This window comes from Schistocerca americana, chromosome 4 (assembly GCF_021461395.2).
Source record: "Schistocerca americana isolate TAMUIC-IGC-003095 chromosome 4, iqSchAmer2.1, whole genome shotgun sequence".
Lineage (NCBI taxonomy): Eukaryota > Metazoa > Arthropoda > Insecta > Orthoptera > Acrididae > Schistocerca > Schistocerca americana.
This window is the reverse complement of record NC_060122.1, coordinates 364,140,624-364,212,712: the sequence shown is the minus strand read 5'-3', so window position 1 is coordinate 364,212,712 and position 72,089 is coordinate 364,140,624.

The following is a 72,089-nucleotide window of genomic DNA, read 5'->3' as shown; positions in this document are numbered from 1 at the left end:
TAATCTTCTTCGAATATTTTTTTATTATTTTCTTGAGTATTAGAAATTCGCTCTGGCACGTAGTGAATAGAAGTGTCTTTTCCCAAACCTCCTGTAAGTGTCCCCAGAATACTGAGATCAGTCTATCGGGAATTTTGTATGGTATTCCCTTCGTAGGTGCCTTTACTTCCATAGATTTCTTCAAATGAATCTCAATCTTTCATACAATTTTTCTACAACTTTCGTATGTCACAGTTCCACTTAGCACATTTCAGCGCAGGACGCTACTTTTATTTGTGGTGAGAGCCAACTGCATTAAGCCCGTCCTTATGCATTTATTCCACCATTTCTTGACTGTTTCCTGGCGTTACGACTTCCCTGTACAGAACACCATCGCTCCAAAGAACCTACCGGAGCTTGCGACGTTACATATCGGATCAATTACACACATCGTGAATAGTAATTTCTCTGTAGCACTCCGTTGATATGACCCACATTTGCTGTTTCCTGATTACATAGAGACTTTTATTGTAATCCAAACAGGGAGGGATGTACAGGTGATGTGTTACAAACACATTTTGTGGACAATACACTCAACTGAGATCCAGCGGCGAATAATAAACAGTTGCAGTACGGCGGTATCGTCACAGACGTGTACATAATGCCAGTAACAGCTTCGGCACGTCTCACCATGCAGCTGAATGACATAACCCCATGTTCAACAATGGGGGCTGAACAGTGTGCCCCGAGGCACCAGAATTGTGTTCTGTAGTCAGATCTGTCACAGATCTCCGCTAGCCCTATTTCACAGAGTAAGCAGGACCGAAATCCATGGTTTGGGGCCGCGCGTGATTAGCCGAGCGGTCATGGGCGCTGCAGTCATGGACTGTGCGGCTGATCCCGGTGGAGGTTCGAGTCCTCCCTCGGGCATGGGTGTATGTGTTTGTCCTTAGGATAATTTAGGTTAAGTAGTGTGAAAGCTTAGGGACTGATGACCTCAGTAGTTGAGTCCCATAAGATTTCACACACATTTGAACATGCTCTGGGATAAGGCGTCGACATAACTTGTCGCCTACTCGTGGTCTAACCGTCCTTCAGACACTTTCCATAGATGATCACTACAGTAGCACTCGAACAGCCGACAAGTTTCGCCATTTTCGAGATGCCCGTTCCCAGTCGTCAGGCCATAAAATGGTATCATTGTTAGAATAATTGTTCTCTACTCTGCTTACATAGGGTGATGCATCCACCCTTACTGGTGTTGCTTAACGCAACCCACAATATCATATCATGCCTGCAAAAACCGCACGCGAGATTTTCATATTCTCTCTCTCGCTACTCGCAAACTATTAGTCTCAGAGAAGGAATCAACGGGACTTTTTTTGTGGGGAATTTAGTGTTGTTAAATTTTTTTAGTGGGATAGGTTTGCGCTGGAAACCTAGTTTTCGAGTTATTCAAGAAAACGTACAAAAGTGTCCTTCAAACGCACCTCCATCCATGCACTCATCCCTCACTACCATCATTTCTAGTATGTTGTTCGTGGCAACCCCTTCCTACGACCGTAACAAAAATTTTCGAATAACGCGAACTATTGTCGACATTCGACACTTTTTCGTCTCTGTTGACTGGCCTATTACGCTACCAGCATAGTCGTCTGTTTCAGTAACATAATTAATTTAAACGTGCACTTGAGGGTAATAAAAGAAAAGCGACTTTTATAAACATTACGCTAAGGCTAATCATGAATAATAAGTGATCCAGACTTATTCAATACAAGCGAAGTAGTTTCGTAGTCAAAAGGCATGACGAAAACAAGTATATAATAGTTTGTTCTGTGCCGTTAAAATTCACGAAATGTTAGGCAGAATTTACAGAAGCGTCAATTACACAATATTATGTGCTCGACTAAGACGGTGGCTTAATAAGGGCAGTCATTTATGATGATGATATTCGGTTTGGGGGCGCTCAACTGTGTGGTCATCAGCGCCCGTACAAAGTCCCAATTTTTACGTAGTTCAATTTTTTTCCCACTCCAGTCTAGCCACAGTCACGAATGATCACGATAAAAATGATGAGGAGAACACAAACCACCAGTTCCCGAGCAGATAAAAAATCGTGCAATCGCAAATTTTTGAACTGCGGTAAGAGATACTGCCATGGACAGCACTTCCTGACCGGTGGGGGCTGAGTGTGGGAGTGGGGGTGCTTTTGATGGTTAGTTTTGTGTGTATTTCTTGAAATCTACGGTCTGTAAGAAAACTGCATTCCAATACAGAAAATAACTAAATTAAATTTCCCGCAAAATGTACTGTTCATTTTTTCTGTAGACCTAATAGTTTGTGAACAGCGGGCGAGCGAGAGGATATGAAAATTTCGCACGTGTTTTTTTCAGGCCACATCCAAGATCGCGCATTGAATAAAACGACATCGGTAGGGGCAACTGAATCACAATGTACCGCGTCACATATGCTCAGCGCCATCAGACGGCATTCAATAACGTGGTACAGAGTGATGGGTATGTTTTGGCTCATTGGTGTAGTTTCTACCGAGGAAACTGTTGGTAGAAATATTTCCCTCCGATATGGTCGTGATAATATTATTGGCCTTACCTGAGACGAGTTTAATATCTTAAAGAACAGGTAAGTATCCTCATTACTCGTGTGTCACAGCAAAGACAGTGAAAATATAGTTACCACAGAACATATAGATGTTGACACGAAGGTTACAAAGGCAGAATTAGCGATAGTCAGAGATTACATTTTTTGGTCTAGAACTGACAACAAGGATAACTGAAAGTTTCTAGTGGCGGATCATACGCTCATTTATAAAAGAATAAAGAATGAAATTGGTAACTGTCTTCTCGCGGAATTCACCTCACCAGCTCTTGTCAAAAAGCACTGGAAACTAACATTAGGATAATAATGAATCTTTCATGTTGTATGATCATGGTCCATGAAACATTTTTGTTCCTAACGTTTGATCCAGAACTGTGTTGTATATTTTCAGAGGTTCTCCTGGTTCTGTTGAGTCTTGCTGACTGACGGATTTTAAGTCTGAGAGCGACGCAGATACCGTCAGAAGGGGATGTCATCCGCAGGTAATCCTTGTCAAAGGTAAAAAGTGATTATCGAACTGTCGTCTCCCGATCATAATCTTTACGTCTCTCTCCGTTGTCCGACCAGTCAGTTGGCAAGATCACCGGATCCTGTAGCGCCTCTGAAGATGTCCATCGCAGCTCTGGACGAAAAACTACGAAACAAAAACGATGCTGGGACCTCAACCATACAGCCCAAAGTATTCACCAGCAACAGTGACAACCGGCACTGAAATCCTTCATTGTACGATCAATATTAGAGTAGCCGAATGGATCCCAGAATTCCTCTTGTCCTTTGTGCATGTCCAGAGAACCAGCTTCGTTCGGGTAGTTAATTACTAACTGTTGTGGAAAATGTACGAGGGGTGTTCAATAAGTCACACAACACTTTGAAAGGGTCCTATAGTCCCCTTTCGTTATCATTTTATCTACTTTGCAGTGCACTTTGAATCCTACAGAACAGTTCGGGTGTTTTCGTTGCTAAATTTCGTACCAGAGAAGACTGAGCTATGATTCAATTTAGCCGTAGCCTATTTCTTTCTACGAATTGCAAGCATCATATGGCTGTTATGTTGGGTCTTTTCAGACTTTCAAATGCGTCTATAACGTCATTATAAGTCTTCCATGTTTTTATATCTAACCCAATTCACAACTATGATTCCAGAAAATGTTTGTCCCTTCTTATCCTATTCCAAAACTCTGTGGCATGCGTGACTGAATGAATGTAGGTGTGTTTCATTTTGCTGTTCAGTGGTTTAGTCAGCGGCAGTCTTACAGAATGGCCAACCCTTGTAGTTTTCAGGTAGGCAAAGAGGTTTGTTCCCTTTGTGTGAAAGTTACCGGTGTTATGTTGGTAGCGGAAGCCTCAGCTCTGGCTTTTCCTGGCAACGGGGTTGTGTGGGAAAAGTTTTAGTGTGAGATGGGCAGTCTGCTTCCAGCTCTGAGAGGATTTTCATCCGAAGTCTCTTCGAAGAAGGGTGAGTTGATTTAACCACGTGGCGCTTTATCTCGTAGCGAGAAGGGAGCTTTTTGTAATTCAGTCCCACTGAACTTGCACCTTGTGCTGCTTTTGGCCTCGCGTTTTGTCTTATAAAAATTGTTTTGCTGTGTCGCAGCAAGAAATGCATAGCTTTTGCAGACTTTCAGTCCGATTCCTAATGCAGACTTTGGTCCGTAAGAAGAACGTAGGACAAACGCGTTGCAAATGTTGAAGCGATCTCACTTAGGAAGTGCGCTCTCGGTTCATTGTGAATTTTTGTGTGCCTGCGACTGCTTGTGTATACATTCTAATATTTTCCGAGTCTTGATAATTTTTGCCTCTTCGTGAATTTTCTTTGTTTCATCACTATCCGCGTGGGTTAATATAAGAGATTGTTGACCCTCTGCCATTACCCTCTGTTCAAATGCGTCCTCTATGAAAGGTTAAATGTCCGCGGCTGCGTGGTTTAATGTTGCTAAAATTTGGCCACGGTACATAGACATAGTGTCTTCACGAGTCACGTGGCCCTACGAGTTAACTCCTAACTTTCCTGTCTCCCCTGCCTCTGTCCTAGAGTTTACTTATTGCTCTGATTTTGGAATATCAAATATATCCTGTCCGGATTATTCAATTGTATTTGTGGTCTGTGATTTCATGTTAAGCGCTTAAGCGTGTATGTGTAGCCCTCGTTAAGGCGTTTTCTTCAAACCGAGGTTCAACTTTAAATGCAACCGTGATATTCAGATCTACTCTTTTATTTAATCATTTCTCAACACAGCGGAGCAAACCTCCTAGCTTCGTTGCATGTAGGTTCTTGGGCCGTCCTTGCTGTTCTTTGAGTGAGTGAAATGAAATGAAATGTCGTGTGGCTAGGGCCTCCCGTCGGGTAGACCGTTCGCCTGGTGCAGGTCTTTCAAGTTGACGTCACTTCGGCGACCTGCGCGTCGATGGGGATGAAATGATGATGATTAGGACAACACAACACCCAGTCCCTGAGCGGAGAAAATCTCCGACCCAGCCGGGAATCGAACCCGGGCCCTTTGGATTGACAGGCTGTCACGCTGACCACTCAGCTACCGGAGGCGGACTCTTTGAGTGAATGTGGGTCTGAATGCGAGTATTAAACCTTTCCCTTCCCCCTGTAATTACCACCGCCATTCGAAAATTAAGAGATTCTGTTGTGAACTGTACAGAGTTTCACAATCAATCGTACGTACGTCAGTCAACAGCAGTTATATCAATGTCTTAAGAAATAAATAATTTTGTTTCAAGTCTTAGCCAGTGTACCGATGTTACGTCTCTTTTACCTACGCCATTCACCTTTCTGTTTCCTTGTTAGCCCATCCATACCGTTTCCATGGGCACGGGTCCAATAATTAGCGTTCCCTTTTTATTTAAATCAAATTCTTTAGAATAGATCTTGTTTTCAGACATGTTGTTGCAAGCTGCTCTTATTCACAGTCTTCAGAAACTTTTTACTTCATTTTAATATTTGATTCATGTGAACAATCCCTGAATTATATTAATAACTGCATCCTATTTTTATGGGTGACATTACAATGAATGTTGTTTACGAGTTTTTTTATTTTGGTTAAATTAATTAATTTCCCAACTCAGTCGACCCTCTTGTTTGTCGTGTGGCTAGCGTTGGTGGGGATCCAATCTTTTACTTTGATTTTAATGTGAGACAGCATTTCCATTTGCGAGTGGCTCTTTCAGCCATCAGGATATGGCTAAGGCTTCCACTAATTTCATAAACACGTCATTTCATTACTCGTCACTTACAACTTCTTTTCTGGAAACAGATTGGTCTTATTCGGGACTGTATACACTATATTACTCCCCGCTCTTTTGGCTACAAAACCTAATTTTCAACATAATCTCTGTTCATAGCAGCGGCCGTACACCACCTTTCTGGGAGGGCTTGTATGTTCACATGCTACCATTCTACTGGTCGACGTCGGAGCCATCGTCTTGCTGCATCAACAACGTCTTCCACTATGCCAAACAGATGGAAGCCAGAGATTCGAGATCCGAGCTGTACGGTGAATGAGCAAGAACAGTACCATAAAGTTTTATGTGGTTCCCTCGGATGCAAAGACATCGCGGAGAAAGAAAGTACATTTCCACGTTTGTGGTGATGTACAGGCTGAAGTCGATATTTTCAGTTTCCTGAGGGTAACACAATAAGTTTTAGAGATGATAGTTGCACCATGATGGAGGATATCAAACAAAAGACGGTCGCCATGACTTTATCAACTGAGAATGAAAGGCGGTGTGGCACCACTCCATGGATGGCCGTTTTGTTTCCTGTGTGAAATGATGAAGCCATGTTTCGTCGCCTGTGATGATGTTCTACAAAGAATTGTTACCATCAGCCTCGTAATGCGCAAGCTGTTACCTTGCTGTTTATGGTTAGGCGGAGGAGAATCCAGCGGACACACGCCTTTGAGTATCTCTACTGGTGGATGAGTGTGTCAGCACTACCAACAGAGGCGTCCAGCCTTGCAGCGAGGTGTTTAACAGTGATCTGTTGACCACCTAGAATGAGGAAGTCTGCACGTTCCAACACTGCAGGAGTCACAGCAGTGTGCGGCCGGTACGCGGGAGATCGGAGAGGTTTGCACGACGTTGTTGCAATGACAACAGAAGCCTCGCCCAATGAGTCACCGTGCTTTTGTTCACTTCCAGGTCTCCGTAGACATTATTTTTAAGAGCCTACGAATATCAGCGATGCTCTGGTTTTCCACCAAAAGAATCTGAATAACACGTCTTTAATTGCTTCGGAGGGGCTGACGTCCCACAGCAAATTTTGTTGTAGGTCGACGATAAAACTGTTGTGTTTAAGAACTGACATATAATAATAATAACAATTGAAAATAATTATACAAACAATCAATTAAAAGGAAATCTAGCCGGCCGGGATGGCCGAGCGGTTCTAGGCGCTACAGTCTGGAACCGTGCGACCGCTACAGTCGTAGGTTCGAATCCTGCCTCGGCATGGATGTGTGTGATGTCCTTAGTTAAGTTTAAGTAGTTCTAAGTTCTAGGGGACTGATGACCTCAGAAGTTAAGTCCCACAGAGCTCAGAGCCATTTTCACCTTTTTTTTAAAAAAAAGGATATCTACTAAATGAAAAGCAAAATGAACCTAAATATTTTACACGCACGTACACATCACTATCTTAGTCTCTATAATGGAAATTATTTTTTGTCCGAAAATGTACTCGATATTATCAACTGCGTAAAAAAATCACTTGACCCCTTTGTTAATACTGTTCCTTTTTTACCTTTTTTGGTGTTTGAAGTGAAGGTCGGTAGACTCGTGGCGTGCCGAAAAACGTCTAATTTGGTTTTCTGTAAACTCAGGGAAATTACTGTCTTCTCGCCTCGCGAGGACATTCGGAATAGTTTAATTTAATTTCGTGGGTATCGCGTAGGTATCGTGAGAAAAAATATAGTAAAGCAAAATCTGTACCATTTATAAATTGCGGATTTATGATCGTTACTATGAAATGAAAGCAGAAATGCCAAATTAAACAATTATTATTTACGAAAGCAGCTTTTTATACAGACATCTGACATCTCGTGCATTAATCTCACACTTCAGAGCATGACAAAGAATTTTTTGTTGTATTCCGGCGAAATACGTAGAAATTGCAATAATCTTAGCCCGACTCTGGAGCGAAAGAAAAAAGTATTCATAGTAAAGTCATATCAGTACTCGCAGTTGGCGAGAATAATGTCACAATTAAACAAATTCCTAACAGAAATACAGTTTCAGTTCATTTGAACAAAATGGAAGAAAATAAGAGCCTGATAGCATAAGATGCTGTCGGAAAGGCGCGCGACTAAAGAAGAAGAGAGAAGAGAGAGAAAAGACGAGCGCGCATTCTTATATAGAACAAAATAGAGATGATAATGTTACGCCGCTCTCATTATCCTGGACGTACATATTCGCTGACGGGCATCGCAGATGATAGGAAAGGAATATATTATGTTACTACGTCGTGGGCAGGACACATTATTACAGACATTCACAATCTTTCCTGAAAGAACCTTGGTCAGATGTGATCAAGAACGGCTTTTAATACATGTCAACGAAACTAAATTACGAGAAAATCTCTTCCCTGGAAAACGACGAACGTCTGAAGGGGAGATGGAAAGCCGAGACCACTTTCAATAGACAGCGTAAAAAACGATGATTGCATGAGAGTTCTTGAACTGAAGGTGCCACATGGAACTGTTACGGATGATTTTCTCGGCGTGCAGTATTAAGAAGACTCATTGTGGACGGCACGCAAGGGCGGGGTGGAGTGTTTACAGATGAGTCTCTCGCGTACTCCGGTGTGGCCGTAATGGGAGCCTTCTGAAGAGGAGACGTCCGCCTGCCCCGCAAAAGGAAGCGCGTGCCGCGCCGGGAGGTCCGCTCCGGTGTGTCGCAAGGCGTGTGGCCAATGGGCGGCCATTAGACTTTCTAATGAGAACCCGATCCGGCACGTCGCCGAACCCCCTCCCGGCCGCGGCCAACAGGTTAATTCAACTCCTAATCTCCTACTCTCCACGCTCCGAGCCCATTCTGCCTTTCAGCACGCCGACAACTTCCTTTCATGCCGTCCTTCCCTTCTACTTGTTCCCCTTTTTTCTCTCTTCTGATGTCATTTTCGCCAACCGCAATCTGCTACCTGCATACAGTGGCGCCACCGTTTTTCTTTGGTGTGTAAACTCAAAAAAGGTGTTGTCAGACACCTTTCCGTGGAATTTTTCTTTGGTATCTTTACACTAGTAAGACGAAGTGTTGCTCTTATCAGTGTAATAAGGTATCTTCATGTATACAAGGCTAAGTTCTTTAATGAAAAGGAATTCCACCTCGCAGCTAATATATACGAGGTGTTCAACTAATACAGGTACAAGATAATTTGAAAGATAATCCATTAAATTTCGGGCATGCACCTATGGTCTGTGAAGGGTGATGGCAGCTACTGGCATGAAGATATAGATTTGTGTACGTTTGTTTCCGATATACGGCATGCCCTAATGTGCCATCACTTTTATGGCAGTCGAAAACATCCAAAAAAGGGAGGCAGCCGCCTTTTTCTGTTTCCATAGTAAATTTAATGTTAGCATGGATGGAATTCAAATGCTCAAGAAATCGACGTAATTCATCCATTCCATGGGGCCATACCACGAATGTGTCATGTCATCCACGTACCTCCAGAAGACCGTAGGTTTAAAACTTGCTGAGTCCAGTGCCTTGTCCTCGAAGTCTTCCATGAATAAATTAGCTACCAGAGGGGAGCGGGGGCTTCCCATGGCAACACCATCAATTTGCTCATAACATTCACCATTAAACTGAAAATAAAATGATAAAAGCACATGTTCAAATAAGGCCTTAATGTTCTTATCAAAATGTTGACCGATAAGAGATAAAGAGTCCTTTAAAGGTACCTTGGTGTATAATGATACCACGTCAAAACTAACAAGCACATCCGTACTATTTAGCCTGACATTGCTAAGTCTCTGAATAAAATCCATAGAATTATGAATGTGGTGACTACATTTTCCTACCAATGGTTTTAATAAGGAAGCTAAATATTTGGCAGAAAAATTTGTTGGTGAACCAGTAGTGCTCGTTATAGGTCTCATAGACGAGTCCTTTAGACGCTCATCGTTACCCATCTTGTGAACTTTAGGAAGACCATAAAATCTCGGTGGTACTGTGCCTCGTACTTTTAAACTTCTTATGACTTCCTTCGGAAGTGATGAAGCGTTCAGCAAGGCAGCAGTCCTTATTGTCAACTTGTTAGTAGGATCTTTGTTAATCTTCCGGTATGCACCAGAACTAAGTAGACCACATATCTGTTCTTGTAGACTTCCTGAGGCAAAAGGACGGTAGCATTACCTTTAACAGCACGCAGCACGACTGTATCAGTATCCTCGCGCAGTTTTCGTATCGCACATCTTTCTTCCTTGCAAACATTGCTTCTTTGTGGACAATGCTTCGTGATTGCTTGACAGGTTTCTCGTCTCATTTCTTCCGCAGAATTTGAAAGATAATTGTTGCAATTAATAAATACTTTCAACTCGCTTTCATTTTCTCGAAATCTGTGTTGACATCAAAGATAGTGACGAAATGATGCGACAATGAAGGTCCGTCGTATTCGTCTGCGAGCAAAATCAGTGCCTGATCACACAGTGCTCTCAATGACGGCTAGTATTTGAGTGCTAGGTGGGTTTTTCTAATACGGTCATTAGGTCGCGGTTCAGGACATATTTCTCTGCCTAACGTTTCGTCTTATGCTGGAGGCATCATCAGAGGCTTCAAGAACTCAGAAAGCAATTGCAGTTTCAAACTAGCTGAGGAACCTAAACTGACTATGGGTACCAACGCAATTATATAAACAATTATAAAAAAAGTTACATAGACATAATAGGGATTCGTTTTGCAGAGCTTGTTTGAGACTGTAACCGCTTTCACAGTCGTCATTGCCTCTGATGATGTCTCCAGCACTGGAAGACGAAACATCAGGCAGAGAAATACACTACTGGCCATTAAAATTGATACACCAAGAAGAAATGCAGATGATAAACGGGTATTCATTGGACAAATATGTTATACTAGAACTGACATGTGATTATATTTTCACGCAATTTCGGTGCATAGATCCTCAGAAATCAGTACCCAGAAAAACCACCTCTAGCCGTAATAACGACCTTGATACGCCTGGGCAGTGAGTCAAACAGAGCTTGGATGGCGTGTACAGGTATAGCTAGCTGCCCATGCAGCTTCAACACGATACCACAGTTACGAGCCAGTTGATCGGCCACCATTGACCAGACGTTTTCAATTGGTGAGAGATCTAGAGAATGTGCTGGCCAGGGCAGCAGTCAAACATTTTCTGTATCCAGAAAGGCCCATACGGGACCTGCAACATGCGGTCGTGCATTATCCTGCTGAAATGTAGGGTTTCGCAGGGATCGAATGAAAGGTAGAGGCACGTGTCGTAACACATCTGAAATGTAACGTCCACTGTTCAGTGCCGTCAATGCGAACAAGAGGTGACCGAGACGTGTAACCGATGGCACCCCATACCATCACGCCGGGTGATACGCCAGTATGGCGATGACGAATACACGCTTCCAATGTGCGTTCACCGCGATGTCGCCAAACACGGATGCGACCATCATGATGCTGTAAACAGAACCTGGATTCATCCGAAAAAATGACGTTTTGCCATTCGTGCACCCAGGTTCGTCGTTGAGTATACCATCGCCGGCGCTCCTGTCTGTGATGCAGCCATGGTCTCCAAGCTGATAGTCCATGCTGCTGCAAACGTCGTCGAACTGTTGGTGCAGTTCGTTGTTGTCTTGCAGACGTCCCCATCTGTTAATTCAGGGATAGAGACGTGGCTGCACGATCCGTTACAGCCATGCGGATAAGATGCCTGTCATCTCGACTGCTAGTGATAGGAGGCCGTTGGGATCCAGCACGGCGTTCCGTATTACCCTCCTGAACCCACCGATTCCATATTCTGCTAACAGTCATTGGATCTCGACCAACGCGAGCAGCGATGTCGCGATACGATAAGCCGCAATCGCGATAGGCTACAATCCGACCTTTATCAAAGTCGGAAACGTGATGGTATGCATTTGTCCTCCTTACACGAGGCATCACAACAACGTTTCACCAGGCAACGCCGGTCAACTGCTGTTTGTGTATGAGAAATCGGTTGGAAACTTTCCTCATGTCAGCACGTTGTAGGTGTCGCCACGGGCGCCAACCTTGTGTGAATGCTCTGAAAAGCTAATCTTTTGCATATCACAGCATCTTCTTTCTGTCGGTTAAATTTCGCGTCTGTAGGACGTCATCTTCGTGGTTTAGCAATTTTAATGGCCAGTAGTGTATGTCTGGGACCCCTCCCTAATGCCCAAAAAACAGAAATCGCCGAGTTTGTTAGCGGTTGTTAATATATTATTTTTTACCATCTCATTTCTTATAAAGCGCTCTATAGAAACAGATTAGAATTATGTTTTACGTTAAATGTAGAGAATGCAGTAAGAACCAGTCTACAACTGGAACATTAGTGGAACTACCAATAGGTAACAGAAAATCATTACGGTCTGTAGACAAATAGTTCTGGCATATTTAATGTTATTATTGTTGTATCTATTAATTAAGAAATATGAGTATTTGTATGTTGGTTTTTAAATGAAAGTATATATTCATAATTTAACTTCGATGTTAAATACGTCGATATTTTGGCTCCGTTATTATTGGCCATCAATGTTTACAAAACGATGATGAAATCTAAATCCACAAAAGTGATTTACCAACATCGCATATATCTGTTCTGCGCAAAAGAAATTACTAGATTCTGTTAAAAATTCATCTATGAAGTAGAAAGAGTTATCCAGAAGAAACTACAGGTGCTAAATAAGAATAAGGAAACATCGTGAGAAATGTATACTGGAACACAAATGCCGACGCTAGATAGGCCTGTCGGGTGTGCTGTTGCACTTGACCACGAACGACACCTCTGAAATGTGCTGAATACGTTGCAAGCGTCAGCCGTGGTCCGAACAGCGCTCTCTGCAGTTGTGAGTGCATTATGTCGTCGCTAAATGACTTCGAACGTCGACAGATTGTTGGTACTTCCGTAACCAAGGGAGCCGAACTGTATGGTGTTTGAACAGGCACCGTGTCTAAGGTTTATACCGGATACAGGAGAAGCGAAAACGCATTAATCGTAAGTCACAAAGCAAACGAAAGTGTATGTTGAGTGATCGTGACAGACAGACATTGAAGATGTTCTTGACGAAAATTGAGAGGACGACAGCTACAAAAGCCACTGCAGAACTGAACGACCTTCATGTGATCGCTGTCAACACCAAAACGACAGCAAGGGAGCTCCACAAGTAGAGAATTACAGGGGGAGCTGGAATTCCCAAACCACTGATAACTGAGACGAATACATGTGACAAGAAAGCGTGATGTCAAATTCATAAAATCTGGACTACGGAGCTATGTAAGAGTCCTTTGGTCGGATGGTACTTCAAACTATTTACATCCCAAGAGCGAAACATGTCGGGGTTTGGTGATCGTGTCGACAACTATATGTGGTATTTTATGCCAAGGATTATGTGACCGTTTTGGCGGATCAGTTCGATCCCATGGTACGGTTTTTGGAGCTCCAATGGCGATGCTGCGTTCCAAGTCGACAGAGCCCCTGTTCACACAAGTCGCATCGTCCAGGAGCTGTTTTGTGAACATAAAGATGAACTGTTCCATTTGCTATGGGCACCACAGTCACCACACCTCAATACTATTGATCCTTTGTGGTTTACTTTGGAGAGAAGGATGCTTAATTGCTAAACACCAGCATCATCGTCCTGAGCTTGCCGCTGTTTTCCAGGAATAATGGTATAAAATTCCGTCGAAAACCATACAGAGCTTGTATTTATCAATTTAGAGACGACTGGAAGCTGTTCTGAAGGCCAACCGTCTTCTTCCACCTTATTAGGCATGGTAATGATGTGCTTTGTTTACATGCTCCCATATTTTTGTTCAGTCCTTGATTTATGGTTTGCTTTTCTGCCCGTCAGGTGTTTTAAAATTTCGCTCCATGGCGAATATTTTTATGAACCGGTGATAGCTTAAGTAATGAGTAGAATACCTCAAAATTACGTTCTGGTATCGGTGCACAGTTTACAGCTAGCTGTTCTGGTATTCTTCAGAATGTTCTTGTACTTAAGAATCGATGTCCAACAGACAAGCGTAAGGGAGTATTAACGTAAAATAATGAGATATGAAACATACGAAGAACGTTTCTTTCCTCACGGTTCACAGGAAAGGGATTACTTTGAACACCACAGTGGTCCTGACGGAAATGGTAACCTATTCCTTTCCTCCTGTATGAGAACATCTTCACGTAAACGTATCTCTCTTTTTTTAGAATGCAGGAGGGAGGAGGAAATGCAGTCTAACATGGTGAATGTAGACTTCGAAGTGAAATGCTCGTTAGCATTTTTATAGTACACCCAGTTGGGGTTAGTTTAACTACAAGTAAATAATTAGAAAAAGCCGGAGATCGAATCTGAATACGTGAATTACTTATCCTGCACCGATTTACTTTCTTTTCGCGTTTCATTCTTGGCAAGTTTCTGACTAGTAATCCTTAATGAGTAATTCTATTCACACAACACGCACAACGAAAGGGGTCAGTGACGTAATACTTCTTTCTAAACCAAAGCTCACCATAAATTTTAGGGATATCAAGGAATTACTTGTGAAGACTTTCGTTTCACTTGCGCGGCGATTATGGGAGTTGAGTATCTTCGCTTTCAGTGATTATAGAATGTTCATCTCTCGTAAAAGGTCACCTTCGTTGACATTTTCCATGTTCTACAAGTGCTTAGAGCCATTTGAATCATTTTGAATATGGTGTGACAGATTACTTTAACATCTTTCTTTGGAAATTTGTGGTAAAGTCTTATGGGACCAAACTGCTGAGGTCATCTGTCCCTAAGCTTACGCACTACTTGATCTAACTTAAACTAACTTAAGCTAAGGACAACACACACGCAGACACGCACGAGGGAGGACTCGAACCTCCGACTGCGGTTTCTTTGTTTCAGTGTAATGGGAAGATAGTAGGCTGCATCAAAGCTGTCGGCATCAATCTAGTCGATACACCATTCCGCATTTTCAGCTTCCTACATCGTAGTTCATAATGGAAAAAGATAACGATTTCGTTACCACTATCCCTCAAAATTTGCATTTCTTCAATCACTCATATATACTTTTACATGTCTCATTGTCAACGCTCTCCTTAGTATACCTAAATCGCATCGCTACAGCCGACCGGTGTGGCCGAGCGACTCTAGGCGCTTCAGTCTGGAACCGCGCGACCGCTACGGTCGCAGGTTCGAGTCCTGCCTCGGGCATGGACGTGTGTGGTGTCCTTAGGTTAGTTAGGTGTAAGTAGTTCTAAGTTCTACGGGACTGATGACCTCAGATGTTAAGTCCCATAGTGCTCAGAGCCATTTGAGAAATCCATCGCTACATACTCCCAAATCACAACAGCTTCCACTGCTCTAGCCTACGTGCCTTTGTATGATACTACTTCCATACTACGCTGTGTAGCAGAGCCCATACTACTGCGCCAAGTCCCTTCCACAAGCTTGATAATGTCGCTTTGCTTTACGCTAACCCCCTTGACGCTCCTCAAACATACTATCTTTCTCTTTTTTCATAATAGAATGGTCTGCCTGTCCACATTACACTTTTCATCTCCAGCTTCATGATCCCATTCCTTCCATTCATCAAACTAGCCACTTGTGTATATAAAACACAAAAAGGTCGCGCCGTTAAGCTCATGAGAGCGTTGGGTTTACCGTCAGCAACAGAAACACATCAGCTCCATCACCATAGCCAACATTACGTTTCTTTCTTTATAAAAATTCTCGGCCGCACTCTGCGAGGAAATGGAAATGCTTCTGCAGCGTTTTCGATGGGAAATGTTTTATCACCCACAACACAGCCCTTAATTAGCTCCCTCTGAGTTTCATCTCTGCTCTCTGCTCACACGAACCTTTGGCCATTAAGACAACATTTTGGCACAGACAACGAGCTGTAGACCAACATAGAGAATTGGAGGAAAGTTCGGGCGGCTACCGTCTGTGAAGAGGGTAGTGGAAAGCTCGTACAACGCTACGACAAATGTCTAAATCGGAGTGGCGAATATACAGAGAAGTAGCTGGATGGTACACCTAACTGTTGCAAATAACACAGTTCTTATTTTCTCAGAGGCTTCCATTTCGCGACCGATCGGACTTTGCTTTCTGAATAGCCTTCGTAAGTAATAGAACCTGGTACGTTGTCCTAGCGGTGAGTGTCCATTGGAGACGAAAGTTTCATCAGGAGTGCACCATGGACGTGAGATAGGAGAACTCTTGTTCTTTCTATAAGTCACCAATCTGATGTATACGTTGAGCAGCAATCTGCGATTGATTTCTGTTTATGCTGGAGGGAAAGGGAGAGTGTTGGCTTTCAATGACCGTAGGAGGATACGGGTTGACTTTGCTAGAATTTCTATTCCGTTTGATGAATGGCACCTTGCTCTAAACATGGAGAAATGTAAGTTAATGCAGATGAGTAGGAAAAACAGTCCCGTAATGTTCCAATATGTCATTAGTGGTGTGCTACTCGGCACAGTTACGTCAAACTAAGATCTAAACTTAACGGAGATAAGCGACATGAAATGGAACGAGCACGTTTGGTCGGTTGTGCGGAAGGTGAATGGTTGACTTCGGCTTATTTGGAGGACTCTAAAAAAATCGTTCAAATGGCTCTGAGCACTATGGGACTTAACATCTAAGGTCATCAGTTACCTAGACTTAGAAATACTTAAACCTAACTAACCTAAGGACATCACACACATCCATGCCTGAGGCAGGATTCGAACCTGCGACCGTAGCAGCAGCGCGATTAAAGAATAGTTCATTTAGAAAGTATACTGCGTACAAACACTTGTAGTACCCACTGTTGAGTATTGCTCGAGTGTTTGCAATCCCCATCAGTGTGGATTAACGGAAGACATCGAAGCACTTCAGAGGCGCGCTACTAGGTTAGTTACCGGTAGGTTCGATCAACAAGCGAATATTACGGAAATGCTCCGTGAACTTATATGAGAATTATTGACGGGAAGACTAAGTTCTTGTCGTGAGACACTACTGAGTGAATATAGGAATCCGTCATTGGCGGCGGACTGTAGAAGTGAATTCTTGCCACCAACAAATATATCGCATAATAACCGCGAAGATAAGATGAGTGGAATCAGGTCTCACACAGGAACGTATATAGTCATTATTCCCTCGCTTCATTTGCGAGTGCAGCACGAAAGGGAATGTCTAGTAGTGGTTCAGCCTGCATGTACCATTCACCGTACGTTGGTTTGCGAAGTACTCGTATGGTTGTAGACGTAGATATCCCGTATAACCCGAGCTTCAGCTTGCATCTTATCAAATCGACGGTATCGGACGTTAAAATATGGACCCATATCCATCCTTTACTTCCATCGTGTAATGCAGATTATTTTTCAAGTGACAGTTGAAACATTACCTGCGGTGAACTTTCACAATTGGTGGGAATCTTAGTAACTGGATTTAACGTGGCCGATAGGGAAATCGGCATCGTACAAAAAAACCACGTAGAAAATAATAGCAACAATCAAAGAAATTTGAAACGAGTTTCATATTTAGCAATTAAAGCAGAATGTTGCTCTGCAGCGTCAAAAAAGATAAATATATAAATAAATAAATAAATTTAATAAAATTACAATTTTACTGGAGTGCTATAAAGTGTCGGAGGCTAGAAGACTTTTATAGGTCTACTGACTTTTTCTAAAATATTTATGCACAAGATTAAGCACAAAACTTAACCTTTCATATAGATATTGTTTGTGTTTGCAGATGATGGAAGTGTCATTTCAGAAGACTGGGAATATTGTGTGAGCCGGTAGCGGTGGTCTAGCGGTTCTAGGCGCTCAGTCCGGAACCGCGCGACCGCTACGGTCGCAGGTTGGAATCCTGCCTCGGGCATGGATGTGTGTGATGTCCTTAGGTTAGTTAGGTTTAAGTAGTTCTAAGTTCTAGGGGACTGATGACCACAGATGTTAAGTCCCATAGTGCTCAGATTCATTAAAAAAAAAAAAAAAAGATATTGTGTGAACGCTTGGCGGGTAACATAAACTCGTGGATGACAGAGAACAGTGTGCCACTAGATACACATAATATGCTTCTCGGGGGACTACGGCTTAAAATATTATTGCCAAACGCAAGGAAACTTCCCACGCTCCATGACAAACAGGGGGAATGGAAGGGAATTCCTCTCGATGTGGCTGATTGGGGCTGCTTATCTCTGTCAATTTCCCAGCTGATTAGAAATTCACTTGGTGGACGCTAACTTCGCAACTCTATGCATACATAGGTACTCTGCAACAAGGCTAGCCGCATCCACCACACGCCGAGGAAGGACGATGCACGGAGTATGCGCGTGGTACTTGTTACCTAGTGACACTTCGTTAGCGAGAAATGTTCGTAGCAGGAAGGATGAGCCCATTCACTAGTGTTTGTACAGAATACATTGAGCTACTGGCCGCCACACCAAGGTCCTTTTTTGTAATGAAATCGTACCTCCGACTACAGGACTTCTTTATCATTTTTAAACAGATTTCAAGCCCCTGTTACACTTTATTTCTTTTTATTTTTGTATTGATTAGTCTGGATTGGAAACAGCGTCTTAACGAAACGTTGACTAAGTTACGCTACACGTTTGTTCCGCATGACTGATTTCGTGAGGCGTCGACTCTCGCCAGTCGTGCGGGTTAAGTACAGGGTTCGGCAGATATGTGTCGACATAAATCCTGCGTTGCTTTCTTTTTCCGACCGTTGCTGTTTCGTCGGCCGGAGTGGCCGAGCGGTTCTAGGCGCTACAGTCTGGAACCGAGCGACCGCTACGGTCACAGGTTCGAAACCTGCCTCGGGCACGGATGTGTGTGATGTCCTTAAATTAGTTAGGTTTAAGTAGGTCTAAGTTCTAGGGGACTGATGACCTCAGCAGTTAACTCCCATAGTGCTTAGAGCCATTCTGAACGTTGCTGTTTCGTTCTACCTTCTATCACTATGTACATAACGACAGGACGTCGGATGATGAAAAAGGACAAAATAGTTCCATCATTTCCAGTACTGTGTCGTCATACTCTGTTAATCTCTCACTAGTATTTAAAAAAAATTCAAGGAGTGTTAGTAACACCTGGTGGTCATAGACATTGAATAAAGGTCTTGAATATGAACGTATAACCTTGGCATACCTTTTTCTTGCCTGCTGTAAAACGAAATTACATCACATGTTTAAATCCACCAATTCTGTGGACGTTCCACAGGTCTGCTGCAGTCAGATGTAGATGAATTTAGTTTTCTCGGGATCTGATATTATACCGTAAACTGTGTACGAGGGCGACATGAAACTACTGATGCGACCTTATACGCAATGAGACTGTCACATGCTCTGATTTCTACGTGAGTGTCTCAGCCACTAGCGTCCTTACTATGTCTCCTCGCATGTTCCATACCCATTAACTAATGGACTACTTCGTTGCAACCTCTGACACCTGAAAACATTTTGGCTGTACCCATACCTAACACTAGATGTCTTTATCAGTAAACACTTCCGGGCTAAGTTGCCGTGGTCGATCTGTAGAAATTCTTCTCCCTGACGTTTCGTTCTCAACCACGGAGAACATCTTCCGAGGTGAGTCGTCGACTCACCTCGGAAGATGTTCTCAGTAGTTGAGAACGAAACGCCAGGGAGAAGAATTTCTACAGATCGACCACGGCAACTTAGCCCGGAAGTGTTTACTGATAAAGACGCCGGCCGTGAAAGCCTACATGGGATGACTAGATGTCTTTCCGTTTCCGCAATAAAGCTGCAGAAGAAACTTCCCACTAACCTATATCTACCCCAAAAACAAACTGTGGCCAAGAGGTGTCTAAAGTTTTCTACGTTAGCTGTATTATATCAGTAAAAATCTATGCTAATGACATGTTTTTCCTGTCCAATTGCAATCCGATAGTTCTACCTCATTGTTAACACTATAATATTTTTCCTCAATCCTGTTTGTATCAGTTTTTTCCTTCAGTTTCATCTACTAAATTACCGCTATTTTTTAAATCTTCTCGGAAAAAGTAATATCTTTCCCCATCTTTGAACCCTGTGCTGCTGACACGTATTTGCGTATTTGAAAGGAACGTCATTTGAGGAAAAGAATAAAGAAAATTTTGATAATAGTGACATTGCTGCAATACATTATATTCGTCAATGTAACCATTTTATTATTATTATTATTATTATTGTTATTGTTACACACGTTACAGGCCTTTTATCAGACCACACGAAACATTCATAAATACTAATACTTCCTGTTTGTCCAGTACTCCTTCATTCGTTCACTAAGGGCTCTCTTCCTTTCTTCCGTCCACTTTGGCCTTTCGGCTTTAGGTGCTGCTTTCCCTGACGTCACATCCCACTTTCACACCTGGTATCTATAGACGCCTTTATTATTATTATTATTATTATTGCTGTTCACGCTGTATTATTATCTCTCTAAGAATATCTGTTTGGATGCAAGAGCAGACCAACATGACCTAATCTCGTCAAGTGAAATAAATATCTAAATAAATAAATGAATTGTTCTTTGAACTCAAAAAGTCTTCCGTGACATAGTTCCTTATGTGTGGGTATATTTGGAAGAAAGTGTAACCAGATCTACCGAACGTGGTGGATATTTCAGCAATTTCTCCATCACATCTCTCAGTTTCCTAAGCTTTTCCCTTACCTAAACACCTTCCTGTGTTCCATGCTGTATTAAGTTTTCTTTAGTCTTCAATTTGTTCTATTTTCTTCGGTTATCAACCTCGTGACTGGTTTGATGCTGCCCGCCGAGAATTCCTCTCCTGTGCTAACTTCATCTCAGAGTAACATTTGCCACCTACACTATGGCCATTAAAATTGCTACACCACGAAGATGACATGCTACAGACGCGAAATCTAACCGACATGAAGAAGATGCTGTGATATGCATATCATTAGCTTTTCAGAGCATTCACACAAAGTTGGCGCCGGTCGCGACACCTACAACGTCCTGACATGAGGAAAGTTTTCAACCGATTTCTCATACACAAACAGCAGTTAACTGGCGTTGCCTGGTGAAACATCGTGATGCCTCATGTAAGGAGGTGAAATGCGTACCATCACGTTTCCGACTTCGATAATGGTCGGATTGTAGCCTATCGCGATTGCGGTTTATTGTATCGCGACATTGCTGCTCGCTTTTGTCGAGATCCAATGACTGTTAGGAGAACATGGAATCGGTGGGTTCAGGAGGGTACTACAGAATGCCATGCTGGATCCCAACGGCCTCGTATCACTAGCAGTCGAGATGACAGGCATCTTATCCGCATGGCTGTAACGGATCCTGCAGCCACGTCTCGATCCCTGAGTCAACAGATGGGGACGTTTGCAAGACAACAGCCATCTGCACGAACAGTTCGACGACGTTTGCAGCAGCATGGACAATCAGCTCGAAGACCATGGCTACAGTTACGTTTGACGCTGCATCATAGACAGGAGCGCCGGCGATGGTATACTCAACGACGAACCTGGGTGCACGAATGGCAAAACGTCATTTTTTCGGATGAATCCAGCTTAGGTTACAACATCATGGTGCTCGCATCCATGTTTGGCGACATCGTGGTGAATGCACATTGGAAGCGTGTATTCGTCATGGCCATACAGGCGTATCACCCGGCGTGATGGTATCGCGTGCCATTCGCTACACGTCTCGGTCACCTCTTATTCGCACTGACGGCACTTTGAACAGTGGACGTTACATTTCAGATGTGTTACAACCCGTGGCTCTACCCTTCATTCGATCCCTGCGAAACCCTACATTTTATCAGGATAATGCACGACCGCATGTTGCAGGTCCTGTATGGGCCTTTCTGGATACAGAAAATGTTCGACTGCTGCCCTGGACAGCACATTCTCCGGATCTCTCACCAATTGAAAACGTCTGGTCAACGGTGGCCGAGCAACTGGCTGGTCACAATACGCCAGTCACTACTCTTGATGAACTGTGGTATCGTGTTGAAGCCGCATGGGTTGCTGTACCTGTACACGCCATCCAAGCTCTGTTTGACTCAATGCCCAGGCGTATCAATGCCTTTATTACGGCCAGAGGTGGTTGTTTTGGGTACTGATTTCTCTGGATCTATGCACCCAAATTGCGTGAAAATGTAATCACATGTCAGTTCCAGGATAATATATTTGTCCAATCAATACCCATTTATCATTAGCATTTCTTTTTGGTGTAGCAATTTTAATGGCCAGTAGTGTACGTCCTCAAATATTTCTTGGATGTATTCCAGTCTCTGTCTTTCCTACATCTTTTACGATCAACTATTCCTGAAGTATCACGAGAGCTGTTGCATAATTTCTTAACAACTGTCCTGTCATCCTGTCCCTTCTTGTCAATGTTTTCCACACGTTCCTCCCCGGCTAGGCTGCGGAGAGCTTCCTCGTTTCTCTTACTTTATCAGTCGGCCTGATTGTCGGCAAGCTTATGCAACCACCGACCTCAGATGCTTGGATTCTCCTCTTCCTGTTTTCCCGCAGTCCATGATTCACATCCGATCAATGCTGTACTCCCAGCCTACATTCTCAGAAATTTCTTCCTGAAACTAAGACCTGTGTTCGATACTAGTGGACTTCTTTTGGCCAATAGAGCCCTCTTTGCGTGAGATAGTCTGCTTTTCAAACCCTCCTTGCTGCGTCCGCCATCTGTTACTTTGCTTCAAAGGTAGCAGAACACCTCCAGCCCATCTAATACGTGGTCCACTACTTGGCTGTCAAGTTTAACGGTAGTCTGATTTATGCCACTCCTCGTTATTTTCTTCAGTTTACTTTTAATCCATAGCATGTGCTTTTTAGACCGTTCATTCCATTCAACAACTCTTCAGTTCTTGTTCACTTTCAATGACGATAGCCACTTTGTTAGATAGCCTTTTTGTCAGTTATTTCTAGGTTCCGGGGACGATTAGCACGATGAATCGTAATGATGTGGATCTAGCCTTTTACATTCACGTATTAAATTAATTTGTAAACATGGCTACATGCTGACCATTTTACAAGTGCTTTTCCTTCTTCGGCGCATTATGTGCTCTCACCTATCGCCTAATGAGGGCACGCCTAGATCGTCGAACATGATCGTTTTTGTGTGCCTTCCAAATCTTTGAACGCGTTACACTCACCGGTCAACGGTACTGTAACTTGGAGGTGTGCCGCCAGCAGTGGTAGATGTGGGGACAGAGTTGCCAGAGTTTTGCGAGCGGACGATATGGACGTGTGTCCGTCAGAAAGAGGGAATTTGTAAGACTGGATATCATGAACTGATACGTATATGATGACTTTTGAACATAATTAAGGTAAATAAATTTTTTGTTCTCTATCAAAATCTTTCATTTGCTAACTATGCCTATCAGCGGTTAGTGCCTTCCTTAGTTAGAATCTTTTATTTAGCTGGCAGTATTGGAGCTCGCTGTATTGCAGTAGTTGTAGTAACGAAGATTTTTGTGAGGTGAATGATTTATGAAAGGTATAGGTTATTGTTAGTCAGGGCGATTCTTTTGCAGAGATTATTGAAAGTCAGATTGCGTTGCGCTAAGAATATTTTGTGTCAGATTAGTGATGATCAGAATATGTAAAGAGATAAATGTCTGAGTACGTGCAGTTTTACTCAGCTGTCTCTGTATCAAATAACGTAGACGTTTACCAGCACAGTAATTCATAATATTTCCAAATGGGACGTTTCAGAAGTACTTGTGTTAATTCCATACATAATTATAATTACTTCATTTTTGTGTAATGAACAATTGTTGCCTAAATGAGGACTCTTCCCTGAATAACATCCCATAAGGGATCAGTGAATGAAAATATGGAAAATATTATAACATTCTGAAGTCTATATCCTCGAAGTTGGCAGTTATTCTTATGGCAAAAGTAGGGGAATCTTAAAGTTTTGTCGGGTCTGACGTATGGTTTTTCCAGTTAAGTTTTGTTTGTCAAGCACACTACCGATTTTATTATTGTTTGTTGTTATACTAGGTTAATACGAGGTCGGGTGTTTCTCATAGTGCTAAACTGAATGAGTTTTTTGTTTTCAACACGCTAGGCCATTTGCGAAAAATCAGTCAGCAACTTTCATAATAACATAATATTATTTTCTCTTTTGATACTTTAGTCGGTTTCACAACAATGATAAGTGTTCTGTATCAGCGATAGTGATGGAAACCTCATACTAAAACTATGTGACCTATTTTCGAATTACAGAATACTTCGGTTTCCGTCAAAATTTCAAGTTGTTTGTAGGAAACGGAAAAAAAATTCAAGGCCGGGCGATTAAAAGGGTGGAAACGTCCACTACTGGGATGTGACACTGCATCGGAACCGTTAAGGCACGGTCGCCGAAAATCGAATCGAACAATGACGATGAAAATAACGACGGTTTGTTGCCTAGCTACGGTCAGCTTCGCCGTTCGTCTGCGTCCAACAGTAAGCGCACAGATACGCATCGCGTCGTGTGCCCAGAGCCAGCGGTGTAGTACGAACAGCGCCTTAGGTGTCGCGGAATGGCGAAAGGTGAAACGTTTGCAGGTAAGCTGACGTAATCTCTACCACACAGGGCGACTGACCGCAGCGCTGAGCTACGTGTTGCATAAAACGCCGCGGAAAATGCTATCCTGACATTATTCATCTCCGGTCGTTTTTATCTACGAGAGAGTGGTTCGTGCGGCACCTTTATACGCTAATATCAGCGGAAGAAACGTCGTTTACTCATTAGTTTTTTTTTCTTTCAGTATGTATTCGTCGAATTATTCTCTATTAAGTTATCAATCTTCATGAGTAACTCGATAGTGTCATGTTAACCGTACTCCCCCAAGAATCTGTTATGATTAAGCAATTCATTCTTACAAACAACAAATACGAGATCCATCTGCAGCCTGTACAACTGAATGGATATTGTAGGTGGTTCCAGTAATCTTCCACATATTTTAGTTTTTTCCAAGCTGTCAGAAATTTCTTAAGACTAAAAAAAAAATTGTCAGTCAGTGTGCTCCGAATTAATCATTCACCAACTGTTTGCCTAAACTTGTTCTTAGGATGACACTCGTAAAGTAAGAACTGAGAGGGTAATTTGCTCCTCAAGTGCAAATGAGATTCACTTAAATATATTAAAAACCATTCAACAGCCAAGCTGGCATAAAACATTTTTTTTTTATTTAAAACAGTCGATTTCAACAGACTATACTGTAATTTTTAGATGTTAAAATGTTTTGTTGTAAGACATTTTCATTTTGCGGTGGCCTTATGCACAAGATACCAAGCCGATTAAAATAGCATTTTATCCACTTGACATTTTGTGCGTGAGATCAGCGTAAAATGAACATGTCTTACAACAAAACATTTTAAGACCTAAAATTGACAGTGTAGTCAGTTAAATCCGGTTGTCTTAAACAAAAAAATGTTTTATGCAATCCTGGCTGTTGAATGGTCTTTACCAGTTCAACAGATCGCCTTTCAGTTCTCTCAAAATGAGAAAATTCAGTTTAAATGAATGTTGCTCAAAATAGCACTATGTTACTTGTAAGTAGCAAATATTCGGAACATACGTAAATAAGTGCATCCCCTCCAAGCAGCTACAGAGGTGAAATAGTGTCACCTGGTTTTTATTTAGGATGTAGGTAGAGCGCCTCTAGAACATTACGCATCCACTCACTTTGGGAACTTACTCAAAGCTTCGTAATACTCGTAATGGAAGAAAACTGCGTGCGAACTGAATTTCACAACGGTCCATAACTGTCAGTTGAAACAAAGGATACAGACTGTAACTAGTCACTTTTGTTTTATGATTCATTAAGACGTTTCAGACTGTTACGTCTGTATCATGAGGTGGATTAGATTTATAAACTACATTTTTGCATAATTTTATTGCCAACCCACAACGCTTTCCTTCATTAATCACAGGCTACTTTACAAAATCGTCTACCACATACACGCTTCCCTTTAACAACAAACATTTGTTAGGGCGTAGTCCCCACACTTCCACTGAGATTCATAATCTACTAAATTTCGCATTGTTTCGCGTTCAAAGAGAAACGCATGAGCAGTTGCATCTGTGCAGTGGCCATCAAATGAATCGATTCTCGTATGGAAGAGTAACTATTGCTGCTGTCATACGCCACGGGTTTTAGAACATGTGACCGGCATCAAAGAATGCAAATGCTCCGCTTGTAGCTCTTCGTAATACTGTTCCTCATCCTCGTTGGCGAGAGGTGGCATTAAAGTAACTGTTTCGACTGACCGTGGTTGTGAATATGTTCATTATCATTATTTGGCTGGAGAAGCAAATCTGGAGCAATGGTGAACAGTTCTTGGTAACTAGACTTGCCTTGTGTATTGTAGACAGAACATGAGAACTGTTTAGGGCGAACTGGTCTGCCCAGGAAGATCTTAAGCTAGGTGAGTCCATTTGGCAAGCAGTCCCCTGTTTCAAAACCCACAAACGAAGCGTCATATCTACGGAACCTTCGTAACTCAACTTCACGCCTTACTGACTTTGACTCTTCACGTGTCCTTTATTCTGGACGAAGCCTCTTCTCACAACGAAAAAGTGGTATTTTTAGGTCACCAACAGAATCTTTGTAAACCTACATCTTCAAGATAGTAGTTTCACAGGAGCTTTCTGCAGTGATACTGTAGCGTTTATAACTTGAGGAGAGCGAATCGTAGGCGGGAGAATAAGACGGAAAGTTTTGACTGGAATACGACAAAAAACTTCTCATGTTCGTACAAAAAAGGCTCCGCCATGCACTCTGCAGTGGCTTTCATAATATGAATGTACAATAGATCTCTAATGTGACGTTTCAGTAGAGGTGGTTGGTGATGTTGATAGCTATTTATGGATTGTTATCAGGTGCGTCCGTATGAGGAATTTTGGTGTGCCATCGGATATCGTAAATCTCGCTGGCACTTAAATTCATGTTTCATTACTACTGGACGCTGACAGAGTACGGTTAAACCTAAAAGATGTATAAAGACTAAGGTGTTGATTCGGAACTAGAATGCTGCTGCCAGGTTATTACTCTTCCCAAGGATTCTCACTTGTCGCACGAGACTGTTCTGCGATCCTTAGGAAAAGATACCCTACAGAAATTCGTCGCATGGGAAGAAATACCGACAAATCTTTGTTACTTCAACGGACAACGACAGAGGACAGGATAGGTGCAAGGAACGCTTTGACGGTGGTCAACCATTCATAATTCTCTCGCTTTTTAAAGACCGAAGATTTCAGGGGAAGAGACAGCGGTGGCGACTCAACGCCACGTATGTCCCTAACGATCATTTCTTATTACCAGTTGAGTTAAAATAGAGAAAAAAATTATACGGGGTCATGTGTACAACAACATTTCGAAATTAAGACACGCTCCGTGACCGTTATTCTACGACTTAAGCTGAACAAAAGTAATTTCGCTGCTCTTTTCCTGTCATATTCCTTGGAAACCAATAAATGCCGCGACATGCTAACCAAACAGCCGCTGGCACTGCCTGAATTAAACTGTAATGTCATGTTGGCGGCTGAGGCTTGTCGATTGCTCGGCCAGTACTTGCTGGTCATCGCTGGTAACTACCGTCTGGCAGTCGAGGGCAGGCAAATAACCCATCCTGGTTGACAGCAGTGTCTGCACTGAAATATTTTAAGCACACACACATGACATTACGAATAGAAAAGTGTCCAACGTACGCATGACCTCAGAGGCTTAACTTCTCATCCACCTTTGGCATCGCCTGCCATATTCACACTTCATAAACCCTCCTCATATTGTCATATGAAGACTACGTTGCCCTTGGTGGGTGCAGACAAAGAGAGAGAAATCTCTTATTGATACGTACATTTTATGACGTCGATTCCTCCTGATACTCCACTACCTTATGATGGTCAGTAATTTTGGACTCATTAATAAGTGGTGAGGATGTAGTCGATTGAGTGGAGTAGGAACTTCATACCACCACTAGAAAAATAGTATGGAAGTACACCGAAAGGTGGGCGTTTATCGTGAACCTCTCGTCCTCTCGTCCACCGCAGAGTCCGAAGCGACTCGAAAGAAAGCGCAGTTGCCTCCTGTACATAAAAAGGGAAAAATATCTGATCCGTATAATTACAGACCAGTATCCCTATCATCAGTTTGTTGCAGAATTCTTGAACATTTTATGAGTGCGAATATAATGAAGTTCCTTAAGACGCAAAAGCTTCTCTCCAGAAATCACCACTGATTTAGAAGGCACCACTCGTGCGTAACTCAGCTTGCCCTTTACTCACATGAGATCCGGCGAACCATGGACGAAGGGCATCAGGCAGATTCGATATTCCTAGATTTCCGAAAAGCATTTGACACGGTTTCCCACAGCAGGCTGTTAACGAAGGTACAAGTGTACAGAAAAGGTTCGCAGATACGTGAGTGGCTCGAAAACTTTTTAAGTAATAGAACCCAGTACGTTGTCAGCGAGTGTTCATCAAAGACAAGGGCATCGTCAGGGATTCCACAGGGAAGTATGATAGGGCCACTATTGCTCTCTATTCATATAAATGATCTGACGGACAAAGGGAGCAAGAATTAGTGGTTGTCTGTTGATGATGATGATGTGATGTAGGGCAAGGTGTCGTCGTTGAGTGACAGTAGGAGAATACAAAATGACTTAGACAAAATTTCTAGTTGATGTGATGATTGGCAGCTAGATCTAAACGTAAAAAAGTGTAAGTTAAGGCAGATGAGTAGGAAATTAGTTAGTTACGTGTTCCATTGATCAATCTCACGGTATCCGTTATGATGTGGAACGTGTCAAGTGCATAAGAAACGCACACATGAATAAAGAATTCTTTTTACCTACCCCATTCCCTTAAATGGCACAAAATGCATATATTATAAATACAGATTTATTTATTCCTATTCAAGAAATCATCTATGGTATAGAAGGAGTTGTCAAGTAGATATGATTTCAATTTATTTTTAAAGTTTTTACCGCTGTCTGTCAGACATTTTATTTCATCTGGCAATTTATCAAAAAGTTTTATAGCAGCATGTTTTACCCCTTTGTGTGCCAAAGGTAGGTTAAGCAGAGGAAAGTGTAAGTCTTTCTTTCTTCTGGTATTATAATCATGAATGTCACTGTTTTTTGAAAACTGGTCCATGTTGTTGAGAACAAGTTTCATTACTGAGTAAATGTACTGTGAGGCTGTCGTAAGAATTCATAAGCTTTTAGAGAGATGCTTACAAGATGTGTGGCTATGAGCCCCACACATTATTCTAATCACTTTGTTTTGAGCAGTGCTGCATAAGCGTTGGGTGACCCCGATTTTGTGTTAGCAGAAAATCCAACACCGTGTTACGAGTGGAGGCCGAAATGCACTCGTCTTAGCTCACGCAGGCTGGCGTGAGGAGGGAAGAGCTATACTGACGTGAGGTCTGGAACATGACAAGGAATGAGAATTCAGAAAGCGGACGTAATTAGTTTGATACTTAACTTTAATCCATTAATGATGAACGTCGCTCTTGACGGTACATGATTCACAATATTATCTGTTCAGAATACATTCTTGAAGATAGTAATTATAGTAACTGAATATGGCGCCTTGCTAGGTCGTAGCAAATGACGTAACTGAAGGCTATGCTAAATTGTCTCTCTGCAAATGAGAGCGTATGTAGACAGTGAACCATCGCTAGCAAAGTCGGCTGTACATCTGGGGCAAGTGCTAGGGAGTCTCTCTAGACTAGACCTGCCGTGTGGCGGCGATCGATCTGCGATCACTGATAGTGGCGACACGCGGGTCCGACGTATACTAACGGACCGCGGCCGATTTAAAGGCTACCACCTAGCAAGTGTGGTGTCTGGCGGTGACACCACACCCGAAATATTATTCCGTATGACATCAGAGAGTGAGAGTATGCGAAGTATGCTATCTCGCTCATTTCTGTATCCTCAAAATTAGCAATTGTTCAGATTGCAAAAGTTGCTGAGCCTAGTCGCTTTAGGAGATCCAAAATACGAATTTTCCGATTACGATTCTCATCTGTATGTACACCCAAATACTTAGTATGCTCTACCCTGGCTACTGACTTCTGTTGATGTGTTTCATTTATTGAAGGAACTGTAGTGCTTGCAGTAGAAGATTGGATGTACTGTTTTTTCAAATTTCTGAGCAAGTCCATTCTCAGAAAACCAATCGATAGCTTTTCCAAAGACATTATTTGTATCATTTCGTATTGGAGTTTCTTTTACCGTATTAATAATGATGCTTGCATCATGTGTCAGTTTAGATTCTTGTTTCAGATGAGAAGGGAGATCATTCACATATATCCAGAACAGAAGGGGACCCATGATCGAATAGTGTGGAGCACCTAATCCAATATCATCCTAAGTAAAAGGAGTGAGGAACTTCCTTAAATCACTTAAACCATATAAAGAAACTTTTTGGTTCGTGTTCTGTAGGTACTACTTGAACCACTCGTATGCTGTTCCATTTATACCATAGAATTCTAATGTCTGTAACATAATGCCTTGGTTCACATAATCGAACGCTTTGTATAAGTTACAGAAAATTCCTATTGGAGACTTTTACTATTTAAAATCTCTATTATGTGGGTAGTGAAATTGTTTATTGCTGTCTCAATGGGACAGTATTTTTTATATCCAAACTGTGATTTACTAAGTGTCCCCTTACTGCTGAGATGGCTAACCACTCTTGAGTACATTACTTTCTCGACAATTTTTGAAAATGCTGTGAGCAATGTTCGATTACTGCGTTAGTAGTTTGCTGCTTGACACAGTCAGGTTGATTAAATATCTAGGCGTAGCTCTGCAAAGCGATCTGAAACGGACCGAGCATGTAAGGATTGCAGAGGGGCGGACGAATCGTCGACTTCAATTCATTGGGAGACTTTTAGAAAAATGTGGTTCATCTGTAAACGAGACCGCACATGGAATGCTAGTGCGACTCATTCTTGGGTACTGCTCGAATGTTTGGGAACCCCACATGGTCGGATTAAAGGAAGACACTGAAGCAGTTGAGAGGTAGACTGTTACAGTTTTTATCGGTAGGTTCGATCAGCACCCCCGCACACACTAACACATAAGTAAATAAATGATGCCTAAATAGAAAGGAATTATCCGAATGGGACGAAATCGGAAGATATGAGTTACGTGTAGAGACAAGTAACTGATTATGGTTTCAGAAAAATTTGATGATTTATTCAAGAGAAAGAGCTTCAAAAATTGAGAAAGTAGGTAACGCGTTGACCGACCTCTGATCCTTAAGCAATGAGACTTTCGGCTAGGCATTAATTGATAGAGTTGTTGGATGTCCTCCTGAGAGATATCGATCCGCATTCTGTCCAACTGGCGCGTTAGATCGTCAAAATCCCGAGCTCCAAACGTTCTCAATTGGGGAGAGATCTGGCGACCTTGCTAGCCAAGGTAGGGTTCGACAAGCACGAGAACATGCAAAAGAAGCTCTTGCCTTGTGTGGACAGGGACTGTCTTGTTGAAATGTAGGACCTTCGCGGAGCATTTATCCTTTTTTTACTGATTTGCTTCAGGAATTCAAATGAGAAAACCTAGAGGGAAGGAGACGTTGTTTTAGAGGAAAGCTATTAAGAAAATTTAGAGAATCGGCATTTGAAATTGACCTTATATTGTATTGTATATTAACCGGGGGCCTAGAAACGACGGAGAGGCTCCGTTCCCGCAGCAGCCGCAGTGGTTCACAACCCCACGACGAATACCGCAGTCCACTTCACTCCTACGCCGCCCCACACCCGACCCTGGGTTATTGTGCAGTTCGGCCTGCAGTGGACCCCCTCCCCCCCCCCCCCCCTCCGCCCCAGGGAACGTCTTACACCAGATGAGTGTAACCCCTATGTTTGTGTGGTTGAGTAGTGACGGTGTACGCGTACGTGGAGAACATTTTTGCGCACCTATCGCCGACATAGTGTAGCTGAGGCGGAATAAGGGGAACCAGCCAGCATTCGCCGTTGCAGATGAAAAACCGCCTAAAAACCATCCACAGACTGGCCGGTTTACTGGACCTCGACTCATGTCCACCGGGCGGATTCGTGCCGGGGACCAGGCGCTCCTTCCCGCCCGGAAAGACGTGCGTTAGACCACACGACTAACCGGTCGGGCAAAATTGACCTTAGAACAATACTACTGCCACCAGCTTAAACTTCGCCTACGTACCACGAACACAAGATAAGAGAAAATAGGGCTCGTGGCGGAGGAACTTAGACAGACGTTTTTTCCTCGCTCTATTTGCGGATGGAGCATGAAGTGAAATGACTGGTAGTGCTACAGCCTACCCTTCGCTACGAGCGTGCGGTGACTTGCGGAGCATGTACGTTGATGTAGATGTAAAGGAGACTGGGACGAAGAATTATTACTCAAATATTATGAGTGCATCACCGTAGTACTGCTACAAAGGTAATTTAATTAATTTAGTTTAACGGATTAGCTCAACACAAACAGTGCCCTCGAATGTCAAACACCTAATTATTTGACAAACCAAGAAGTGAAAATAATCCGCTTACATATTAAAAGATCCACAGTTATGTTCAACCTCCGAAAACCATCGTAGCACGGTTCTAGCCTTGTAGCACTGAAAGATATCATGCTGGAAGACGTCATCGTCGTCGAGGTAGACACAAGCACGAAGTCGGGGAGAAATTTATTAATTGGTAACAGCGGAATAAAGTGGTTCACTAAAAAATTTAAGACTAGTCCAAGCCGAAAAAGATTTGTATAAAAAATTTACAGCTGCTGTTCAACCAAACATGAAAAAGTCTACATTTACGCTTTTCGAGAAAGCACCAAGATCACGTCGGAGAGAGCAGTTTCTGTGCCACTGAAACAGAAGTTGTCTCTCAGTAGGGCACAGTGGAGTCCCTGAGCTCGCGTAACGGCTGTAGTCATGCAACGAGGCTCGTTGCCACCTGCTCCCAGCAGCTGCTCTCGTAACTTTGAGGCTGCAAAGGTCGTCCGTTCGAGCCTGTCCGTGACGAGAGTGGGAAGTAAACACTCGCGGCAGACTCGCTTGCAGTGGCGACAACAGCAGCAGCAGCGTTCGTCGGCGAGGCCGTAAATCCGCTGCTCAGCGACCCGTGTAGCGCGCCAGCTGACGCACGGGAATTGCAGCTAGGAGGAGCGAGGTTCGAACTCATGTCCAACCTTCCAGATTTACAGCAATGCCAGGATGGTTCTAACAAAGATAGTTTTTCATCCTGTTGACCTTACTTTTAAACAGACGAAGACCACAACTTGTTTCGTACACATTTCATAATTTATTTAATTTTTAATTTTTGGATGGCACAATTTTTTGCTCTTAATTTGTCACATCAAAATCATACTGATACTTGACGGAGGATGGGAGCAACGTATCAGGTTGGGACATAATTTCATTTCTTTTTTTTCATAAGTTTAATAAACACAATAGTTTTAGAGACTTTAGTCATCAATAATATATTCTCCTTCACTATTTACAAAAGTCTCCCAACGCTGCGGTGATTTTTCGATTCTGAAACGGTAGAAATCTCTTGATTTTGAGACGAAGAACTCGTCGAGCCGTGATAGGAGCGCATTTTAATCTAGAAAGGAAGTTCCTTGGCCGGCGTGGTTAGCACACTGGACTCGCATTCGGGAGGACGACGGTTCAATCCCGTCTCCGGCCATCCTGATTTAGGTTTTCCGTGATTTCCCTAAATCGCTTCAGGCAAATGCCGGGATGGTTCCTTTGAAAGGGCACGGCCGATTTCCTTCCCCATCCTTCCCTCACCCGAGCTTGCGCTCCGTCTCTAATGACCTCGTTGTCGACGGGACGTTAAACACTAATCTCCTCCTCCTCCTCCTCCTTGGCCGGCCGCGGTGGCCGAGCGGTTGTAGGTTGTTCAGTCTGGAACCGCGCGACTGCTACGGTCGCAGGTTCGAATCCTACCTCGGGCATGGATGTGTGTGATGTTCTTAGGTTAGTTAGGTTTAAGTAGTTCTAGGTTCTAGGGGACTGAAGCAGCAGTTAAGTCCCATAGTGCTCAGAGCCATGTGAACCATTTTTGAACCCAATTACAACGGCATGATCAGGAAAATTACTAATGATATTCTGCAAGCTCTGTCTGAAGCGCTCTACAACTACAGATGCTGACTCAGGTGGTCTATAAAAGCATCCGATCACCATATTTGACCGTTCTTTGATACTCAATTTCACCCAGATTAATTCACATTCGGAATCTGTGATAACCTCGCTAGATTTTATCGAATTTTTTACTGCAATAAACATGCCGCCACCATTGACGACTAACCTATCCTTACTATAAACATTCCAGTTTGAACTTAGGATTTCGTTGTCACTGACGGCTGGCTTCAATCAGCTTTCTGTTCCCAATACTGTCTGTGCATTATAACCATCAATAAGCGATACTACTTCTGGGACCTTTCCTTGGATGATCCTGCTGTTTACTAAGATGATATTAATCATTTCTATCTCTGATCTGGGGGGACCAAGATTCTCTGAGGTCGCTGTCGCTCATTTAACAGGCAAATCGTGTTTGCTCCGAAGGGAGGGGTCCTCTAACCTAAGAAAATCGTTTGGCCTCATGGATGTTATCCAAGCAGTCTGCTCCACTGTAGTCTGGTATAATTACTTAAGTTCCGGGAATCGCTGCTGAAGTAATTAATATGGTCGGTGAAGATATTACACGTAGAATCAGTAGCAGCTAGTAAGTGTTTTCAAATGAGTAATTGCTGTATATGATCTGCTACAAGTTACCTCAAGACTGATGTGGTATGACTTTAGAATTCGTCTGTGACGTCTGATAAATCTAGTAACCGTACTGACGTTGAAGTGTAAGGAATGACTTGTCTCGGGGTACACGTGAACTGCTTGAGGCGAATCTCGGAAAATCTAAATTCATAGGGTCGGACGGGGATTTGAACCTCCTGCCACCAGAATTACAATCCACTACACTCCCACATCTGTGGAAATTGAAGCGAAATATTTTCCATACTTTCTGCGTGTTATTTACGTGCGTTCGTTGAAGACTGGTGTCTGAAGTTATTTCTTGTAGTTCAACCAAAAAATTATATTCTTTCCATTCTCAGCGAACTACTTTGAAGGCAACAGAGTTACATTCCAATATGTATTCATAAATACGTTTTGAATCTTACATAGCGATATAGATTGCAGGTCCCTGCGTTTACAAAAATATTATTTCCATAAGTAACCACCATCCACGCCATTTTTGATAGCATTGGGAAGGGAGAAATGACGTAGACAGTGGTATCCACTTGCGAATTGATTTGGAAATTTAAGAGTAACTTCATACTGTAGGATTCAAACACGTTCCAGCGAGACTGCCGGTGACAGGCACTCTCGTGTTTATGTATGATTACAGCATAAGCGATGTTGGTAGTTTACATTTCCTTCGTTACGAGTCGCTCAACGTTCCTCATTATGATGCACTAGGGTGTCTCGTACCCAAATTAAGTGCCTTCCAGAAAGAACTGTGAACCAACCTATATAGCAGAAAAAACGGCAAGAATAATGTCTCACAGCGTGACACACCAACCCTTAAAATGTTTGAAACCCGGATGCAACGATATTTGTGTATGCAGTGAAATGGTAGAGCCACTTAATGGACATGTTGCTACTTTAGCCGGAAAATGTATGTGAGCGCTATTACATGCAACGTGAGCTGAGTTTTTAAGCGGTATCCTTCTTATAGCTACTGACACTGAGGCTTCCAGTCCCCAGAAGCGACTGTTGTCCCTGGATATTGGTATCTTCCTGGTCCTGCATTGTCGTCGCAGCAGGCAGAATCAGAATTTTACAGTCTTCCTGTCTCTCTGCTTTATCAAATGTGTAGGAGTTATCGCTTTCCGGAAAAACTATATAAATATTCGTATATAAACAAAACAAAATAATATCTGTATGTACCGTCTGAAAATTAGGAGAAATAAATGCACCGTGTTGTGCACAAATAGGTGAAGAAATCCAATTCTGTTCGATTACACTATCGGCCATAAATCACTGGAAAGTTTAGTTACTAAAATAATCTAACAGTAACGACACAGACGGCGTAAAATGGAATGACCACGTAAGACATCCCAGGTTAAGATTAAATGGAAAAATGTTAAGTAATTCCTACGAAAGAATTGAACTGCAAAACTCCTGTTGGAGTGGAACTTGGGTATTGTTAATCAGTGTGGAATCAAAGCCTCGCTGGACTGGTGGAAGAGATAGAGAAGATTCAACAAAGATAATCACGTTTCGTTACGGGCACTAGAGCGTTTAGCATATCCTTAACAAAGTCTTGTGGCAGACGCTACAAAATACAAGAGGGGCTTTGTACGTCACAGACAGGTGTAATGTCGAAATTGAGATGACATATGTTCTAAAAAGAGTCTGTCAATGTATTGCTCCCATCCATATTCGATATTGATCATTAGTATCGGGACAGCAATTAGTGGACATTAAAATGCGGTGAATCCATCATTTTGTTTTATGACAGTGTGAACTCTACTTGAGATACTTACAGTGCGGTGTCTGAATTAGTGTGCAGAAATAGCAGCCCATTATTCCTCTAGAGCAGACACATAACGTGAGTAAAGCATGACGCCCATGCATCACATCATGGTGTCTTTTCTCCTTCCAAAAACCCAATTGCCAATTACTCGTGGATGTTGTTAGCTTAGGTTGATTAGGCGTAACTTTCTTTAAATAATTAGACGAAAATGGTTTTTTCTAATCAGACGTAAATGAATTTTTCGCCGTTTAATATTATGTGCACATATAGGAAAGATGAATTTGAAGCACGGATCAGGCCACTGAAGACAATATAGTACGTTCTCAGAAAGTATAAGGATCTGTTTGTCGTAGAGCGTTACACCACGACTGTTTCTTGACTTTGATATGTGTGATTAACGTGTTCTACCAGAATCAATCAACTAGTGACAGTGGAATGACAGTTAGTAACAGATCTTCTTCGCAGTTCGTCGGAAATGTTGTTTACGACGGTTCATGACACATTCTGTAAATTAATTTTCACAATTAATTTGTTGTGTTTTGTTTTAGGGCGCAAAAACAATTAAGGTCATACCTGCCCACGTCGTTTCAGGTTAACGCCGCGCAGAAGCTCCGTCATTTTTGCCTTCCGGCGGAATACGTGTGAAGTAAACTGTTCGCCCACTATCGATGAGTTGATCGATGTCGTTGAAACCCACCACAAGTGGACGAAATAGTTCAAGATTAAAATACAACCACACAGTAATACGCCTCGATAAATGGTTACTTCGTGATACGAGAAGACGCTGTTGCTAGTTGGTGTCTGGAGTGAAGTCGACGTTCTAACTTACCCCGACGCTGTTCCATTGGTTTCAGGTCGGGACACCGGCCAGGGCAGTCAGTTTTAGAAATGTTATCGTATGCAGACCATTGCCTCGCAAATGATGCTTTATTACAAGATGCTCTGTCGCACTGATAGAAACAATCACCGTCTCCGGGCTGTTTCTTTGCTGTACGTAGAAGACAATGCCTCAAAAATGTGTTCATATCCTTCCACATTTATCGCTTACTCAAGCGCAATAAAAGGGCAACAGTGACCACGTAAATCACCCGCAAACCGTAACGTCACCTCCTCCGTCGTTCTCTGTTGGCACTACACGTGGTGGCAGGTAACGTTATGCAGAAATTCGCCAGATCTAAATCCTTCCTTCGGATTGTCACAGGGTCTGGCGTGGTTCAAAACTGCAGAGCACACGTTACCAGTGATCCACGGTCTAGCGGTGTCTGTCTTTGCACTGACTCAAACGTCACTTAGCATTGCCTGCAGAAAAACGTGACTTATGAGGAGCTTCTCGACTTTTGTACCCCAGTTTTTGTAACTACCTATGCTCAGTGGTTCAAATGGCTCTGAGCACTATGGGACTTAACATCTATGGTCATCAGTCCCCTAGAACTTAGAACTACTTAAACCTAACTAACCTAAGGACATCACACAACACCCAGTCATCACGGGAATCGAACCCGGGAACCCGGGCGCGGGAAGCGAGAACGCTACCGCACGACCACGAGCTGCGGACCCTATGCTCAGTCATCGCCCTAGTCTCACTGTTAGTAGCACTTCGCAAATCACGTGTGATTCCTTCCGCTGATTTCATGCTATATTTTACAACCTCAAACTGCAATGCTCGAAGGTCCCTGACTGTCGGCGCATGAGTTTTATCCGGTCTTGGGTTTCCACTTCACATCATCATTCATTCGAATTGCGCAGCTTTAGAAGGGTTAAAGTGATCCTGATGGATTTGTTACTAGGGTGACATCCAATAACTAGTGGAAGTTCGAAGTCACTGACCTCTCCTGACCGACCCAACCAGATGTTGCTCCTCCTCTGCTATCAATACAATAGAACCTCTTTCCTCTAATACAAGCGGATACCCCTCTTGGGACATGTAGAGGAAGGGGGGGGGGGGAGGGAACACAGTGTAACCAACCAGAAGCACCCTCCGATAGAACGGTAAGGTGGCTTTCGGATTACAGATGAGCTTGTCGAAGTATTAGTTTCCTCCAAGAATTCCTCTCTCTCCGTCAAACACGTATCCTCATTACTATTAGCACTGCTGATGAGTCATTGCACTTTAAAATGGTGTAAATACAGTGGAATACGATCTTGACGTAGAAGAAGGATATGTTCGTATCACGAAGTAATTATTTCTTGAGGCGTATTAATGCGCGCTTGTATTTCAACCTTGAACTATGTCCTCCCGCTGTGAGAGGTCTCAACAACATCGATTCAATCGTTGACAGTGGACGAACTGTTTACTTTACACGCATTCCTGCGTTCCACCAGAAGGCAAAAATGACGGAGCTCCTACGCAGCGTTGACAAAAAACGACATTCAGGAATGTTTTGGGAAGGTGAATGGACGAATGCAGAAACGTGTGATTTCAAGCGGGCGCTACATATGATAGCGACCTCCACTAAGTGAGCTTATTTACAGCTGAGTTGAGTTTCAGCATGTGTCAAGCATCGTCATGAACAACATTTCTGGGGAAATGCAAGTAAGATTTGTTTCGAAACTGTCATTGTACTGTCACTCAATTGGTCGATTCTGATAGAACTTCTCACAGGTTAATGCCATATATCAGTGTCAAAAGACAGTCGAGGTGTAACACGCCACATATAGTACGTTCTGAGAATGTACTACATTCCCTTCAGTGACCTGATCCGCGATTCAGATTCATCTTTCCTGTCTGTAAGTGTTCAAGCAGATTATATTAAACAGCGATAACTTCATTTATGTCTAGATCTAAAAAAAGAACAGTTTTCCTTTAATTACTTAACTAGAGTTAAGCCTCGACGGGATCCCTCTTTTTTGGTTCCATCATGTTCGTTGCACCAGAGACACGCTAACACGGCTTGCATGTGCTAATAACGTGGGGCTAACGTAGGCGAGCTCGCTACGTGACGGAAACGTATGTCTTTAACTGTTGGTAAAGAGGGCAGCGAGGCTTGTGTCACCATACAACGAAACTCCGAAATAATTACGTCACACGAAAACCGTGAAGGTCAACATGAGTGGGCATGCACGAACTATTACCTTCTACGAACCGACGAATTAAACTACACGATATTTCACAATCACTATTACACTCTTCTATAGGTTGCAGGGCGTACTTTGTAGATAAAGTTTTGACAAGGAATTCACGTCCGGGAATGTACTGGTTTGATGTTAAGTAAGTTATAGGGTCGGATCACTTTCAGATATCCTACTACCCGGAACCCTCATGCAATGAGGTGTGGATGCCTTCCTCAGGTCCTGTTGAAAGTATAACAGAAAATATGTTCGTAATACTACAGCAATAACTGCGAGTAACTGGTACTTCAGCATGTAGGAGGGTTGACTGAGGCGCTTCACGGACGAACCACACTCTCGACTCTGACGAGGAGCTCCTTCGTCAAGTACGCTGTAACTGCAATATATGATCTGAAGATGGGCAGCTATCCTGAAACCGGTCATCGAAAATAAAAAATAGCGATCAAAAGACTGAAATGCCATATTTTTATTTTTTTAAGTATAACAGAATCTGAACATTGCACATGCCATGGGCCCATGTGGAAAACACCGGTCAAAGGTCTCTGTTTTCATTGTGGGCGTTCCGTGTAGCGTGAGAGTTGAAAGTTTTTCGTCCCTCAGACTTATTTTCCACCCAGACGATACATTCCCACATATGTGTATGTGTACAGGTCGTGCCTCCAAGGAGCTGCAAGGCGCATTTTCTCCGGTGTGTCGGCAGCTAATTGTAATTTAGTTTTTGCAACGTGTAGTTGATTTTATCCCAAACAAATACTATTCAACACGTCTTTCATGCTGCGCCCAGCGTCGACAAGTACGTCGGTTTGTTTCCCAGTACAATCAAAATGTTTTTAAATGTGAAATCTTACGTGCCTATTCTATAGAGCGGCCCCAAGTTAATCTAGTACGATATTTGTTTTAACGATACGTATTATTAGGGTCAGTAAAACAAGAACAATAGACAGTACTGTAGCAGCGACAGCTCCATCCTGGCCGATGCTGTCTACTACCGCTATGCAGCAGTGCTCCTCAGTCGCTGTTGTAGTACTCATTATTTTTCGTCTTTTAGTGTCCCTAGTAATACTTGTCGTTAAAACAAATCCTGCACTAGACTAACTTGGGGCCATTCTATCGAAAAGGCTCGTAAAATTCCACTTTAAAAATCATGTTGTTTGTAAGGTTAAAAAACCGACGCATTCCGTCGACGGTGGTGAGCCTTATCCAACTACACATTGCAAAAACGTGCCGAATCGCCAGATAAAATTCGCCTCACGTCGACTAGAAGGGACTCCCGGGATATGAATTCCTTGCCATGTAAAGTTCCAGTGAAATTAACTTCTAAACTTATCGACTATCGCAAACAATATTTGCACCATTTTGGAGTCTTATCAAGATCTGTTTCATTATTTTCGCAAATTTTAACTAGCCATGATGTGCATGATAAAGCTTAGGCGTAGGAAATACACTGAAATTCCATGTTACATGTAAATCGTCACAAAACATTGGTAAACATTTTTGGGAATTATTACTAGACCAAAACCTTACATGTGGTAATTTTATTCAACCATTAAAATCACGAATACTGATATTGAAAGGCACGCATCGATGTTTCCCGTTGACTACAGAACGTAAATTATCAGCTTCTGTTCCTTTTTTATTCGTCTACATAACAGGCATTAAAAATGAAGAGTTTTCCGTTGGAAACACACAGACGGATTATTAAAAGCAACAATTCTATACGGTTAACTCAAAAGTTAGCAACGTTTTTCTCATTCCAGATGTGGGAGTCGTTATTTGACATTTCTTGTTTGACACACAATATCTGTAATCTAGTACTCGTAAACATATGTTAACTTTTGTTGATTTCGAAGGTTTAGCATCGTTTTAAAGATGCGTCGTTTCAAGTCAAGTTCGGGGAGATAATATCTGACGTGATGCATTGACACCAATCGATCATCGACCAGTACTTTCATTCCATATCACACACACGTTTGTTAATTGTTACCTTAAGCACATCAGCGGCCGTTTGTAACCAAGAGTGTTACTGGTGTCATATTAATTATATATTTATATGAAAATAAAGAAGAACAAATAAATGTATACTTCACGCGAGAAAGAAGTAGAAACCGAGATACAGCGTAAAGGTTCACGACCATTCACAGCAATCGTTGATATGTAATTTAAGTACTATCACTGACATATATTAACAATCCTTGGATACTTCAACGTACGGGACGAACTAGAAATGACGTTAATCCAAGCTACAATTTGTTAATTCGAGCTAACACACCAATAACATGCCGGCATAACTTGTCTTCCATGCTCTGGCGGTCTCCGCCATCCTACATCCATCTTACTCTCTTTGATATGATTCAAATCGTACTTAAATTTCAAACTTTGCCTGACATCGTCTTAAACTGGAAACTAATAGCTTCTTTCATATTTGTCACAAAAACACTGTATCATCGTTGAGAAAGAGATGAAATAGACTATGGCTGATTAACATCCAGTATCCCGCATTTTCGCCATGACAGATGTTAATCAGAATTACGCTCCCAACGGTTTGCCCGCGCACCTTTTTTTTTTTTTTTCAGACTAGCCTGGGTCCTCAACTTGCAAAGGTCAGTCGACGCATTATCCTCCATCTACAAGCTCTCTGTTGTGCGTCCGTTCAGATCGAATAAAATTCTGCCCTCTTAGATTGTTTGTAGATAATCGTGTCGTGTACCATCTATCAAAGTCATCAGAAGAAAAAAAATAAATGTAAAATGATCTATACTCGGAGAAGTATCAACTGACCCTAAACAGAGAAATGTGTGAGATCGTCCACATGAAAACTAGAAACAGAAAATCCATTTAATTTCGATTACACGATAAATCAAACGAATTTATAGTTTGTCGATTCAGCTAAATACCCTGGGATTATAACAGCGAACGATTTAAACTGGCACCATCACAGGGAAAATGTTGAATGGAAGGTAAATCAGAGACTGTGTTTTGTTGGTAGAACACTCAGAAGATACAACTAGTCTAGAAAAAGAGACTTCTTACACTACACATGCCCGCCCTCGTCTATTGTATCACTGTGCGGTACGGGATCCTTGCTGGATGATGATGATGATGATGATGATGATGATGATGATGATGATGATGATTAGTGTTTGAGGGCGCACAACAACGAGGTTATCAGCACCCGTTCCCAAAATAAATGTTGACGAGTGCAGCCAAGATCTGTTAAACAAGGATCAATTCAGAGCCGATCTTTGCGAGAGTTGTAAATGCTCAAATTTCAGGATTGGACACAGCACATCAAAACAGGTAGATAAAACAAAAAATAAAATACCAGTACAAAACAGGTAACTGTGGCTGGGTGACCACTTACAAATAGTGGGTGACCAAACCACTTTACACCAAATTAAGATGTCAATCCCAATATTTTGGGAAGAAGTCCAGACATCACACAAAAACGTAAAACTATAGCCACACTCGCCTCATTATTAGTTAAAATAGAGGGCAGGTCTGGTGGGAAACTTAAATCTTCCCTCGAACCCAGCATATAAAACACACACAGTTAAAATATGTCGTATCGACAGCTGTGTCCCACATGTCTGACACGTTGGTGGCTCCAGGATTCACGGATGACATCGAAAAAGATCAAATAAGGGCAGCTTATTTTGTATTATTGTCAAATATGGGAAACAGTGTCACAGGTATGATACGTGAGTTGGGTTAGCAGTTATTAAAACAACGGCATTTTTCGTTGCAGCGAAATTTATTTTTTATTTTTTTTAATTTAATTTAATTTTATTTTTTGCGCAATTCCAGTCACCAGTATGCCCGTCCGAAGAAGAAAATAATTTGTTGACTCTCACCTACAAAGAGAGAAATAACCATCGTAATAAAATAAGAGAATTCAGATCTCACACGGATAGACTTAGGTGCTCATTTCTCCGAAGTGCTTTTGGACATTGGAAAAGTCGAGAAATGGTGTGAAGGTGGTTCGACAGATTCTCTGCCAAGATTGAATGTAGTGTGAATGGCAGAGTAGTCATATATATGCATATTAGACACGGCTTTAGAGTGAGCGAAGTGATGCAATGTAAGACATCGCACTAGCATTCGGTAGTACAATGTTTCAGATTCCCGTCCAGTCGTGCAAATGTGAACTTTCTGTGGTTTCCTGAAATCACGTAGGAAAAAATCAAGGTTGGTTCTGCTGAAAAAAAAAAAAAACGACCGATTTCCTACACCATCTTTGTCCAGTCAGAGGTAGCACTCAGTTCCTGATGATCTTGTCGTCGAGAGGAAGTTCACACGTGCGGAACAATTTGACCCCTCCCTCCCGCACTCAAATATAATTTGATACCACCCCTACTTTTAATCACAGATTCTGAGTATTGTATTTAAAATAACTATAAAATTTATCAAATGCTTTGATATAGTAATAGAATTCGTTTTCGTTAACGCTGAGTAAATTAGACTCGAGCGGATAGCCGAGCGCGTGAACTCGTCGAATCCAGGATTCGGGGGGGGGGGGGGGGGCCTTTCCGGCCCTGTATCGAATCCGCCGGGGCGATTGACGACGGTGTCAGGTGCACAGGTCAGCATGGATGTAGTCTCTATGCGTATTCTCACATCCCACTATGTGAGTGTCGAGCTGGTTTTCTAGTCCTGCCTCAGATACAGGCGACGCCCGTTGTGGCCGAGTGGTTGTAGGCGCTTTAGTCCGGAACCGCGCTGCTGCTACGGTCGCAGGTTCGAATCCTGCTTCAGGCATGGATGGGTGTGATGTCCTTAGATTAGTTAGTTTTAAGTAGTTCTAAGTCCATGGGACTGATGACCTCAGATGTTGAATCCCATAGTGCTTAGAGCCATTTGAACCATTTTCAGATACACGCTTTGGAAGTTAGAAAACTGTCTCACAGTTGAACATTTGCGTTGTTTTAGAGCAGTGGTCGTCAAACTGCGGCCCAAATCAAATATTATTACGCCCCGCGGTCCTCAGCCGTATTTTATAATAATATGCATCTAGCACATAACAGGTGATCAAAATTCCAATTGAAGCTTCTTAGGAGTGAAGCTCTTCTGCTTAGTAACAAACAAGAACACTTACTGAGACAGCAATATTTTAAGACTTACTTTATTTTAATTGATGTGGGTGAAATCGTCCATGAGCTAAGTGAAACTGGTCGCATAGCTCAGGGGATGAGGCGCAAATACGGCGGCCACTGAGGGATTAGAGGATATGAGAGGGGGATTCTTTTACTGTTTGTCTTCCAGTGGTGATTACGCACAGGCGTGTTCAACTGCTAAGGATCAGCTACTACGGTATAAAAATTTTGACAAGGAAGTAAAACTGATTCAAGAATGCGCATTACAGATATACGGTCATCATCTGCAGCAGGGAGTATGAAAATAAATTAACGCTATTGTAATACAACGCAATGAGTAGAAGAAAAATGACGTTAAAACGTTTACTAAACGTTTGTGATTGTGTTTCACACTGCATAATACATTTAAACATAAGTACAGTTAGTGTTATTAATCAGCTAGTCATCGGGTCATACAGACAACCCAACAGCACTTCGTCATGAGACTACAGTGTCAGAATTTCGAGTCACTGAGGCTTCCAGCAGTTTGAAGCAGAGAACAGTCGACACAAAGTGTGCCAACTTTTACTGATCACTAATTTGGGTCGGGCGACTAGTTCATCGCATCCTTACTGAAGTTATTCTATTGGGTCGCTCAAAACGTACTAACTTATGTAGGTTACCAATAAATAGCGAATCGGTACATACACCATACCAAATGGCGGCCAACAATGTCAACATTGGCTTTTTAGCCAATATTGCTGATTGAATTGTACACATTTATTCCAATCGGTTTTGATGGTCAAGCATCATCCGGGGCTATACCAAATAGACAGAAATGAACAATGCATGTTACGAGTAAAAATACGTAATGCATATTCGTTAAATACCGAACACTGTACTTCAATATAATTGAAAAGAAATAGTTACAATGCAAAATAAATACGACTTTTACATTTGATATTAAATGCTACAGATGAATGCCATACTGCAAGGCATATTATGATATACATCACCAGTTATCAGTGAAATACTGTGAATGTACTGCACCATAAAAAGATATATTACATTGTATATTAGAGATATTCGTAATGATTGATTGTAAATCACGTTTCGTGGATTGTAATATTTTTGTTGGGTACACTCTTTGGTTTGGCACCATATGTTTTCTGTGGTTCTACAAGTATCGTTGATGCTTATTCTATGTATCTCAGTTGACTCAGACACAATATTTCACTGATAGCTGTTGATGCGAATCATAATACACCCTGGAGTATGCCATTCCTCTGCAGCATAATATATGAAATGTGAAAATCGTATTTTTTTTTTTTTTTTTTGCTTTCCAAATATTTCTTCTCGATTATATTTATGTATGATGTTCAGTGTTTAACACAAATGTGTTGCGTATTTTTCGTCGGTAACATGTATTGCTCATTTCTGTCTAGCTGGTATAGTCCGTAGGTGATGGGTGCCAACCGAAAGCGATAGGAATAAATGTGTAAAATTCAAAAAATGGTTGAAATGGCTCTAAGCTCTATGGGATTTAACATCTGAGGTCATCAGTCCCCTAGAACTTAGAACTACTTAAACCTAACTAACCTAAGGACATCACACACATCCATGCCCGAGGCAGGATTCTAACCTGCGACTGTAGCAGCAACGCTGTTCCGGACCGAAACACCTAGAACCACTAATCCACAGAGGCCGGCTGTAAAATTCAATACATCAGAGTTAACATTGATTTTCTAAATTTTATTCATACTGTAGAGTGTCACCTTAAAAAATAAGTTTGACTTTTGCCCTCTGTCTGTAGGTATGGTACAAACCATTTGTGTGTAAATGACATGTTGCTGTTGTGGTCTTCAGTCCTGAGACTGGTTTGATGCAGCTCTCCATGCTACTCTATCCTGTGCAAGCTTCTTCATCTCCCAGTACCTACTGCAACATACATCCTTCTGAATTTGCTTAGTGTATTCATCTCTTGGTCTCCCTCTACGATTTTTACCCTCCATGCTGCCCTCCAGTGCTAAATTTGTGATTCCTTGATGCCTCAGGACATGTCCTACGAACCGATCCCTTCTTCTAGTCAAGTTGGACCACAAACTTCTCTTCTCCCCAATCCTATTCAATACCTCCTCATTAGTTACGTGATCTTCCCATCTAATCTTCACCATTCTTCTGTAGCACCACATTTCGAAAGCTTCTATTCTCTGCTTGTCCAAACTATTTATCGTCCACGTTTCACTTCTGTACATGGCTACACTCCATACATATACTTTCAGAAACGACTTCCCGACACATAAATCTGTACTCGATGTTAACAAATTTCTCTTCTTTGGAAACGCTTTCCTTGCCATTGCCAGTCTACATTTTATATCCTCTCAACTTCGACCGTCGTGAGTTATTTTGCTCCCCAAACAGCAAAACTCCTTTACTACTTTAAGTGTCTCATTTCCTAAACTAATTCCCTCAGCATCACTCGACTTAATTCGACTACATTCCATTATCCTTGTTTTGCTTTTGTTGATGTTCATCTTATATCCTTATTTCAAGACACTGTCCATTCCATTCAACTGCTCTTCCAAGTCCTTTGCTGTCTCAGACAGAATTACAATGTTATCGGCGAACCTCAAAGTTTTTATTTCTTATCCGTGGATTTTAATACCTACTCCGTACTTTTCTTTTGTTTCCTTTACTGCTTGCTCAATATACAGATTGAATGACGTACATTAAATGTCTTCTGTATCGGAAATCATTCGGAATAGAGTATATATCCATATGAAGTTTTTTCTTTTTCTTCTCTGAGTACTGACCATTCCTCCTCGGACACCCTGCGCATTACACGAGATAGGACTCGGATGCCAGATGAGCCAACTAGACCAGACCTCTCAGAGCCTAGTGCCGCAGGTTGTCGTGTGCTGAGCGTCTTAACTTTTTTTTTTGGGGGGGGGGGGGGGGGGGGGCTCTCCTGAGCTGCTATTGGAAGCCTCTACTAAGAGTCAGTGGCCATGGAGCGCCCAGGGCACGTCCCGCGTCGCGTCCAGAAATGAACCCCGCCGCTGCCGCAGCCACGGCCGGGGTATTTATTGCCGGCGGCGCGGCCGGCCATTGTGCGGCGGCAGACGACACACACAGTGGTGTGGTCCCGCTGCCCGCTGGAAGCTATTTCAGGGCAGCCACCCAGTTTGTGTCACACCACTCTTCTCTCCGACTCAATTTCGCTGTTTCGTCGGCTCATTTCCTGCGCCACAAGCTCGGTCATTAGCCGTGTTTATGAGCGGCATTCTCTGCCTTTGTGCTGGCCGATAACGAAGTTTATTGTTGAAGGATTACTGCGCGTCCAGTGACGAGGAGGTCATTACACGCCGAGCCACCCAGCTTGAAACGTACTCGGCTCGGTCGGAACGGTAGTTCGGTGGGTGATTCGGCGAAACGCGTAACCTTATTGTCCGAACCCAGTGGCACGTGTTTATAACGAGAATGGGCTTTGTAGTGCTGCCATACCGAAATTAATTAGATCTGTTTTTAGTCCTGAGCTCTCGATGTAACTCTAAAGTACTGCCGCCTAGTCAAAAAGCTACTTCATTTTTATGTGTTACTGACACACGAGTAAAAATAGAGAGAAAAAAAAATACCGCTATCAAGCCCATAGGATTGCGTGACGCCGACCGGCTGCCTTTCGTCCTCTGCCATGTGACGTCATTCAGATCCGGTACGGAGGGCCGTATGGGGTCAGCACACCTCTCCCCTGGCCGTTGTAAGTGTCCCAAACCGTGGAGACGCCATTTTTCATTCTTGTAAACCCTCAGTTGGCTACCGGAGACTTACTTTACCCTATTCCAGTCCCAACTTGATTCAAATGAAGTAGCCCGTGTTGTCCATCCTCCTCTGGGTTGACGTTCGGACAAACATTACACGAGCAATTAAAACACCGAACACATCAGTTCGCCATGTTGACCTTAACGCTTGCTCCCTAACAGAACTCTCCTGGGCTTAAATGCTTCTGAATGGAAGGAAATAAAGAACTTGAAGTCCTGTCAGCAGCGAGGTACAATGGAAAGCACGGTCAGCGATGCACTTCGCAGCGGTCTGAAGAGTGTATCTGTAAATGTAGAAACGGAGCACAAGCTCGGACTGGAGAAAGATGGGGAAGGAAACCAGACGTGATTCCTCAAATTAATCTTATATGCATTAACCTTAGGTGATGCAGGGAAATCACGGACCGCCTAAATCCGAGTGGCCGGACAGGTATTTGAGTCGTCGTTCTCTCGAATCCGATTCCTCTTCCTTACCAAGGCGCCAAATTGTTATTTTGCTCCTGAAAGTAATCTCTCGATCTGATAGCAGTTGCGAACATCTTCCAGTTATAAATTATGCACGCAGCCCTGAACGTCAGGGCGCATTAATTACGACACTGAGTCCGTAGCTGGAAAAGTGGGTTAAAATCCGCGAGTGGTGTCATGATGTTCACTTTGTTTCCCTCACGGTTTCCCTAAATCGCGTTAAATCACTGTCGTTATGACTCCTTCCATCGGCCATAGTCATTTCGCATACCTCTAATTTTTTGAAACCAGAAAGCGCTTTCTTTCAGCTACTTCAAATTCCACACAACCTCAGTTCCTAAATTTCATTTCTGTATTTCAGTTAAATAAAAATATACCCATGGCTTAAACACTAATTGCTCTGGCTTCTTTTTATGCTATAAAGGAATGAAAATTTTGTTTTGAAGAAAGTAATAGTTACAGTTAATAAGGAAGCTGTAACTAAAGAAGACAGTTTTAACGTAACTATTATATACTAACAGAAATACACAATAACGAAAGATGAGACATTAGTCATAAGCTACTCAAGCTTAAACATTAAACGGAGGGCTCTAGACACAACGTTTCACGCAGCTCACGAAAGGTGTACAGAAAGACTGGATGAATTACAAATCTTCGGTCACTGTTAGACGGCAGGAGTTTCGGAGACAGTGTTTCCTTGAATATAAATATCATTTTACGCCATTCTCTTGATTTTACTCATCATATATCTGACTTAAGTTATTATAACAATTTTAAACAACGAACATACGATCACTAAAGTTAGTCCCCCGCGACCGCTACGGTCGCAGGATCGAATCATGCCTCGGGCATGTATGTGTGTGATGTCCTTAGGTTAGTTCTAGGGGACTGATGACCTCAGATGTTAAGTCCCATAGTGCTCAGAGCCATCTGAACCATTTGAACTGAAGTTAGTCACAAAATACTTTCAAATCTTCCATGTGCAGAGATTTCACAGACATTTGAGATAGCACAGTTATGTTTGACAATATGTAGTGCTTCCACATTCTTTGAACTGTAAAATGTATACTGTAATTATCTGAAAAAAGGAGAAGAAGAAAAATATGAGGATGTCTGTGACTGACAATTTTAGATGACCGGGCAAGAGCGAATCTGGTGCAGCACAGCGTTGGTGTCAAGTACCAACTACTTATAATTTAACCACTGATACAATAAGAAATAACACAAGTATAGCCACAGCTTGATATTTAAAGAAACTGCAAACCAAGAAATATTGCACGTCGGAATAGCTTGTTTCCCTTAATGCTTGGGAAGAGCGGCGTACCAATGTGGACAAAAGCGTTTGCTCTGTTGTAGAAATTTCCGAATAAATACTCAAGAGAATAACTGTAGGACCTATGGATATAGAGTATTCCGCATTAAATTTATGAAGAATAGTTTGGGTCTCAACGCGAGTTAAATACTCATTCCAGCTAAGGAGACGGAAGTATATCCCCTGTGGCTTGGGGGATAATGTCCAAATGGAGATGGTTCAAAATGGTTCAAATGGCTCTGAGCACTATGGGACTCAACTGCTGAGGTCATTAGTCCCCTAGAACTTAGAACTAGTTAAACCTAACTAACCTAAGGACATCACAAACATCCATGCCCGAGGCAGGATTCGAACCTGCGACCGTAGCGGTCTTGCGGTTCCAGACTGTAGCGCCTTTAACCGCACAGCCACTGCGGCCGGCTGGAGATGGTTATGGGGTGCTTTTCTCAGGCTGCTGAAGCACCAAGTGTATCCCTATCCTTTGAATATTTGTGATAAGAACTAATGTTATGTAGCTATATCTCTGTATTGTTAAGAAGAAATGTGATGAAATTGATTGGTTAAATCTGGTTTCAGTATGTAGTCTATTCTTATATGAGGTTAAAATCACCATCCAATGAACAGATCGCCATCAATTGCACCACATACGCAATTTCCCCGAAACACTGCACAGGGATACTGAAGTAAATCCAGCGACGCGCTGCCTGATAGGCACGAACTTTACCCCAATACCTCTGAGGCCTTAATAATAGAGAAAGAAAAAAGTCATCCATGAACTCTAGTCGAACCATCTTCTTCTGAATCTAGTTCCTTCGCCGTAAGTACATATATTGAAAGTTAAACTTAAAATAACTAAATTCCATCTGTCGTTAATTTTGGGGTGAATGTTGCCATGGGAAGATCAGTGAATAAAATATCAGTGTACAGTGTTCTCTAATATACAGCTTTTCACCTAAAATATTTCCGGAACAGTTTAATATATCATAATTTTGTATCCAATCATCTGAATTACCAGAAAGTCCTTACTAAATGACGTATACTGTCTTTTCAGAGCTGCATTAATCACAGAGAAATCAGCATCACTTCGGTTTATCTAATGAAGCAACAGTAATTTCCGCTTCTGGTGTCGTATTTCTGAAGGAGACAAATTCAGCGGCGTTTCGCTCTTCAAAACGCCATTGCTGATTTCCTTCAAAATGCCATTGCTTGTTTCAGAATCATTGTGTACGCGGCTGTGGCTCAGTCTTACTAAATGGGAAACAAAGAAAACAGAAAGAACACGTTCCCAGTTTGTATGGCAATTGGATATATGTCCGAATCTCTTTCTCTCCCCTGTCTCTGTCGATCTCCTCCTGCCCCACTCTTTGTTCATCTTCTCCTCCATATCCCTCTTTCTGTCTGTCACCTCCTCCCCCTCTTTCCCCCATGGCCTCCCTCATCTCTTTCCATCTCCTCTTGCCCCTCTTTCTCACCCTCTCTGCCTCCACCAACCCTTTCTCCTTCCATCTTCCCCTCCCTTCTCTGGTTACATCAGATCCCTCCACTCTCTTTCTTCATGTTCTGCTGCTCCCTCTTTCTATCTATCTCCTGCATTCCGCTTTCTATCTCTGTTTCTTCCCACAGCTCTGTCCATATCCTCTTCCCCCCTGTCTCTGACCTTGAGCCTTGTTTACCATTACTGCATATCAGATTCTGTAGAAGTATTTGAGCCATAAGCCGACATCCCATAAATTCAACATTCCTGTCTGCTAACAAATATATATATATAATTTAAAGTAAACCAGTCAAGAACTTTTCGAGTTTTTTGTTAATAACCTCTCTCCTTTACACATTTTGCGTTTATTTATATGTTATACATATTAAAAATAGGTATATAAAACACTCAATTATAGGAAGCAACGTTGTGTCAAAGTTTGAAAGCAGTCAGTGGAGGACTTTCGGAGGTTTACGATTTTATACAAACGAACATTTACTTTTTTATTGATTTATTCTGTAATTATTGTAATTATTAAATGCACTCTAGTAGGTCTATAAAAACAGGCAGGTAATCGAATGCAACATTATGTCAATATTTCGAAGAAATCTGTGAAGGAGCTATGGAGGTTTAAGGTTTTGAACACGCAAACATTCATGTTTTATTTATGTAGAAGTAAATGTTGGTTTGTAAAAAACCGTAAATCTGCGAAAGTTCTTCAACAAATGCTTTGAAATTTTAACACAACTTTACATTCAAATATGCGTGAGTTTTTCTATATCTTCTGAAGGACGTGGATAATTCGTTAGCAAAACTTTCATGTTCTTTGTTCAAAAACTTAAATCTCCGAAAGTTGTTCACCGGTTCCTTTTAAATTTTGATGCAACGTTGCATTCGAATACACGTGTGTCTTTATACACCTACTGGGGCACCATTGGCATATATATATGTTATATAAAAAACATGGATGTTTTAAAATGCAACGTTTTGCCAAAATTTCAAAGCAATCTGCGAAGAACTTTAAGAGATTTACGATTCTGAACAAACGAACATTTTAATCTTTATTTATACAGATTGGTGGAGTAGGAGTGCTGTATTATGCGGAGGTTCGTGATTTCATACTCAGATAAGGAAATACGTTATGTCGGATAAGAAGGAAACAGGAAGTTGCACTGCTGCGATACCGCTGTAAAAAGAGCACAGAGGAAATGCAGCTTTTATTCCGTTTTTGTCGATCACGTTGTCAATTGCTGGTTAGTTTTGAAAACTGAATATCCTTCACATACCAAAAGAAACTAGATATGCTAGTCCTTTACGGAGAACAGTTGATATGTGCACACAAAGGTGTCCCGACTGACGGTGTGCAGCAAAAATGACGGTTCAGCGAGTGTGCAAAACACTTGTTATTGGAAGATCACTGGAGTACTTCAGTACCTCGCAGAGGACAAGGGAAAGCCTGCAACTAGCGAAGCAAACGAAATACATTTCCTGGGAGCTGCTGTCCATAATCCACATGTTAACTCCAGTGAAGCGGCGAGTACCCCTGGAATAAATCAGCGTTGCTCACGTTTTGCCTAGAGCTTCCATGCGTATCCTGCGATACTGCACCAGCAGACTAACCAGCAGGATTGCCGAAGGCTGACGGAATTCTGGCACTCGGTTCTGATACGATATCAAAACAATAGGTTCTTCCTTTGAAGAGTTATGAAACTACGTTTACAAATCACAGAAAACTGAATACAATAAATACTTGTATGCATTATTGGGTTGCTGAGAATTCTCACTGTCTGAGGCAAGTAGAGTATCAGAGGCAGTGCAGTATAAACGTTTGGGACAGGATTATTGAAGTCTACGTGACTCGTACTTACTTCTTAACGGTTAAAGACACACACAATTGCATACTGAATTTTCCTACAGAGAGATGTCTGTGGACCCAGCACTATGGATTCTTGGCTGACTACTCTCTTGTGATAACGAAAGCGCTCACCCAGCCCTTTCCTGGTCACAGAACAGGTCGTGAAGGCGTTCTCAGAAGGTCTACATGTTCGTCTGACTTCCAGCCGCTGGACATTTCTCTCTGGGGTAATCCCAAAGTTATACATAGGCTTCAACAAGCCAAGAGGATGTAAATGATTGCAATGTTGCTGCATATGCAGTGATAGCGAAGGAATGTCTTCAGTCTCTCCAGAAGTGCTTGAACTAGTGAGGCAAACGTGTATTGCAGTAAACGGTGGGCATTTCGAACACTTGATAATGTAACAGGAATATTATGAAAGTGTTTACGACCACGTTCTTTTGTGATTTCTTATTGTTGTCGCAGATGTAAGGAGATATAGAAAGGTTCTGTATGACGACGTTGCTGCAGCATAAATGTAACGTAGCGCGACTTCGATACGGGTATTTAAGTAAAGACGCGAAAGCTAGGGTTCAGTGTGGCATTCGTGTTTTTCCGACGTGCGTGCTGTAAATGTGCGAACGTAAACTATGACGATGTTATTACCAAATGCATCCAAACAGGACCAACTTGGTGTTGTTCTATACCTGCCTGTCGAAGGATAACGCCGGTAGACATCCAACGTAGAGTGAAGAATATGCATGGGGCAGCACATCTGTCGAAAACCACTGTTGTGGAATAGAGAAACAAGAGGGTACTACTGGTCCGCGTTACCGCAGTCCCCCCATCGCAAATGTCGTAACACGGATGTTCATCAACTCAAGTGGCAGACACTACCACATGCAATCATCATCCGTTCGGTCCCTTAAAAAAGGCCTTGAATGTTCGACGATTCGTGTCGGACGAGGTTGTGCAGCAGGCTATTGCGCCCTTCTTCGCGCAACGGGGCGCGGTGTCTTAGAACACGGGTATCTCCGACGATGTGCGTCGGCGGGATGATTGCCTCAATGCTCACGATTATCTGCCTGACTGGCATACCGATTCTAAACCGTACCGCCTTCGAAAGGAAACTTTTTCATCGCCAATTACATAACTTTTCAATGTAAATGTGTATCTTGACGTTAAACTCATAACGTGAAGTTATTACTTAACGCATTTTAACCTCAGTACCCTATTTTACACACTATTCAATTGTTGGCGTGCACATTTCCTTCAAGGCAGTGGTAGAAACAAGAGCCGAAGTGCTACCGTAATTAACTGGTGAACCACTCTTAGATGCTACGTCAATCGGCTTCTCGTTTTTGTGACGTTCCAACCACATGTAGCCAAATAAGTTTCGTATCAGTCTCAAATTAAAATTTCCTTATCTATTTCGTGTCAGCATGAGGCTGAAGCGTCCCATCAACTTGACGCGTTAGTTTTTAATAATAACGCGGATTTGCGCATGAGATTTCTTAAAATTTTAAAGGAGAAATTTGAAGTTAACAATGTAGTTGAAATATCCTCGTATACACGAGTTTAGCGTTTATGAATGTACTGTATTTGACTAATGTACACTATGTTATCAAAAGTATCCGGAAACCTGGCTGAAAATAACTTACAAGTTCGTGGCGCCAACCATCGGTAATGTTGGAATTTAATATGGTGTTGGCCTACCCTTAGCCCTGATGACAGCTTCCACTCTCGCAGGCATACGCTCAATCAGGTGCTGGAAGGTTTCTTGGGGAATGGCAGCCCATTCTTCACGGAGTGCAGCCCTGAGAGGTATCGATGTCGGCGTTCAAAAACATCCAAACGCGTTCTTCAGGTTTCAGGTCAGGACTCTGTACAGGCCAGTCCATTACAGGGATGTTATTGTCGTGTAACCACACCGCAACAGGCCATGCATTACGAACAGGTGCTTGATAGTGCTGAAAGATGCAATCGCCATCTCCGAATTACCCTTCAACAGTGGGAAGCAAGATGGTGCTTAAAACTTAAATGTAGGCCTCTGCTGTGATAGTGCCACTCAAAAGAAAAAGGGGTGCAAGCCCCTCCATTAAAAACATGACCACACAATGACACCACTGCCTCTGAATTTTACTGTTGGCACTACACACGCCGGCAGACGACGTTCACCGGGTATTCGTCATACCCACACCCTGTCATCGGATTGCCACTTTGTGTACCGTGATTCGTCGCTCCGCACAAGGTATTTCCACTCTTCAATCGTCCAATGTTTACGCTCCTTACACCAAGCGAGGTGTCGTTTGGCATTTACCGGCGTGATGTGTGGCTTATGAGCAGCCGCTCGACCATGAAATCCAAGTTTTCTCACCTCCCGCCTAACTGTCTTAGTACTTGCAGTGGATACTGATGCAGTTTGGAATTCCTGTGACATAGTCTGGATAGATGTCTGCCTATTACACATTACGACGCCCTTCAACTGACGGCGGGCGCTGTGAGTCAACAGACAAGGTCGGACTGCACGGTTTTGTACTATACAGAGTGTTACAAAAAGGTACGGCCAAACTTTCAGGAAACATTCCTCACACACAAAGAAAGAAAATATGTTATGTGGACATGTGTCCGGAAACGCTTACTTTCCATGTTAGAGCTCATTTTATTATTTCTCTTCAAATCACATTAATAATGGAATGGAAACACACAGTAACAGAACGTACCAGCGTGACTTCAAACACTTTGTTACAGGAAATGTTCGTAATGTCCTCCGTTAGCGAGGATACATGCATCCACCCTCCGTCGCATGGAATCCCTGATGCGCTGATGCAGCCCTGGAGAATGGCGTATTGTATCACAGCCGTCCACAATACGAGCACGAAGAGTCTCTACATTTGGTACCGGGGTTGCGTAGACAAGAGCTTTCAAATGCCCCCGTAAATGAAAGTCAAGAGGGTTGAGGTCAGGAGAGCGTGGAGGCCATGGAATTGGTCCGCCTCTACCAATCCATCGGTAATCGAATCTGTTGTTGAGAAGCGTACGAACACTTCGACTGAAATGTGCAGGAGCTCCATCGTGCATGAACCACATGTTGTGTCGTACTTGTAAAGGCACATGTTCTTGCAGCACAGGTAGAGTACCCAGTATGAATTCGTGATAACGTGCTCCATTGAGCGTAGGTGGAAGAACATGGGGCCCAATCAAGACATCACCAACAATGCCTGCCCAAACGTTCACAGAAAATCTGTGTTGATGACGTGATTGATGACGTGATTGGACAACTGCGTGCGGATTCTCGTCAGCCCACACATGTTGATTGTGAAAATTTATAATTTGATCACGTTGGAATGAAGCCTCATCCGTAAAGAGAACATTTGCACTGAAATGAGGATTGACACATTCTTGGATGAACCATTCACAGAAGTGTACCCGTGGAGGCCAATCAGCTGCTGATAGTGCCTGCACACGCTGTACATGGTACGGAAACAACTGGTTCTCCCGTAGCACTCTCCATACAGTGACGTGGTCAACGTTACCTTGTACAGCAGCAACTTCTCTGACGCTGACATTAGGGTTATCGTCAACTGCACGAAGAATTGCCTCGTCCATTGCAGGTGTCCCCGTCGTTCTAGGTCTTCCCGAGTCGCCGGCCGAAGTGGCCGTGCGGTTAAAGGCGCTGCAGTCTGGAACCGCAAGACCGCTACGGTCGCAGGTTCGAATCCTGACTCGGGCATGGATGTTTGTGATGTCCTTAGGTTAGTTAGGTTTAACTAGTTCTAAGTTCTAGGGGACTAATGACCTCAGCAGTTGAGTCCCATAGTGCTCAGAGCCATTTGAACCATTTTTTTTCTTCCCCAGTCGCGAGTCATAGGCTGGAATGTTCCGTGCTCCCTAAGACGCCGATCATTTGCTTCGAACGTCTTCCTGTCGGGACACCTTCGTTCTGGAAATCTGTCTCGATACAAACGTACCGCGCCACGGCTATTGCCCCGTGCTATTCCATACATCAAATGGGCATCTGCCAACTCCGCATTTGTAAACATTGCACTGACTGCAAAACCACGTTCGTGATGAACACTAACCTGTTGATGCTACGTACTGATGTGCTTGATGCTAGCACTGTAGAGCAATGAGTCGCATGTCAACACAAGCACCGAAGTCAACTTTACCTTCCTTCAATTGGGCCAACTGGCGGTGAATCGAGGTAGTACAGTACGTACTTACGAAACTAAAATGAGCTCTAACATTGAAACTAAGCGTTTCCGGACACGTGTCCACATAACACCTTTTCTTTATTTGTGTGTGAGGAATGTTTTCTGAAAGTTTGGCCGTACCTTTTTGTAACACCCTGTATGTATTCCTTCACGTTTCCACTTCAGTATCACATCGGAAACAGTGGACCTAGGGATGTTTAGGAGTGTGGAAATCTCGCTTACAGACCTATGAGACAAGTGACACCCACTCACCTGACCACGTTCGAAGTACGTGAGTTCTGAAGAGCGCCCCATTCTGCTCTCTTACAATGTCTAATGACTACTGAGGTCGCTGATATGAAGTAACTGGCAGTAGGTGGCAGCAAAATGCACCTAATATGAAAACCGTAGGTGTTTGAGATGACCGGACACTTTTGATCACATAATGTATATACTGCCGTTGATGCGGGTGATACAGTATTTCTAATTGTTGCTTTTTCTTATTTCAGGTAAGCAAAGCAAACTACTCGGGGTTCCAGCCCGTTTGCAGAGCGTAATGTGAGTTGCTTGGCATGGTACCTAAACTCTTGCTTGTTATTTCATTTTCTTATCTTTAGTTGACGAGACTGTGTACATTTTAGACAAGTGAAAATGTAACTTCCTCAAATTACATTTTCCTTCAGTTGTGACCAAGTTGTTGTCCTCTTCGTGAAACCAGTTCTGCAATGTAGGTTGCACCGGTGCATTTCCGATAACTACCTATTTTTCCTAAACCGTGAGTTATGACCATATCGGTTGGATACTAGAAGACTGGTTCAGATGGTTCAACTGGTTCTGAGCACTATGGGACTTAACATCTCAGGTCAGCAGTCCCCTAGAACCTAGAACTACTTAAACCTAACTAACCTAAGGACATGACACACATCCATGTCCGAGGCAGGATTCGAACCTGCGACCGTAGCGGTCGCGCGGTTCCAAACTGAAGCGCCTATAACCGCTAGAAGACTGGATAACGATGGCCTGATCAGGTGAGCTCCGATGATAGAGTTAGAGTGTGTCGTAGACCCACGAGGCCACGTACCCAAGTTGTCAGCAAGGCCCTCTGCAATCTGGTGGTGGCTCCAAAATAGGGTGGTCTGTGTTTACAAGGAATGGATTGGGTCCTATGGTCCAACTGAACCTATCATTGAATGTAAATGGTGCTCAGTGACAGTTTGTAGCCATTCGTGGACTTCATGTTCCCAAACAACAGTGTCATGTCACCGGGCCAGAACTGTTCGCGATAGTTTTAAAGAGCACTCTGGGCAGTTAGTGCGAATGATATGGCGAGCCAGATCGCCCGACTTGAATCTCACCGAACATTTAAGGGACATAATCGACAGGCCAACATCCTGCACCGACAACACTTTCACATATATGGATGGCTATAGAGGCAGCTTGGCTCAATATTTCTCCAGTAGAGTTACAACGACTTGTTGAGTCCATGCCCCGTCGAAATGCTGGGCAAGAGGAGGTCCCACGCGATATTAGGAGGTACCCTGTGATTGATGTCACCTCACTGTATGCTGCAGTAGTCGTATGCAGGTGATGAGTCTTGTGCGGGGTAGACTAGCATGGAGAACTGCGTCACACCAGTCCTAGTACTGAAGACCACAACACTGCAGATGAGGACATATAGAATGGAAAATACTCAAAGAAGAAAGAAAAAAATAAAATGAAATTGGCTGAAGTGCGAAGACACGTTTCGTTACGGCCGATACGTCTTGTCCACGGCCTCATAATGTTTCGGTGATTTCTAGCGACTCTGTTAGGCGTTCAGAATTAGCAAGTTGCCCGGTCAGGGACAGCTCATTGTTGGCTGTCGTAGTCAGCGGTAGCGACCTTGTGAAAGCTCCCCCCCCCCCTCCTCCCCCTTTCTCCCCGACCAGTGTGCCAGCAAACCGCTGATCCGTCAGCTGCAGTGCCAGATCCAGCGTGCCCTCCCCTTGCCACAGGCCAGTGTTCCGAGCGCCGCTAATGAAAGCGACTTGCCGCTCCGGATCTTCCCAGTCCGGCCTCCTGTGATATGCAAATGGAGGGTCGCCGCAAACGCGCCAACATGTTACCCGTGTCCGTCCGCGCGCCACTCGGCCCGCCGGACAATGTAATCGCTAGTCAGCGCGCCGCGTTTCCTATTCGCCGCCGAACAATGCCGGCGTTTCCGCCAGCCTGCTTTACTACTCTGCTCTGCCCTCTGGGCCTTGTCGAGCCGGGCACACGTCGGCGCTCACTCCGGGCTGGTCTACCATGCCGTAACAAGTGCCACAGCAGTGCCGCTCTTGTAATTAGGGAACCTGACATCAGCTTACCAGCTTAAGGTCTGCAACAGTGGTTCCTTTAATCATTATCAGTTTACATGACACATAGCTGCTTAGCAGTTCGGGGTATTGTTGATATCGTTGCACTATCTATCAGAGGAAGTTTTGTCCATGTAAAACAACATCGTACGGGCTTTGTACTATCAGGTGCCTCGCTCTCATTGTTCTGTCTAGTGATCCAATTAAAAATAAATCAATAACCGTAGTGAACTGAAAACGATAATGGTACTATCTGGTCGTGGTTTTGTATTACGTTCATAGCATTTTGAATGGTAGTCATAAAGTACAAAAGCAAAATTGTACGTATTTTTAAGCGTTTCGTCGTACTTCTATGTGATTAAACGGTGTCAGACATATTACTAATTGCACAGAAGCGTTTCTTACAGGTCCCGTTCTCATCACGTCTACTGAGTATTAGCATGAACGTGTACCGCGACACCGTCTGAAGGGAATGTTTACTTTTCAGTGCTAATAAAGCCGGACTATAAGTCATTAATTTAGTCGATATGTCCTCATATCAAATGACATAGGTCACTTTTTTTTTCTTTTTCTTATGGGACTTAACTGCTAAGGTCATCAGTCCCTAAGCTTACACACTACCTAACCTAAATTATCCTAAGGACGAACACACACACCCATGCCCGAGGGAGGACTCGAACCTCCTCCGGGAACAGCCGCACAGTCCGTGACTGCAGCGGCGCAGACCGCTCGGCTAATCCCGCCCGGCATAGGTCACTAAGTGAATCAGTTGGACAACTGTTTGTCTGGATTGAGGTTTGCCAGTAAAAGAGCAATATACTTTATTGGACAAATACGACTTGAACTTCCTGGAGCCGGTCGTAGTGGCCGAGCGGTTCTGGGCGCTTAAGTCCGGAACCGCGCGACTGCTACGGTCGCAGCTTCGAATCCTGCCTCGGGCATTGATGTGTGTGTTGTCCTTAGGTTAGTTAGGTTTAAGTAGTTCTAAGTTCTAGGGGACTGATGACCGCAGATGTTAAGTCCCATAATTCTCAGAGCCATTTCAACCATTTGAACTGCCAGGTATCCTACATGCAGGGGTAGGGCCAAAAGCATAACGTCATCACACATCCACCCCTCTTCGCCTCTTATCCTCATACCTCCCCACCTGCCGTCCCCTCCCCTTTGTTGTACCCCCTCCAATCCTCTCTCTCCTCTCCTCCAATCACAGCCCAATATTTCACTGGCCATTAGCACAAAACAAATGATCAGTATATACGCCAGATCAGCCATCAGCACCGAGCGAGGTGGCGCAGTGGTTAGACACTGGACTCGCATTCGGGAGGACGTCTGTTCAATCCCGCGTCCGGCCATCCTGATTTAGGTCTTCCGTGATTTCCCTAAATCGCTCCAGGCAAATGCCAGGATGGTTCCTTTCAAAGGGCACTGCCGACTTCCTTCCCCGTCCTTCCCTAATCCGATGAGACCGATGACCTCGCTGTCTGGTCTCCTTCCCCGAAACAACCAACCAATCAGCCATCAGCAACATTGTAGCATTTGTGGCAAGCTGATACAGCTTCATCAGGAGACAGAATACAAACACACACACACACACACACACACACACACACACACACACATCTTTGTCAAGTCTCGGCAGATTTAGATCTCCCAATCACAACACAGTCTCTCATCAGCCATTAAAATGAAAGAGGCAATGAGCATGTACATCATAGTCTGCCATCTTATTCTCTGTATCTGATCTGGCAATGATTCAAGTTCGATATTTGTAGCCCACAGGTGCAAGGCATAGTGGGCCCTCAATCATCACACTGTTATTACCAGCTCCTAGTTGTCTTTATTATTTATCAAAATATGCAAAAATATTAACTCTAGTGATCTCACATACAGCTTAAGATGCACTGAGCATTGAGTCAAGTTCGATATTTTTATCAAACTTGTTGCATACATAATGGACTATTAAATACAGGGTGTTCCAAAATGAACATACCGGTTTTAAGGTGTTGTAGCATTTATTACGTTCAGCTTTGAATTGTAAATAATACACCAAATGAAAGAGCAATTCAAACAGTTTTGTTTGTATACCTGTGCGCAATGGGAAGAGTATGGAATGACAAAGAGTGACTGAAAAACGTGTTGAACGAGTACGAATCTTTCACGCTTAGCTCCAAGAAATATCCCAGCAGAAAGTTTATGGGCCTGTCTTTTTCGATGAATCAACTGTAACTGATGTTTCTTATCGTTATATGCTACAGCTATGGCCCGTGCCTTAATGGGAAGAAGCTGAACCACACATCTTTATTTGGGATTAAGATGGTGCGCCGCCTCACTGGCATAACTCAGTACGCGACTGGTTAAACGACGTTGTATCCGACCGGTGGATTGGGTGCAAGGGGCCGGTTGACACAGCATTTTGTGCATGACCTTCACGTTCACACACGATCTGAAGGGATCATGTGTAAGTGCCTCCGACAGAAGCTGATCCATCCGACTTTAGAAACAGTGTTATTGCAACAGTTACTCCTGACACATTGATCAAGGTTTCGGAACAACTCGCCTATCGATACGATGTATGATCGATGTTCACACTGAATAACGGTAAGAAAAACTTTGTGTTTCTCTTTCATTTGGTGTATTGTTTATAACTGTAAGGTGAAGGTAATATGTGCTACAAACCCTTACAACCCGTATATCTATTTTGAAACACCCTGCATAACAACGTTAATTCCAAGCCTAAGAGTGTGCATTATTGTTCTACAACAGTACAAAATACATGTGGCCTACTAATTGATATTGTCGACGAGTATAGTTCGATATTTGAATTTCTATTGCTACAGTGCACAGCAGGCTCTCAAATTGAGCGTCATTGAGTTATTTCCACATATAAATGTTTCTATTATGTCTCAAAATACACGACGATATTGTGTAACTTACTGACTAATGAGTGCCTAAAAATATGAATCCTCAAATGAAGTGCCACAATGCCATTTCCATATTCAAACTGTCAGTATTATTTTTCTGTCCCAATATAAACGTATGTGGCTAAAATAACATGCTAATCAGGCAAGGCAGTAGTAGTTGACAGTGCCTTGATGCCACCTAGCTGGTGATACAAACAGGAACCTTCATCACCTGTTGAAGCACAATTTGGGGGCTGGGAGGCGGGAAGATAATGCATCTTGTTGTAAATTAGAAAAATAAAGTTGACGTTCCTAAGGGACTAATATATCTGTTTCATTACTATTGATCTTGGGCTTACTTCAGGTTGTATTCCACTAGTGCTACAGAAACCAATTTTCAGGAAGTCTGTGGTGTTTATCAGTCAGAACTACGGGATCTCAAGGCACTCTCAAACAGTTTCCTCTCCTACTCAAATGACTAAATAATACCAGTATCTACAGCATTTTTATCCACTGACGTCACATTTTTTAACACTTCAGTACAACAACGTGTAGTAAAATGATGTGTTTAATAGAGACATTTAACTCTGAATATAAAGTAAACTGCACATTTTCTTAATATGCTAATAGTAGTACAATTGCGAAAATCATTAAATATGATGTATGAGCTTCGTAAGCATTTAGACATACTTGGTTGGCTGCTCCGTTTGCTTTTGTGAAAGACAACGATGGACAAGGTTATTCAGAGAGGAAAGCTTGAACTCTAATCGCAAAAGAAAGTTCCATCTTTGTTCCAAAGTAAAATGACACATTAAAAAGTCGTACATTTATGTATTTATCAAATTACAAAAAGATTTTTTATGACAGTGCATTACATACGTGGGTCTCTCATTAGCACTACTGATCTAACTTGCAAGTTAATCATACATGTAGGGACGACACACAGAGTGACCTATGCTGTTGCGCAAATGAAATAACGTACTGGAGAGTAATTTAGTATTTTATCCATCTTCGGCAGCTGTAGTTGTATGTATCGAAATAATCAGAAACCAGTTGCATAAAAGAGACTTTACTTCCTTTACCGGTTCCAGGCATTTAGTGTCGTCTTCAGGAGGCTGTACAGAAAAATGTACTAACAATAGGTAGAAGTTGGACAAGAATAGTGAAATTAAGGACGAAAAGTTAAAAAAATTTAAAAATTAAAACAAAAAAATGATATATACTTATAACAATATCATTATTTGCGAGCAGTAAGTAACTAAGTAATGAGATCATAAAATTATGAATCGACTAAGACAAAAAAAACTCGTAAGGGCATCCATGTTGCTCATAGCTTTTGTACAGAAATGGTATACAGAAGCCAAACAGCAAGTTCAGGTGTCATACCAGAACTGTAGCTAATCAACTAATGACGTGCATATACAACTATACTTGTCATAATGCATAAACGAAAAATTAAAGTGCGCATAAGCAGCGTAATTAGTGATGTATTGAGAACTTAATGATAATTAAAATAAGTTAATATAAACGACGTGTGGTGCTATGGATGGGAAATTTGGGAACTAATCTCCAGGGGTAGTGCGGTCATTAGCATTATAACAGAGAACCTGTGAGCAAAATCAAAGTGCCAAGCGCATCATGGGTCTGGAAACTGTAACTGGAGTAAGTGGAGAGAGATCGCTGGCTAATACTGGCTAATATCACGTGTCGGAAAGTGACCGTAAAGGAAAAGAAACGTGAGCCCAATTATTTTCTCGTGAAACCACTAGTGCTGGAATACATGGAGGTCCCAAGTACGTTTCGTGAAGGAACTGTAACTAACGACATTCACATCAGTTGTGTGATCTGTAAGTTCTATAACACATCGGTTGAACTGATGTAGAGATGTCAATAACAGCTTGGTAGCAGAAATTAAAGCCGCGCAAACAGCGGGCGATACACCAAGGCAGAAAAGCAATAGCTGGAGTAAAGGGCGAAACAATTCCTAGTCAGTATCTAAAACGAAGAGTCAAAAATAACTATAGGGGAAAGCAAACATGGGCTACATTGCATACTTTCGTAACAGTTGAATAACTAATTCATAAATGTATATAAGTCCTAAATAAGCTTCGTGAAGTAAATATAACGAGCGACATCTACCCTATTTTAATTATGAAGTAGAGTACCTGTAACTTTAAGAATAGAATGTCTATGGCTCATTGTTTACGTGCAGCTAGCCACCTGTAGCAAGTACACATGACAGTGTTGGGTGGTCTTTGCTAGCGGCGGGATCTCGGGACGGGGAGGAGGGGAAGTATGAGAATATGCTAAACTTGGGTGGGGAGGAGTTGTTGCAATGATAGCTGCGGGAGGGAAAGAAGGGGGAGAAGTGACAAATAAGAACAAGTGAAGAAAATTGGCTACTAATAGCTAGATTATTATGACTGATAAGGTGTAGCTACCAAGGCAATTAGTTGTTACGTGATTATACTACCTTTAAGCAAACTATTGAAACTAACAGAGTAATTACAAAATACTGAGTATATCCTACCGATTATAGTTGTAGTCAAATGACTGTAGCACTAATTGTCGCCTACTGAATGGTAATGTTGTAACCATGAAAGTTAAATGGCGCTCATAAAAATTCTCTGAAAAACAATAGTTTTAACATCTGAATTTAACTCACATTTTTACAGACAAGAAACGAACGATGCTAAGCTTTCAACTTCCCACTTTTAACTACTTTTCAAAGTCTACCAAACGTTATAGTGAATACAAGCTACATTATCCAATTTATCTTGCTGTACAAAACGCTTGCCATCCACTGTTGATAATGCTAGCATGTGCGTCCGCACTCCAGAAGTCGACATTTAATACTGTTAGACAATCTTCCACGGGGTTAAAACGCCGTCTATTCCTTGGTTCTAAATTATAGATTCCATTCTGGTAATAGCATGTTCTTTACACAAGGAAGATGTAAAAATTTCTCGGAGACACGTGTTAGAGACATCATTACCAATCTCACTGTTCACTCCTGAGCTTGGGATTTCATTCGTATCGAGCGAGGCGGAGCAGTGGTTAGCACACTGGACTCACATTCGGGAGGACGAAGGTTCAAACCTGCGTCCAACCATCCTGATATAGGTTTTCCGTGATGTCCCTAAATCGCCTGGCAGATGCCGGAATGGTTCCTTTCAAAGGGTGCGACCGACTTTCCTCCCCATCCTTCCCTTGCTGGCTTAGCTTACGTAAACATATTAGCGAAGTCCCAGCTTACATAATCATGACTCTGTGGTCTTCTGTCCAAAGACTGGTCTGATCCATCTCTCCATTGTGAAGTACTTATGCTGTGTAAGGATCTTCTAGTCTACATAGCTACTGATAGTTACATCCATTTATCTAGCTTACTGCAGTCAATCCTAGATGTCCTACGACCAGAAAAACTACTACCCTTCCCCTTCTCTCCCTCCACTTAACTCATACACGTACACACATACATATTTTCCGCCATTACCAACCTGACAATTCCTAGACGCCTCAGGGTGCGAGAAATCCGTTCTCTTTGTTTTTTGGATAAATTTATTTCCTCCCAACTCGACTCAGTAGACCGGCCTCTTTATTAGTTGTGCGACCTACCGTTGTAATACTGAGCATTACTCTTGTCTAAACTGTAGTGACCGAGCGGTTCTAGGCGCTTCAGTCTGGAAACGCTCTGCTGCTACGGTCGCAGTTTCGAATTCTGTCTCGGGCATGGATGTGTGTGATGTCCTTAGGTTAGTTAGGTTTAAGTAGTTCTAAGTCTAGGTGACCGGTGAGCTCAGATGTTATGTCCCATACTGCTTAGAGTCATTTGAACCATTTTTCTAAACTTTTGGTATACATCTTTCACTTTCATGCGAGACAACACTCTAGACAAATATCACAAGGGAAGATAATGTAATAATTAAATTCAAATTTGATGTTAACAGTGTTCTTTTTTTTTCAGAACTCACTTTCATGATATTTACAATCTGCATTTTATATATCCTTTACTTAGGCCACCATCAGTTATTCTGTTGCCCAAACACCAACATTTATCTACTACTTCTAGTGTCTCATCTTCTATTCTAACTATCCCAACATCGCCTGATTTAAGTCGACAGATTTTTATCATTCTTAGTTTACTGTTGATAATGTTCATCTCGTAACCTATTTCAAGACACTGCCCACCCCTTTTAACGCTCTGCCAACTCTTTTTCTAGCTGTGGAAGAACTACTATGTCAACGGCAAAATTGAGCGTTTCTATTTGTTCTCCCTGAATTTAATTCCTCTCTTTTATCTTCCAGACTGTGTGCTCAATTTACAGACTAAATAATACTGGGTATAGGCTACAACCGTGCCTCACTCCCTTTTCAATTACTTCTTCCCCTGCGGCTCTTAAAACAGAAGTGTGGTTTCGATTCAAATTTTAAATAACCTTTCACTTTCTGTATTTCAAGTCTGTTCCACTCTTGTATTTTTAGTTCACAAAATCCGTCCGAAAGAACGTATTTTTACAAGTGAAATTCTCCGAGAGGTACTGTAACTGCGTTTCCAATGACATGAATTGGTGACGAACGCGACTTATCTTCCAGCTACACGAGGTTGTTCCAAAACATCGGAAAATTTAGCACTGAAGGCCAAGAGTTATGACGGAACAATAAGGCACTTTATATTACAAGCTCTCTGCCCGTAATATGTTATGCACTGACTTGAACTTCCCGGTAAACGTCCTTGGACGCTACAAGACATCGTCAGCTCACTAAATACTTACACCGGTCTCCCGGGCGAGGAGTCTGTGCCGCCTATCTATGAACGTGGCAGATTAAATTTGGCGTGCCAGCATTAATCCCGTGTGAGGACAGTATTAAAAACGCTGTCGGGGAGAGAAGAGAGCGACATTAAATTCGGCCGCCGCGCAGTGCCGCAGCGCTGTCAGGGGGGGATTTATTCCTGACGCCCGGTCCGTAATCTGGTTCCCAGCGCTTCGCAGGGATGCCGCCCGCAGATGTTGGCGCCCGTATTCGCCCTCTCCACACCCACACTCTGGCATCCCGTGTGTGCGTTATCGCCGAACGCCCGAGCCATAAACTGAGCATTAGTCGTGATTTGTTACGTGTCGGCTCAGTAATTTCAGACCGAAAGTTCACGACCCAACGGTTCAGCTGCGAGGCTCAATGAAATGGGTACATTCGTAAGATGAAGACCCGTTTTCTGCGGGTGGCGCTGATGCTGTAGAGAGAACAACAAATAACGGAACCAGTAACAATATATAGCCTGCACCAAAAAAGAATCATTGACACGAGATTCACTTGTAAATTGTACGCACAGTTTTGATAGAGACTGAAGGAGGAAATCTAAATTTGCACACACCTCACGTGCTGACCAGCAGCTGATACATGGCGTAGGTTCACAGTAGTCCCTCACAGTGAAATTTGTAGCACACTTTATGCCCTGCAGTAGATGCTGAAAAGTATCTGTGGATAATTTTAAATGGAAAATCTCAATCGGTAACACATCTATTGGACTTAAAGCGTCCTCGTACCTCGGAACGTTAGTAAATGAGTTCGTTACTGTAGTTGGTTGTTAAGCAATTGTATTTATCAACGAGAAAGCTGTAAAGGCATGCTTAACGGTCTAAATCTCTTCGGGACATAAATAAAACCAGGCAATCGAAATGATTAAAGAGGCAGTTTAGATTCAAGCCCTCTATTAAATGAAAATGGCGTTTTCAGTTGCTGTGGCCGGATCGGAGAGAAGTGAGACAATTTCCCAGCCTGGTAGGAACTGGAGGTGCACTCCAGAATAGGATCAAACCCTGTGGAGAGATTTTTGAAACTGCAACTCAGATAAGATATCTTCCATGTCGACATGATCTTGAACATAAGGTTCGGCGTCGTCCGTCCTGCTTTACAGAGAAGGAAAACCTCCAACCTCCATGTTCGTTGACGACGTGAGAACGTCGCCTAGTCACCCACTCGTGGATTCACCGTCCTTCAGCCTCAAACTGTCGACAGAATCACGTGAACAGCCAACCAGCTAACCAGATTCGCTATTTCCGAGGCACTTGTTCCTACGTGCCAGGCCATAACAGTTTTCTCTTTGTTAAAATCGTTTATGACAGGTTTTCCCAAATTTGCGGCACGTATCCTATTCGTGTCTGCTCTGCCTATGTACCCCCCTTAACATGTCATGTGCCAGTCACACCATTCTGTCTCGTGTTGGATAGCCGTAATGTTTTAGCACATTAGTTTAGAGTAAGGTAAAGCTAAAAACGAGTAATAACTGAAGATGGACAGAAGAATATCTATGCTAGAAGTGACTTATCTATTGTGCTGTCACATTTCTGCTACATAAGACCTGTTCACAACAAGAGACGGTTGCATAATTTACTTAAGACATTTAAATTTTCCGTTGCTTCTTTAATGCGTGATGACATCCTTGGAAAAAGACAGTGCCCGATATTCTTTTTCATCTTTGTCCGTTCTGAGCCTGTATGGGGTCTCTAATCACTACGTCACTCGTGAGACTTCAGTACAACTTAACGTCTCTTTTCCAGCCATTTATTTTGACCCTCATGCTCATTTCTTTCCGTCCCTACAGAAAAATAACGGCATTATTGACTCAGCTAGTCCAAAATAATCTTCCTGTCCTTGTTAACTATTTCCCCATGGTATCAGGCGCACACTGGATGCAGGAATGTGTGGTTAGAGGCACTGCGTAAGCAATCTAGGCGGCGACTAGTCAGGAGCGGTAATCCGGTTCTGCGAGTACCACGGTTTCTATGCTAACTGGTTGAGAACCTGGTCTCTACAGTGGGTGCTTCTGGCCAGTTTGTACCCTACAGATGTCCAAACTCAGTGTACGAACGGTTCTGGAGCATAGAACCAGTGTAATTTTCTGTGGGTACTGACCGGAGGTGCTCGGTGCTGATCGGTGGCTATAGATACCTCTAGCAGAGGTTGATATACCGGAATTAGGCAAAAGTATGGAAACATCACGAGAAAGCTATGCTTGAACATAAAAAAAGTGCCAGCAAAGCATACAGGTTGCTCTGTTGTGTTTGACCACAAACGACACTTGTGCAGCCTCCTCAATAACTTGAATGTCAGTCGTGGTCACACCAGTGTCCTATGTAGTTGTGATTGCAATATGTCGGAGGTAAGGGAATTCGAACTACGGCAAATTGGATGGTGGATACTTCCAGAACCGTATCGCATATTTACATCACACACAGGAAACGAGGAAAAATTTGATCCGGTAAGTCGCAACGTGGACAAAAGTGTGAGCTGAGTGGTATTGACAGATGGTCATTGACGAGAATTGTGACGAAAAATAAGAGAACGACAACTGCGAAAGTCGGCAGAACTGAATGTCAAACTCACGAACCCTGTCAGCACATAAAAAAAAGGGGGGGCGGAGAGAGAGAGAGAGAGAGAGAGAGAGAGAGAGAGACGAAGGACGTGTCGTAAGCAGAGGATTGTAAGGCGAGCTGTAATTCCGAAACCATCCATCAGTGGTTAACCTGCCCGGCCGTATCCAGCAGACGATACCCGCACACCAACAATGGATCAGAAAAACATCGCTGAACAGAGGAAAGTGACTGGACATGACGGGGTAACAGTACGATTCTACATAGAGTATTCGAAAGAATTTGCTCCTCTTATGCCTTACTCCTTTCTAAGTTGCAGGACACAACGAAATGTTTCAAATGATTCGAAAAAACACGGGTCACATGAGTTTTCAAGGAAGATACTCAAACAGACGGGCACAAACATAGGTCAATATCGCTGACGTCGGTGTGTCGCAGAATGTTTCAGCACGCTATATGATAGCGTGCTATGGCCTTTCTGGAGATTGCAAATATCCTCTTTAAGGATCAACGTGAATTCCGCGAACAACGAGCGAGTGAAACCCAGCTCGCTCTGTTCCCCCACGAGACTCTGGGGACATCAGGTACAGGCGAGCAGGTTGACATCGAGTTCTTGACTTCCCCAAGGCGCTTGCCACAGTTCAGCACTTTCTCTTAATGAGCAAAATACTTGCGTACGGAATATGAGACCAGCTTTGTGATAGGACTAAAGAGATTGCATCAAATAGAACACAGCATGCCATTCGTAACAGAGAAAAATCGTCAGACGTACAATTAATTTCGGACGTAAGTTATAGCTCAGTCACTGTTCAGAATATATAAACAACCTGGTGGATAATGTTGAAAGTTCCGTGAATGATGGCGTTGTATACGAAGAAATGGCAAACATAAAAAATTGTAACGGTATGCAGGAAGACCTGCAGAAGATAGACGCTTGTTGCAAGATTTTCCAGTTGACTGACAACATAAACAAATTTATTGTATTGCACGTAAATGAGGGGAAAAATAGTTTAATTACTACGGAACTTTCACTGGAAGCACTCACATCTATCAAATACCTGTGAATAACTAATCGTAAGGAATGTAGATACCAGGATGAGAAAATTAAACGACCGAGACATAATTATTATTCGTTACTCGGGGCTCTTACCACGTAGGGTTGAGGAAGGAAAAAGCGAAGATCCAAAGAAGAGTAAGGTGTTTGAACATAGCTTTCTTTAGTAAGTGCGAGAGTGTCACGAGTATGCAAGTCCTACTCCATCCCCAGACGCTTCAAGAGAGGCGTCGTGCGCCACTGTGAGGTTTACTGTTAAAACTGCTAGAGCGCACATTCCTGGGTTTCTCAACCGACATATTGTTTCCTCCTACGTATCTGGCGAAACTAACTTCTACGTAAAATTTAGAGAGAATCGAGCTCACATTGTGGTTTACTGACAGTCATTCTTCCCAGGAACCATTCACGACAAGAACAAAAAGAGACTAGACAAGTGAGAGCAGCACTCTTACTCCCAGGGTTCCGTACAAACTTAATTATTTACATAGATAAAATAATATTAATAGTAATAATAATAATAATAATAATAATAATAATAATGATTATTATTATTATTATTGCTATTATTATTTAATTTTGCTCAGTGGCCTGGTGCAAGTCTTTCTATTGGACTCCACTTCGGGACTTGCGTCTCCCTAACTTACTTCATTTATCCACGCAGGGAAAGGGGACAACAGTTTAAAACGGAATCCGAACCACGCATTGTTTATGGCGACTCCTCATGTAGTTGAGAAGTGAAGGCTAAGTAAAAAGGAACACTGAAAAATCCGTGGTTCGACCGAGGTTTGATCCCACGACAGCTCGGTTCCAAGGCTCACGCCTTACCACTACGCCACCGTGGCCGATAGGTATATAAACAATTCATCTATAGAAACTTCCTGGCAGATTAAAACTGTGTGCCCGAC